We start from the raw sequence: 72,089 nt of genomic DNA, 5'->3' as shown, positions 1-72,089 counted from the left end.
AGAGGGACTTGAGTTTGTGTGTGTGGGGAGAGAATCTACTTGCAGAGTGTGACCTTCGACCTCTGATACTTACAGTAAGACAGGTGAGACATTCGCTGTTTGAGTATTATGAATCCCCCCCCCCCCCCTCCCTAAAAGTAAAACTTAAATCTATAAAAAATAAAATAAAAAGGAAAGAAATCATTAATCCCAACGTTGAACCCCTGTATTCAGGGCCGCTGGCCGCTGGCATAAACCCTCTATGTGGTTGTTTAGGGCCACAGCCGTTAGGTGGGGGGCCACATGATCAGAAAGGTACCGGGGTTCATCAAGTCATTTAAACATCCTGAGGTCTGCACGTGCAGCTATGAGCTTTATATGTAATGTGAAGTCAATATTCAGCTTCTTTTATCTCACATTTGAGACATTTGGTGAAAATAGAACGGCAGAATGACAACATTTGTGCTCAAAAAGTAATCTTGTTTTCTACACTTATCTATTATTACTGTATTCATATCCTATTTCAAGCACCAAAACAGTTCATTCTCATGACTGAAGGAGTGTTTTCACAAGGGATTTGAATTTTTTCAAAAAGCAGACCTCAAATTTCCAGCATTTGGCCTAAATTATTTCTTTCTACAGTGTTCTAGGACAAACTGGCCTCAGTGTGCTTACAGCGGAGGTTCTAATATTTAGACATAAAACACTTGAGTATTGTTACATCTGCAAGTATCTTAAAAAGATAAAAATTTAAGAAAATATGTAAAAGTCGAGAAAATGGCCTCAAACCTCAGAGGGGATAAACATCATGTCTGTATTCATTTTTAACCAGTGATTTGGTGTTTGCGCTTAGAGTGCAGGGCCACAAACAAAAATCTTGTTTAGGGGGCCACCAACATCCTAGGGCCGGCCCTGTCTGTATTGTACCCTCCTCCTCCTCCTGAGTCTCTGTTAACGAGCCGATGGAAGTGAAACACAAACTGTGAGACAGAGTCTGCACAGTCGACAGGATGCAGTGTCCCCGACTTACAGCAAAATCACACACACACATGGAGAGGTTCTGAAATAACTCCATATATCACAGGTCGTATTTGTAGCTGTGACTGCAGGAAGCTATTAGCTCTGTGAGGCCGGTGGCTGATACAGACCAGACCACCACCACCACCACCACCACCGCTCTGAGATTATGGAGCTGAAATGTCGTCGCTGCCTTGACCTGCAAAAAAAAAAAAAAAAAAAAATGGAGGGAGACAATTACATTTGTCCAACTGTTTCCATAGCAACGCCCCCCTCCTCTCTCTCTCTCTAGTAAGAAGAAGAAGAAGAAGCTGTAGTGTTGTGGTGGTAATAAAAGCCGGCACCTTCCTCCTCCTCCTCCTCCTCCTCCTACCCCCTGATCCACGGACCGAGACCCAGAGAGGCTGAAGAACTGTGTGTGTGAACTCTCTTTTCTCTATTCTTTTCTTTTTTTGCAGCAGCAGCATCCAGACCAGACCAGACAGGAGCAGCCTGACTTATTACAGGTGTGTGTCCTGTATCTGTGACATCACACACACACACACAGAGCTCCGACACTGTGTCTGTACATTAATTAGAAGCTAATAACATTATCGGCTCTCTATGTTCCTGTGTGACAGTGAGTCAGGTGATAATGAGCTAATGAAGTTACACAATATAGAGAAAAAAATGACATTTATACACAAAAAAACAACGAAATAATGTTAAAGAAGTCAAATAAACTATAACAATAATATTATAACTAGATAATATCTATCTATCTATCTATCTATCTATCTATCTATCTATCTATCTATCTATCTATCTATCTATCTATCTATCTATCTATCTATCTATCTATCTATCTATCGTTCTATCTATCGTTCTATCTATCGTTCTATCTATCTATCGTTCTATCTATCGTTCTATCTATCTATCGTTCTATCTATCGTTCTATCTATCTATCATTCTATCTATCGTTCTATCTATCGTTCTATCGTTCTATCTATCGTTCTATCTATCGTTCTATCTATCTATTGTTCTCTCTATCTATCATCTATCTATCTATCTATCTATCTATCTATCTATCTATCTATCTATCTATCTATCTATCTATCTATCATTCTATCGTTCTATCTATCTATCTATCGTTCTATCTATCTATCTATCTATCTATCTATCTATCTATCATTCTATCGTTCTATCTATCTATCTATCGTTCTATCTATCTATCTATCTATATATCTATCTATCTATCTATCTATCTATCTATCTATCTATCTATCTATCTATCTATCTATCTATCTATCTATCTATCTATCTATCTATCGTTCTATCGTTCTATCGTTCTATCTATCTATCGTTCTATCTATCTATCTATCTATCTATCTATCTATCTATCTATCTATCTATCTATCTATCTATCTATCTATCTATCTATCTATCTATCTATCTATCTATCTAAATATAATACATACATACAATGATTGAATGTAATAATATTCTACATGATGATATAATATAATTTAATAAAAACGAATGGGAAGGATGATAAAACACTGTACCAATATAATATAATATAATATAATATGTTATAATATAATATAATATAATATGTTATAATAAAGTGATAGTGTCTTAATTTTCCCGTCGTTCCAGCTCGGCTGTTAAACACTGATCAATTAATTGATGGTAAATGACCCTGATGACATCATCATGTAGCTGATTATTCACCTGTCACTCTCTCTCCTCCGGCTCCTGATGGATGAAAAACTACCTGAAGCTCCGGTCCCGATGATGTCGTCGCTCCCTGGTCCAGCAGGGGGCAGTGTTGCCATGGTGACACCGAGCAGCAGCAGCATCATCAGCATCAGCACCAGAGGAACAAATGTGAGCAGCCACTCCCTGAACATTAGAGCTGCTATTGTTCCTCTCAGGACGGCTGTGAGTCAGCAGCAGTGTGTGTGTGTGTGTGTGTGTATCTGTGTGTGTGTGTGTGTGTGTGTGTGTGTGTGTGTGTGAGAGAGAGTGTGTGTGTGTGTGTGTGTGTGTGTGTGTGTGGTTGTTGTATCTGAATGACTTTAATGGATCACAGAGCTGAACACACTGCTGCTGTCACCTCATTTAAATCTACACACACACACTGAAACTTCACCGTGTGTGTGTGTGTGTGTGTGTGTGTGTGTGTGTGTGTGTGTGTGTGTGTGTGTGTGTGTGTGGCCTGTTCATGCATACTGATGTGAACACAACACTCAGAAGCTGTGTGTGTCTCTCCTCCCTCCTTCACCTCCTTCTCTCTTCCTCTTATTTAAAGGGATAGATCGACATTTTGGCAAATTGGCCCATTGCCATAATCCCTATAGTCACAGCAGTAGGTTCGTTACCTTTAATTGTCGGTGCAAGCTGTTTTTAGAACGGCGGAGCAGAGCCGTGAGCTGCTCAGAGCTACGCTACGGAGGCTCATTATGGGATTTCTTGGTTTCCCTCATCAAACTCATCAAATACACAATCCAACAACTCCACAACGCTCTGGTGGACAAGTTGTGACCTGCACATTCACCACGCTATGAGATAATAACACAACGTTACCACACAGAGTTGTTTTAGAGGGAAATTCATGCAAAACCACTGATGCACGTTGCCTTCAGGGACAGTTTTTATCAAGCAGTCTCTGTATTCACCCCATGAGCCTCCATAGCGTAGCTCTGAGCAGCTCACGACTCTGCTCCACCGTTCTAAAAATAGCTTGCACCGACAATTAAGGGTAAGGAACCTACTGCTGTGACTATAGGGATTATGGCAATGGGCCAGTTTGACAAAATGTTGAACATCCCTTTAACCTCCTGTCTTCTCTTCTCTCCTCCTCTTTCACTTTTTGTTAGACATCACTCATCATTTCTTCTTTCCTCCTCCTCTCCTCTGATTTGTTCTCCCCCCTTCTATTCTCTTCTTCCATTATCTTCTTGTCTCCTTTCTCCTCTTTCATTTCTTCTCCTCCTCTACTTGTTACACATCCCATCCTTCCGTCTTCCTCCTTCACCTCCTTTCCTCTCATTTATTCTCCTCTTCCCTTCTTTCTCCTCTCGTTTCTTCTCCTCCTCCTCTTTCTGTCCTCACATCCTTTCCTATAATTATTCCTTCTCCCCTCTCCTCTTGTTTCCCCTCCCTTCTTCCTCCTTGTCTTTTCCCTCTCTTTCAAATGTCCTTCCCTTCTCCTCTTATCCCTCCATCTTCTCTTCTCCTACATCCTCACATCTGTTCCTCCCATTTTCTTGCTTTACCTCCTTGTGTTTCCTCTCCGTCTTCTTTATCCATCATTCTTTCTCTTCCTCCATCTCAAATTTGGTCAATGACATTTCTTTCTTTCTTTCTTTCTTTCTTTCTTTCTTTCTTTCTTTCTTTCTTTCTTCCTGTTTTTCCCTCCATCTCTCACTCGTTCTCCTCTTCACCTCACACAGGAAATGAGATTCTGGCTTATTGGCTTATTTTCCACCTGTCCCCACTTTGACCTTTTGCACTTGGCCACACACCCACACACACACACATGTTCTACACACTTCACTTCACAAACTCACACAGTCATGTTACACAAAAACTCACAAAGCGACACACACACACACACACACACACACACACACACACACACACACACACACACACACACACACACACACACACACACACACACACACACACACACACACACACACACACACCACTTCATCCCACTACATTGTTTCACCTCACAAATCACAGTGAAGCGGCCGCCGCCACGGCAACACGCCGCCTCTCTAAACTGTTTAATAACGTCGTTAATCATGTGGCTTTGACGCTCGTTGGCACCGACGGCTCCATAAGTGGCCTCAAAGTGGGTTAGCATTTAAATGGCCCCCAAAGCTACGACAACCCCCCCCTCTCTCCCAAAAGTGTAAAATAAAAAAAAAAAAAGCTGTGAATTAATTGGCCTTTCATCTTCTTCTACAGAATCTGAGAAGAAGGAGGAGGAGAATAGAAGAGAAGAGAAGAGAAGCCGTCGGTCCAGATGTTCCAGATTTTCCAATTTTCCCAACTTTAAAGGTTGTTCCGCGGGCGCGACGAGGACGTTTGAGTCGTCAGGAGAGCGAAACGAGATAAACAACAAGAGGAGGACGTTCAAGAAGAGGAAGATATCGACTGTTTGACGGACGGAGGGATGGAGGGACGGAGGGATGGAGGGAGGGACGGAGGGAAAAACGCAGCAGAAGAATTAGACGATGAAAAGTGGGTCACGTATCATCAGTCGCTGCTCTGATGCTAATTAAATGTACCCATTGAAAAAAAACCGTGTGTACGTCGCCTATAAGGAGTTTTATTATAATCACATAAACACATCATGTGGTTATATGAAGATACGTGAAGTTTAAATCATAAATAATGAATAAAATTAGTGTATGCAATAATTAAAAACATCTATATGATAAAACACGTCAGGACCGTATATGTTAATGATGTTTAATTTATTCATAATATGTATTTCTAACAACAAAAACAAAACACACATGTTTTTCTTATTATTTCCTATTAATTTCAACATATGTCTCTCTCAATATATATATATATATATATATATATATATATATATATCGTCTTAAAGTTGGTCTTTTTTTATAACCTAATTTGCATATATTTGCATATGCAAATGTATTGAGCTTATAATAGAAGAGATGTTGGACCACATCTAGTTTCTGTAAAAGTGCTTCTTCTTTTCCGTCATGTGATTAAAACACATCAGATCAAACATGGTTTTACTTCTTTTTCTGTCCTCATCTAAAAAAAAAAGATGTTCAATAACCACTGATAATATATTTTTAATTCAATAACAATGAAAAGCTCAACGATGTCTCTACACGTTGCAGCTTCAAGGTTGAGTTTAACAGACTTTTATAATTCACTTCTTTTCATTGAGTCCGTAAACGGGTCTGAAACAAAAACTTTTTTTTTAACATGAAATAATAGAAAACTCAGGCTGCTATAACAGCTTTTGGACGTCATTCTCAAAGCTCTGATTGGTCTCCTGACCAACTACTCTCCCCACAGAACGATCCATCAGCAGTTGACCAAAAAAACACCAAAAACAGAACAAAAGTTAAAACTCCTACCAAACTTTGCTGCTGCCAATATCTGCAGAAATAAACAAGAGATTGTTCTTCATCATCAAGTATGCATCAAGTTAAAGGGTAATTGCCGTTTTTTACAATCTGGACCTTATTTCTAGCAAAATATACGATCATTTCCTCCCCCAGATAACTTTGGTGTCCTTACAAGTGGTTGTGATGAAATGAGCTCCAGCCGAGAGCCGCGTATATCCGTATAATGGAGTCTACAGGGCAGCAGAATGCAGCCTCTAAATAACACATTATCTGCAGAGAAACTCCTTCATTTCACCAATATTTAGTTCTGATAGGCTAGTGCTATTCCCCTCTGAGTCCGGGGTTAGCTGTTATCAACATCCGGGGTCTGTAGGTTGACCTGCTGACCTCTGACCTGGATGATGTCATCTCTGAGCGCCGCCCGGCTCATTCTGATAATAATCATTCTGCTTCGGCATTCAGGTGCATTTTTATCTCAACTAGCCGGAGCTTTAGTGAGTCCAGGTTGAGGAGAGGAAGCCTGTGGAAGCTGAACTTCATCCAGCTGCTCATTTTGTTCTGACAAGTCGCAAACATGCAGAAACGAACCGTAGCATTAGCGGTAGCAAGTCAGTAGGTCAACCTACCGACCCCGGACGTTGATAACAGCTAACCCCGGACTCAGAGGGGAATAGCACTAGCCTATCAGAACTAAATATTGGTGAAATGAAGGAGTTTCTCTGCAGATAATGTGTTATTTAGAGGCTGCATTCTGCTGCCCTGTAGACTCCATTATACGGATATACGCGGCTCTCGGCTGGAGCTCATTTCATCACAACCACTTGTAATGACACCAAAGTTATCTGGGGGAGGAAATGATCGGATTTTATGCTAGAAATAAGGTCCATATTGTAAAAAAAAAAATGGCAATTACTCTTTAAAATCTACACTGAAACTCACATAATTTAAAAAGTGCAGCATCATTGACAATGAGATTGATTTGATGTCTTTAGATTAAAGGCTGTTTATCAGGTGATGATATAAATATATAATTTTCCGACAGGTTCAATGTGTAATTTATTTCACATAAGATTCAATATGCACCTTTACATTTGCATGTGGGTGATGATGAGCTCCATTATCAGTTGTAGTGTCGCTGTAGTTTTAATATTCCTCCGGTGCCTCGGTGTTTGAATGAAACTCCTTCTCACTCGACTTTAATCACCTCTGGAGCAGATACCAACACTTTGTGTAAAATACACCCAGAGAGTGTGAGTCAGAGTGAATCGGAGTGAAGTGCTCAGAACTAAATGGATGTTTGAACACGTAGCTACACTCACAGCGATAACCGAGAAAAACTCCTCATCTACTACTGCTGCTGCTGCTGAGGATCCTGAGCCGAGCCTGAAAGCCTCTGGAGGGAGAGCAGCTGCTGAACAGAACAGAACAGACCTCATGGAGAGAGATTACTTTGTCAGACGCTGAGAAGAATGAAACTCTGCAGCACCTGGACCTCTGTCAGGAGGAGGAGAGCAAGGTCTCAGACTGGGAGACCGGGGTGAACTCAGAGCAGAGCAGAAAAACACCAGAGAGGGAAACTCACAAAACACTGAGGTGCAGCTGCAAAAGCTGGTAAAAAAAGAAAAGAAGGAGAAGGAGAAGGAGGAGAAGAGGGACAGTAGTTCTTGTTCCTGCAGGTGAGCTGGAGAGTAAAGAACCAGCAGCAGGTGAGATAATGGAGATCGAACCGTGAGGCGCTGCAGGTTTACCTGAATCCGATGCTCCGCCCCTTTAAATGTGACTGTTTTTTGCCCCCAATATTGCATTAATTATTTGTCTTAAAGGAAGCTAGTGTTGTAGAAGTAGTGAAACTGAGATTATGGTTGATTTACAGCTTCATAGACATTTGTATTAAAGCTCCTTCAAACTAAAGGTAGATCAAAGTTCCATACAGTATAAAGGTAGATGTTTGTATTAAAGCTCCTTCAAAATAAAGGTAGATGTTTGTATTAAAGCTCCTTCAAAATAAAGGTAGATGTTTGTATTAACGGTCCTTCAAAATAAAGGTAGATGTTTGTGTTAAAGCTCCTTCAAAATAAAGGTAGATGTTTGTATTAAAGCTCCTTCAAAATAAAGGTAGATGTTTGTGTTAAAGCTCCTTCAAAATAAAGATAGATGTTTGTATTAAAGCTCCTTCAAAATAAAGGTAGATGTTTGTATTAAAGCTTCTTCAAAATAAAGGTAGATGTTTGTGTTAAAGCTCCATACAGTATAAAGGTAGATGTTTGTGTTAAAGCTCCATACAGTATAAAGGTAGATGTTTGTATTAAAGCTTCTTCAAAATAAAGGTAGATGTTTGTGTTAAAGCTCCATACAGTATAAAGGTAGATGTTTGTGTTAAAGCTCCATACAGTATAAAGGTAGATGTTTGTGTTAAAGCTCCATACAGTATAAAGGTAGATGTTTGTGTTAAAGCTCCATACAGTATAAAGGTAGATGTTTGTATTAAAGCTCCATACAGTATAAAGGTAGATGTCCATGTGTAGTGTGATTATAAAGCAGCTCTAGGTTCTATATTAATACTGTGAAAGTATCAAAGCCTCAGTCCACAGAGAAATGCACACAGCCTGTATTCAGAAACTGAGCCTTAAAACCAGCCGTCAGGACTTCCTGTCACTTTGTGATGTCACAACAAAGCCCCGCCCCCTCACCAACTAGACAACAACATCCAACAACTGACTCACTACAGTCAGCCAATCAGAAGAGAGGCTCAGAGCCTCCTTCTCTCTTCTGATTGGCTGTAGAGCTCTAGAGCTTTTGTACCTTTTAACTTTACACTAATTATTTAAATTCAACAATCAGCTTTACAATAAAACTCCTTAACTCATTGAGTGCCAACCACGTAATTTCTCGTTTTTCGTTCCCATGCGTTGAGTGCCGAAAACGTAATTTTACGTTTTTTGCTTTTTTTTTAAATTATGAAAATAGACACTTTAATACACATTATATGTAAATTTGGGGACTCTACGACGAGGAGAACTGAAATAGATGACGATCAAAGTCACATGACAGCTCATGATCTGGAAGTTTTTATCATAACTCGGCTTCTGCAAACGAGTTCTGCATGCAGATGCAGCAGCTGCTCTGCTCTCACCCGCGCTGCTGCTCCAGCTGCTCGAGCTGCTCGGAGCTGAACCAGGAAGCTCTCAGCCGACAGTCCGCCCGGTCTTCATCTGGAGCAACACCGTGTCCTCCCCAAAGTCCTCCCGCGGTAAAATCTGATGGTCTCTGGGCCAAAGCAGACCGGCATCACCGACCCGAACCACAGACGGACCGCGACCACCGGCGGGACCGGTGTTCCCGAGCCGCGGTGGCCGACAGACCCTCACGCTCCGCGGCGAGAAGCTGTGACACGGCACGGTGCGTCTGTGTTATTGTTGTTTAGTGGCGCCCCCCCCGCCCCCGATGGTGGTTTTGTGAATAGAACAACAACTGTTGTATATATTTATCTTATACGAGCCCTTTGATCCAGAAATGCGAGTGTCAGAAGAGCGACAGACACAAACAGCGCACCTTTCATAAAAGACGCTCTATCTCCTTTTCTAGAAAAAAAGGAGGGATTTTGGTGAAACCCAGCCATGTTTAGCTTGACTTTTCTCAGGAACGGAGGCACGTAGAAACAAACGGTTTGTGGCCACTTGAAGCATTAAGGTAAACCTTTCAATTGAGCCACAGTATGTGTTGGTGGCAATAATATAGAATACACTGTGGCTCTACATAAAAAGTCAAAAATGGTCTAAATTGCCGGTACACTTGACTAAAACTTTGGAAAGGAGCGCGGCACTCAATGAGTTAAGTATGAACATTATGACATTTAATCACAACTACGATCTCCCACTCTCCCTGTTACCTGTGAAAGCAGCACTTCCTGCTGTTGTAAAACTTTGCTGCTGAATATAAACGAGGCAGCAATTACGTTTCCATATGTTCCCGGTTTTGAAAAACTAAAAAAAATACTTTTTTAGTGTATGAATGTAATTTGTGAAAGTTAAACACTGTTGTAGATGCAACAGACTCTATTTGCTTTAGCTCCAGCTGCACGCACCAAAAAAAAAAGAAATAAGAAAGAAAGAAAATTAGAAAACTTCCGAGCTGTCTTCAAGCACAAAGTCATTAAGTTTTTACCACAAGATTTATAGTCTCGGCAGCTGTAATTTCACTTCTTCTAATGTGTGTCTGGTGGCAATTCAGAAAATGATTGTTCCATTAAGAAGATATTAAAGCTTAAACTGGTTTATGTTTAAGGGGCTGCGCCTTGACTGACGTCTCTGTGGATGGAGGGATGGATGGATGGATGGATGGATGGATGGATGGATGGATGGATGGATGGATGGATGGATGGATGGAGGGGTTGGGGGGTTTGGGGGGGGGGGGTTGATAAATCTCGTCCCACCTCAACTCAACATCCTGATCTTGAATTTGTAGGTTTTATTTTAAACGAGCAACTCGATGCAGCAGTGAGAACAGACCACGTGGCGTTCAAGGACCTCCAGAGACGGCAGCAGGTTTAGAGGAGGGGAGGTGGAGGTGGGGGTGTTGGGTGTGAGGGAGGGGGGAGGGTTGGGGGGGTTGGGGGTGTCTCTCTCTCTCTCATTGTGGTGGTGGGACGCCGGGGAAAACCCTCTGTTAGAGAAGGAAGTCATTAATTTCACATTACTGGAAGCACGAGCAGCCACACTTCAGTTCCCAGTCAACACGGAGCAGAGGAAGCCGAGAGTGTGTGTGTGTGTGTGTGTATGTGTAATTAAATGAGGATGATGATGATGAAGCCCGTGAAGCTTTTACAACCATGAGATCACGCATTGGTTGTAAAACACGCCATTGGACGACAGGAGAGGAATCGATTTGTCTTTATCTCATCTTATCTTACACCTGTTTATTTCCATATAAAACAGGAACGGGCGACACTATTGGTCCAAAACAGAAGAAGACGTTGGCGACTGTTTGTTCCTTTAAGCACAACAGCGATTATTTTCATTATCGATTAATCTGTTGATTATTTAAACGATTAATCGATTAGCTGTTTGGTCAATAAAATGTAAAAAGAAATGTTGAAAAATGACGATCAGTGTTTCTCAAACCACTGACGTCCTCAAATGTCTTGTTTTGTCCACAAACCAAAGAGAGACTCAGTTTATTGTCATAAAGGAACAAAGAAACCAGAAATATTCACATTGAAGAAGCTGAAATCAGAGAATTTGGACTTTTTATCTTTAAAAAACTACTCAAACTGATTATTAGATTATCAAAACAGTTGACGGTTACTTTAATAATCAATTATTGTGCGATTAATCGATTAACTGTTGCAGCTCTATTTGAGACAACGCTAACTGTCATAATTTCAGTCCAAGTAACATCCATGTAGCCTAATTTATGAGTGAACATTGTTTCTGTCATGTGCAAACTTCATTTTGACTCATTACTTTAGAAGAAGAACATCTCAGTCAAAGTCGTATCCATAAACCATAATACTGAGTAAACTAAACATTAACTAACTAACTAAACATTGTTGCTGTGCAAATTTACATTTTGGGAATTACTTTGTTTCATCTAATTTTGTTGACGGCCACTCATGAGATCATCTGTATGCATCTAAACATGTGGAGAAAAATTTATTTGCATGGTTTTATTTTTAATTTTAACTACTTCTTTGATCTTTTTTTTTTACAATTACAGCTAAAATGTGGTATTTCTAATAATTTTCAAATGTTTGACTTCTGGTAATTAGGGCTGTTAACGGTACACACAAGTCACAGTTCGGTACGTACCTCGGTTCAGTACAAAAGACACCGATTGAATGTAAAACTAAAAACCATCTTCTGTTATTAATGTAAAAAAGAAATGGAATAAAACATAAAACAGGTGCATTAGGAGCGTTATAATCCCATTCAGCCTCCCGACCCCCACTTTGGGAACCCCTGTTCTACAGTAGCTACATGACAGTAGCCATGTTTCCATCCAAAGTGATTCGAATTACTGGGAAATGTGCATTAAAAGAAATTCGAATCGTGCGTGGGTGTTTCCATCTACGGACTTTGGTTGGTTGGTTTACTTTATAAATAAATAAACGCTGGATGCGCTGGTTGATAAGTTTGGTTTTTACTGAGGAGGAACTATGAAGAAGTGCAGTGCATAACATCATTATGAAGGTGTGTGGGGGCTTTTATTTTGCTGTGGCGCTGCGCCACAATTAACCCTGATGTTGTCTTGTGAGTGAACTGCAAACACAGGAGCAGATGGGGTCAAAGTGCGCTACGTCACACTAAATTAGAATCATCAACCAAAACCCGGCCCAAGTGAGCGTATTTCAGTTTGTGAATCACGGCGTTTCCATCATCATTTTCCGATGCGATACATCTCGATGCATCTAAACAGCTGATGGAAACGCAACTAGTGTAGTCGTGGAAGTATTCAAATGAGATGCAGCAGCTCTGGTGTTTTGACCTTTGTTACTTCCCATCACTCCTCCTCCTCCTCCTCTGGTTTCCTCTCATCCTGCTGCTGCAAAGACAATGAAATGAAATAAGAAGTGAGATTATGTGGCGTTATGTGGCACCACTGAACCACAGTGAGCCGTGTCAATATGGATGAGACAGACAGACAGACAGACAGAGGGACATATCCAGACATTTGCATCAGCTGCGTGGCTCTAGTAGCAGGAAGTTCCTCCAGCTCCTCCAGCTCCTCCAGCTCCTGCAGCTCCAGATCCTCAGGAGAGTTCACGGCTCTGCTCAGCTCTTCTCTTCCCCAGAGTCTCTCTCCACAGGCGCCGATTTGGAAACTCTCTTCTTCCCTGAGAGGCGGAGACGTGGCTCTGCAGCAGAGGAGAGAGAGGAGAGGGGGTGTGGGGGGGGGGCATCAGCAAATTAGCAAGACAAAGAAACCCAAGGCTAAACATGTTAAAAAGAATTAATAATTGAAAGGGCAAAGCTTCCCTGGAATCCGCTCCCTTATCATCAATCTGTGATGTTGAGCAACAACATCCTCATCATCGGTGCTGAGCCGACGCCTCGGGAACGTCGGCGTCGGTGACCTCGTCAGCACAGCCCCCGCTTACACACACACACACACACACACACACACACACACACACACACACACACACACACACACACACACACACACACACACACACACACACACACACACACACCAACACTCAACTGTAGCATCTGCTCACATTATAGTTCATCTAGTCGCTAAGACACTAAACGACAAACTCTTCATTTATTTAATCAGTCACTGAACTGTAAACAGGTTTCACCTCGTTAGACACGAGCTGCACATCTCATCTCATCTCACCTCTTTGTGGAAAAACTGTGAAACACACGTTGAAACACACACTAATATAGGCCTACACACACAGTGTTTATGTCGGTTCTCACTTAGGCTACAGTAATAAAAAAGAGTGGGTTCAGAGTTCAGTCCAGAGAGATAAAAACTGAACTAATTCATTGTTCGTTTATTTAAATTGTGAGCTTCAACAGTTCAAAAATGAAAAACAACTTTGTTTTTCATTTGTTTTTTAAAGGTGTTAAGAAAAGAAACTTGATTTTGAGCCCAATCTTAACATTAGTGTAATCACTCATCTATCAGACGATGGAGTGCAACCTCTGTGCAAAATTAGATTTTTGAGTAAATGTGGGGTGAAAGTGTGGTAGTTTCTTTTTTGCATTAGATAATGCAGGCACCACAAATTATGCGTCATGTTGATGTTGCTCACGATTCATCAGCCACTGATATCAAGATCTGTCATCCGTCAATCAAATATCTGAGAAAAACGAGGAGACTCGTCCACCACCACCGACACAAACACAAACTCTCCTCCTGCGCTCCGTCACTTAGCCTCGCAAGCTAAGTTAGCATGCTATAACGTAGCAAGTCTAGTAGCTAACAGTTAGCTACGTTAGCTAAACACACGATGGCTATGGCTATTTCTGAACACCATTAAAAAAGTCTCTGGTTCTTCTTCAGTAGCTAGATCCTCCTCCTCCTCCTCCTCCTCCTCCTTCTACCTCCATCACCGGCTACAAATCACTGCCACTGACAAACTGAACGAACCACTGAAGACTCACAGACATTTAAAACAAAAAAAACAGAGTCTGAGAACATATTTCACTGCTTAAACACACAATGTGTCAGATTCTGCCTTAGTCAAGGTAAACTGTGAACATATGGAAATACCTGCAGCAGGATTTTCATAAAAACAAGATCATTCTCCATCTGTCTTCACTTGTTTGTTCATAAAACTGCTTCAACACCTCAAACAACAACACACCCTGTTGTGGGATGAATAAAGGATTACCTCATCTTATCTTACACCTGTTTATTTATAGCCTATATCAGGCAGGAGGAGAGAGGAGATCTGATCACTGTGATCGATCACTGAAGGTTGGTTGATTTAGATGTATTTTATGCACTTTTCAACTGTTAGCATTAGCAAGAATTTTTAGATATATTTTTAAATGTGCTTTTTTAAAATTATTTATTTATTCTGTCTATTTATTGTTGTGTTATTCGAATGAATGTATACATGGGCTGCTGGCAACAAGAATTTCCTTCGGGATTAATGAAGTTTATTCAGTTCAATTTAATTCAAGACAGATCGATAGTGTGAACAGAGCCAAACTAAGTTGTCTCTCTGAATAATGTCTAATAATACTTTTCTATTACTTTTATTTTGATCGTCAGAGAGATTGTCTGAGATGAGATGTTCCTTTATTTATTCGTCCCACTATGGGCAAATTTCCATTGTTGCAGCAGCAGACATCAATGAAAAGAATAACGAGCACTAAATGATGAATAAAAAGCAATAAAAAAAAATCTATATTTGTTAAAAGTTTGATTTTGAGAGCAGATAAAACAGTGTTTAAAATGTGTTTTAGCGACAGTGAACAACTGTAAAAGTAAAAGTGTTGATGACTCAGTGTGTCTCCTCCAGTGATGGACAGGAGGACGACGGGATGAGACGGAGATGGAGATGGAGAGAACGGAGGAGGTGAAGAAGCGTTAATGGAACAATCCCACTCCGTCAGTCACTCTCTCTCCGTCTCTCTCTGTGTTTCGGGCCTGTTAAGGTGAAGCCTGATAGCTGTGGGGACGCCCTCGGTCTCCGTGGCAATTATCTGTCCGTCTCCTATAGGATGAAGTGGACGGAGCTCAATCTAGTTTAAAGGGATAGTTCAACATTTTTGGCAAATTGGCCCATTGCCATAATCCCTATAGTCATAGCATTATAGGTCTGTTACCTTTAATTGTCGGTGCAAGCTATTTTTAGAACGGCGGAGCAGAGCCGTGAGCTGCTCAGAGCTACGCTACGGAGGCTCATTATGGGATTTCTTGGTTTCCCTCATCAAACTCATCAAATACACAATCCAACAACTCCACAACGCTCTGGTGGACAAGTTGTGACCTGCACATTCACCACGCTATGAGATAATAACACAACGTTACCAAACAGAGTTGTTTTAGAGGGAAATTCATGCAAAACCGCTGATGCGCGTTGCCTTCAGGGACAGTTTTTCATCAAGCAGTCTCTGTATTTCCCTCTAAAACAACTCTGTCTGGTAACGTTGTGTTATTATCTCATAGCGTGGTGAATGTGCAGGTCACAACTTGTCCACCAGAGCGTTGTGGAGTTGTTGGATTGTGTATTTGATGAGTTTGATAAGGGAAATCCCATTAGCCTCCGTAGCGTAGCTCTGAGCAGCTCACTGCTCTGCTCCACCGTTCTAAAAATAGCTTGCACCGACAATTAAAGGTAACGAACCTACTGCTATGACTATAGGGGTTATGGCAATGGGCCAATTTGCCCAAATATTGAACTATCCCTTTAAGTGGAACTAAAGTGGGATGACGTTACTCTGCATTACTCAAATTGCTTTTTTACTTTCTCTGTAATCATTCTTTTTCAAGTTTATTAATGATCTGCTCTGGTGTTGGAGTGAACCCAGCCTCCACCATCTCTTCCCCAAGTTCAAAGATAATTATTTACTTGACTTCAATGAGCCCCAAAGGGAAATTCATAACTTGTTCTTTCTTGTGCTGCTTTCTAGCTTTTCTTGAAATTCTGTATTTGCCCAAATCGCCACCAAACATTTTGTTTCTTCAGGAGACCACTGCAAAATTAAGAAAGTAAGTTAACTTTATTTTGAAATGTTGGTTCCTGTTGTTTGTTGGAAAATGTGTGTAGCCTACAATATATCTTTATAGTCTTACAGTCAAAACTTTCAGAATCATAATGAGAAATACTTTATTAATCCCCTGAGGGAAAATGTTTTGTTACAGAAAAAGGTTATAAAATATTGATTAAAAAAATAGAACCACCCACATCAAAATATGCAAATATCCTCTGTCCATAATAATAATAATAAAGTAAGATATACACACAGAGATTGACTAATCTATAGTTTTTTTCTAATTAGAAAACTGAGGCTGCAGGAAATACAATAAATGACATTCTTATTATTTTGGAAGAAGAAAGTGCATTTTCATTTTCACTGAATACATTTTCTTTAAATGATGACGATGTGACTTTTTGTTTGGTCACGAGTTGCCTCTGTTGCACATTATCACTCATTAAACCATGAGCCGTCATTATCTGGACATGTTTTTGTTTTTGTACAGATTAAATAAATAGAATGCATGAGTTAGGTTTCTGGACACTGAGCCAGAAGAAGAAGAGCGTGGATGTGAAAGCGCTGTAAACTGCTCCAGGTCTGTGGACATGGTGATGAGGAGTGAGCGGCGCCTCGGTGGACGTGTCTCCATCCTGTTTGCTAATTCAGCCGTGGTGGGTGAAGTCGGCTGAGTGGAGCTAAAGACGGAGAGGAGGCGCTGCAGCCTGAAGCTCAGCTCATGTCAACGGACTGTGGGCATTCATGTTGTTGTCTCAGCAAAGTTTTAAAAAAAAATGCTAAATACAATATGGTACGAAGGAGTATTAGGGCCAGCCAAAAAAAAAAAAAAAATACAGCCAAAAAAAAAAAAAAATCCTGTGCAAGGGAAAAAAGCAAGCAAAAAAAAAAATCTGGCACAAGAAAAAAAAAAAAAAAAAAAATCCGGCACAAGAAAAAAAAAAAAAGTCGGGCAAAATTTTTTTAAATCCGGCAAAAGAAAAAAAAAAAAAAGCCAGGCAAAAAAGATAAAAAAAATGCAGAGGCTTGACCACGTACCACAACAAAGTGACAAGCGACTGTCGGCTCAATGACAGCAGCAGAGTGACAGACAGGCTGCCAAACTCTGCAGCGCCATAAAAGTGAACAATAAAGCCGATTAACTTTGACTCAATGCCGGAGTATGACAATGAAAACACGAATCACTTCCGTGTCCAACCTGCTGCTAACGTAACTTACAGCAATCAGCAATGCATGTTCTTCATTGCTGTCCCCCATATCTACAGTATGGCTGCCCCCCCCCCCCCCCCCCCCCCCCCCCCCACCCAAAACAAACACACACAATCATTTATAAGTTACATAGAGACGTTATATGAGCTAATGTTTAGCGTGACTAAACGTGACTGGAGACACCTCCGTGACTAGACCACCGTGATCCAGGTCTCTGCCTCCTCCTGTAGTATTTACAAATACAAATACTATACAGGATAGGCCTATCTCCTCTCCTCCTCTCCTGTAGTACTTGTAGTATTTACAAATACTACTACAAGAGCCTGACTGTCACTCTGCTGCTGTCATGGAGCAGTCAGTCGCTTGTCGCTTTGTTGTGGTATGTGGTCAAGCCATAGGGTCAAGCCTACAGTTTTTTTTAATTTTTTGCCTGGCTTTTTTTTTTCTTGTGTCGGATTTTTATTTTTTTATTTTTGCCTGACTTTTTTTTTTTTTCTTGTGCCGGACTTTTTTTTTTCTTGTGCTGGATTTTTTTTGGGGGGGCTGTTTTTTTTTGGCTGGCCCTAATACTCCTTCGTAAAATATGAGACCTTTGAGGGATTTTTTTTTTGGAGGGGCTCATGTGTAATAAAGTCAAATTTGCATATTTTTCCATAATTAAATGTAAAAACAAATTAAAAATGTGCAATTTATCTGCAATTATTTTTTTTTAAATCAATTCACAACCTTCGTAATAATAATAATAATATGTAAATTATGAGTTTTACAGGTGCTGGTAGGGAAAAAGAAGCAGAAGAAGGTGGTATAAGGCCATTGAATGCAACAAGGGATGAGAAACTCCTTTTTAACTAGTTATTTATGGTTTTATTCAGACCTTAGAATATTTTTTAGAAACTTTTAGGATATTGTTTTACGTATTGTATCTTAGGTTTTTTCTTTTAGCCTCTCTATTCTTAATCTTTTTAATGTTGATTTTATCATGTTTTCTTTCAAGTCTAGCTCCAGTGTTTTCCTCACAGGGGGCCCTCCACGCTGGGAGTAGGCGGGGGAGGGTCTTTTACATTTTTATATGTATGAAAGGTGCTTTATAAATAAATAAAGTTTGAAGTTTGAGGAAGGGGAGTTGTTTAATTTTTGTTTAATTTATTCTATTTTTATTCTCTCATTTTTTATCAGTCCGTACCTGACTGTGCACCTTAAATTTCAATAAAGTATCTTGAATCTTTGCGTTGATCATGCTGGTGAGGACATGTCAAGTATTGATGAAAAACACAGCAATAGTACAGGCAGAATTGCATTAGAAAATTTTACTTGCAAATGAAGTTTACACACTAAAAATGTTGGGTTATCCCTGTAACCCAATTCTGAGTTATTGGTGTTGAATTACATTTTTGGGTTGTTTTTCCAGAGTGTAACCCATTTTCAGGGTTATAGGGCTATGAATTTAACCCAATTCCTGGGTTGTGCAAGTAAATGGGTTATTTTTCAGTGAGTAACCCATTTGTTGGGTTGGGTTGGGTAATTCTGTGACTTAACCGGCCGGTTCATTTGAAAAATGCTGTCCACGCTAACTGCAACATTGGGTTATTTTTAACCCAACTATTGGGTCAAGCAAGTGCTTTATACACGACCCAATAGTTGGGTTAAAAATAACCCAACGTTGTAGTTAGCATAACCCAACTCTTGGGTTGAATATTCAACCCAAAAGTTGGGTCCAAAAGATTAACCCAACCCGTTGGGTTAAAATAACCCAAAAAAGGGGTTTGTCCTTATTTGAACCAGCAGTTGGGTTAAAATTGGGTTATTTTTTAATGTGTATGTTTTGATTTTCTCAGTTTTGGCCTTCTCTATCAAACACCAAGTCAGTAGCATTTCAGCATCATCCAGGTTGCCAGTTTGGACACTGAGCTGCAGCTACAACAATCACTGTGGATTATTTCTGACATTACTAACATTAAAAGACCTCACCTCGCTATGACTCTCAGAAACATCTCGAGAGAAGCAGAAACAAAACCAGGATCTGCACAGGAGGAGGTGAGTTTGAAAGATGGAGAAGAATTTGAGGACAGATATCAGAGAGGCCCATTTTGCAGCTGCTGTAGTGTTGCTTTTTATTTTGGAATACATGCTCATACTGTGAGTCAGTGTTCAAATATGTAGGCTAACTCCACTGGTGAGAAGTAGGAGGGTCGAGGCTTTTTTTTCTTGTTGCTATGGTGAATCATGTTATCTGTGTTGCATTGATGAGGGATTTTTATCTCATCGTCCAATCTCAGAACCAATCTCTTTAACTGGAGTGATGAAGAGTTCTCCAGAAACTCTAAAATCTTGCTTTGTGACACAAGAAAGTGGCTTCATGACATGAATGTCCGTAATTCTAATTCTCATAAATGGTATGGCCTCCCTCATATCATAGATAAGAGGAAGTGTATGCTATAGGACATTCTAGGATATGTAATTTCTCTTACAATGGCTGATCAAACATACCATCGACCAAGAAACTTCTTTTTTTTTTTCAAAGCCATCTGTGTTGTTAGCTTCAGTTCTCTCTACTCTGTAATCCTAATGTCCTTCTGTTCATGTATTGAATATTGTCATTATTATAGCAACAAATTGTGTAATTTGCACATAACTCAGTACAATTCAAGATAATTAATCAATACTATCAACTAAAAGATGAGGGCTATTTAATAATGAAATTACTTTGGTTATGCACATATATTTTGCATATTAACAATTTCCCTTTGTAACTTCCATATTAACTCTCTGACAGAGCTTTTAGATCATTTCACAATATTCAAGAAATGAAAACACATCCAGCACTTCCTCCTCAAAAAGGAGCTTTATTGCACAGTACTGTATATATATACTGTATCAAAACCATTTTTTTTTTGCCTTTGAGTCACTGCAGATCACTTTTAAAAAGAGAAAATAATGAAAAACATAATGAATTACTTAATGTAATATGTAGTAAATAGAAGAGTAAACAAATGAATAAAAACCCAACAATTCCTTGCGTATGTGTTTCTATTATTATTATGAACACACACACACACACACACACACACACACACACACACGTTAAATGATTAATCTTTGAATATTAAAGAAAATATTGTTATTTAATATCATGACTTGAACAACGTAAAGTTCATGTAAGATCTAACCTAACCTAAGTCCACCTTGAAGTCTTATTATTATATAAATTTGAAGAATAAAACCATCACCACCCCTATACCAGTCAACCAGTAATGTCATAGAATAAAATCATGGACAGAAAAACATGAAAATGTGATATAAAAACTACTCAATCCTTTAAAAACACAAAGCCTTTAGGTTGCATGTAGACCACAGTGTTCCTCTACCTTTCAGCCACCTGTCTCTGAACTAAATGTTATAATCAGTTCATATCCTAAATGTTCTACAAAGAAATGTTCTGCATAAAATTCATTCACATCAAACAAAGTCAGACTCGTTAAAGGGACAATGAGGAGTTTTGGAAAAGCGAGGCGTTTTCACACTACATTTATGAGCCTCCGCACCGTGAAATTCTTTGACCGGCGCAAGACAGACTCATGTTTTCATTCATCAAGAATTAAAGTCAGAGGTTTGAAGACGATCACATACCGTCGTAGTTCCGACCATAAACGGCGATTCGGCGGCGTTATTCTCATGACTCGCCACGAAACCGAAAGTAAAGAAACGCTGGTCGGCTCGACCAGCATTTCCGCCACCACTAATAACAACAAAATAACGATAGAGACAAAACGATAGATTTATCGAAAATGGAGCCATTAACAAGTGTGGGTAGCGGAGATTCATCCACATTAATATGAGAGTATTTTTCGTTCTGCCGATGGAGAAACTCCTCGTTGTCCCTTTAAAGTTCATGTAAGATCTAACCTAAGTCCACCTTGAAGTCTTAATGTATAAATTTGAAGAATAAAACCATCACCACCCCTATACCAGTCAACCACTAATGTCATAAGATACAATCATGGACAGAAAAACATGAAAATGTGATATAAAAACTATTGAATCCTTTAAAAACACAAAACCTTTAGGTTATCGTAGTGGCCTAGTTGCTTGTAGACCACAGTGTTCCTCTACCTTACAGCCAACTGTCTCTGAACTACATTTTATAATCAGTTCATATCCGAAATGTTAAATGTTGATATCCATCTGCATAAAATTCATTCACATCAAACAAAGTAAAAATACACAACAAAGCAAGACTTGGAAAAAAAGAACAAGAATAAAAACTTGATTGTTGACATCATTGTTGAGAACGGATCCACAGGCCTGGTGTCTGCAGGGTCATTCAGTGTCATCGGGCCGCTGCTGTTTCTCTCTGCTCAGCAAACCTGAAATATCCACCAGCAGAAGAAACGTGGTGTGAGGACAGTCAGCTGCTCAGACTGAAACACTAAATCAAACTGTCTGGTTGAATCAGTTGTTATTAAAAGCACCATTCAGAACAGAAGGAGAACACTTTAAAACATTGCATCGAGACTGATGAAAGTACAGTATACATGGTAAAAGTTTTACCCAATAAGTGACATTATTCATCCATCTGCTGCTTCAGTTTACTGCGTTGACTCTTCACCTGCTCAAGCTCTTTGGAAACATCTTTAAAAAAGGAGATACATTAATAAAAATGATTCATTAGTGCCAGTGACAGTGATATTTACATAAGTAATTTTATTTTTTTGCAGTGTTTTCTACCTGGGAATGAGAATTCATCTGTCATCAGTAACTGCTTAATCGATTCCGTAAGGGTTTCCTTCAGTTCTCTCAGGACATCCACCTAATTCAGCAACAAAATCACTTGTCACTCAAATATTCTGTTCAAAATGTACAGAATCATGATCATCATATATGACTGATTCATTTGAAATACAGTATGTCTGTCTTAGAATAAGATCAGTAGCTGCAGTGTTTCAGTGGCAAAATAAGCGTTTAGAATGATGCATAGAAAACTCCTTAATTGTGAGTTAACACAGCAATAACCAGAACAACACTATGTCACCATTTTGTTTTATATTATAAAATATGATAAACCTTCAATTTTTCCAGCTGGGTCAACATGTCATCTTTTGCCCCCTGAAACATAGTTTCCTTTGATTTATGCACATGATGCTGAATGATGCTCTTCATGTTTTTCAGTGCGCCTTCTCCCCTGCATTCTGCTGCGTCTACAATTAAACAGAAAATTGTTGTCCAACTGAATGTTTCTGCACTGAAAATATATATGATGAACATGATCTTTTGTATTACCTTTATAACACTCTTGCATGTCAGCCTCAATTCTCTCCATCAGGCTGTTGTAGATTTTTTTCTTGCGCTCCCGGATCAGGCTGTTAATTTCGATCTTAACATTTTCCTCCTTAAAGAGGGAACATAAAGAATAGAATACATCACCATATTTACATCATGGTAAGTACATCAAGGCTCATGCATTGCACAGGCACAGTAGACACACCTGCCACCTTCCAAACACAGTACTCTTAATCCAGAAACAGAAGAGTTATTCACCATGTTTGGCAGGTTTACCTGCTTGGAAGACCCATTCTACCCAAAAACCTTTGCTACTTAAATGACTGGCTGATTGACATATATAGGTAGACAGGTATATGATAAATAACTATAACAGACAAATGGATAAGATAACATTATTCAAATTTATTCACATACCTCTGATTTGAGAAAAGCCAGATGCAGCTCAACCTCCTTGTACTTTTGGACCAGACTCTCTGTGTCCAGTGAAAAAGCATTGATGGCTCCACTGAATGGTCCAAGTTTTTGTTGAATTCTGAAAAATATTGAAAATTTCAAACATTTCATATATTTAGTTATGGGATTATATCATATTGTTTATTGTAATTTAGAATATAAAACAGAATTGGATGGATAAGAAGATAAGATACGACTTCAAGAACAAGTCCAGTAGCCTTTTATACTGACTGAAGCCCATGCTTTTGTCGAATTATGAAATTATGAAGGTCATGTGTTAACAACAACAATAATAAGAGATTAATTTAATATAGCTATTCAAGGATTCATTCCATATATTCAAAGATTAAATTCCTGAACGGCATGTCATAGCACTGTTACTGTCTTATTGTTGTTTGCTTGTCAGTTTTAACACAACATGGCAGTAACTTAGAGCAGTTACATTTCTCTTTATGTCTGTCCATATTAATTTTGGTATACTTTAGGTCTAAAGGTAAGTTCTCAACATGGATGCAGGGTTTTGTGTCCTCACTGAGTGATTTCTTACGGGAAGGTCTTCATAAACACGTCATCAATGCTCTCAGTCAGCCATGAACATAAGTCCTTGTTGATGTTGACTTGTTTCTTTTTCTTTTTGTAGGTGCCATTGTTCTGGACTGCACACATCAACATCCTCCAAAAACCACAACCTGATGCTCCCTGAGTCTAAAGTGGAAAAATAGCAAACACACATTAGGTGTAAAATCATGATCATCATTGTGACAGTATAATTAAAGCAGAAGTAAGCGATATATTTGTGTTAATATAAGTCTTAAATAGTTATATCTTCCGACAGCAATCACTTCTATAGAGTGTTTGGACCGAAACACGGGTCTGTCAGTCACTCTGCTCTGCTCTGAGCCGAGGAGAAAACTTTTCTCGTATCCTACAAGTTTTATCCAATGAGGAGAGAGAACGGCATGAAGGGCTGTGTGTGCAGCCAAGGGACGCGCGTGAATGTGGTGACGTAGGGACGAGGACTGTTATGGTGTGTTCAAGGCAGCCCGTAACTCGTGTTTTTCCGACCTGTGAAGTGGTACCAGTTCGATCTGGTACGAGTTCACGGGTCAGAAGTTACGAGTGGCCGTTATAGTGACTTTCACAGGTAAAACAGGTCGGAAAAACACGAGTGGGTTGCCTGGAACGCTACAAAGTCGTAAGTTGTGACTTGAAGCTGTAATTTACGGTTTCAAAAGCCGTCCTGGAACGCAGCATTAGCCAAAACGACCGGATCGCTTACTTCTGCTTTAAATACAAACAGGATTTAAAGGTTGGGTCTGTAGGATTTTCCTAAAAACCTGCAATGAACAAACCTACTGACTCTACCTTTAAGATGGATGCCAATTTTGCTTCACATGAACTTTTTGATTCTTTAACCCCGTTAGTGAGGCATTCACCAAAAGCCTTATAAGCGCCTTCCATGGGTTCTGTGGCTTTTTCAAGTTCCCGCTTCATGTTTCCTTCAAGCTCTCTGCACACCACCATTTTTTTCTCAGTCTGAAATCAAACACACATTCTTAAGTATGAACAGTATTTAATTACTGTGAATTCTGGAAAACAATAACTAAATTTGTGTATGGGGTGACATCATGTAGTCATTATGCTACTCTACGAATTGAAAAGAAGTCAGTCATCTGATTTTTTGTGACTTTTCTGTGAGTTGATTACCTATGAATATTAGTATATTCTGGGAATATCAATAATAATAATAATAATAATAATAATAATAATATGTGCCACACAGTAGTGCAGTAGTTCACAACAAAAAGGCTCTGGGTTGGAACCCAGGGTCTGGGCTTTTCTATGTGGAGATATATTATATGTGAATGCAAGCATGTAAGGTTTTTGTATATGCCCCTGAAAGCCTGCATTGATTGATTGATTTGATTTATTTTCACACACGCACACATCATCATCTTACAAACATTACAACAGTGACTGGGTGTGTACATCGACAAGTATGATACGATATAGTGATAGATGGGTGGATGGATTCATGACAATACAAATCATTAAACACAATTAAGGTTACATTTTTTAATCTTACCACTACCGTGCGTCTCGCCCCTTGAATCAGAGAGAGAATCCCGTACGCTCCAGACACATAGTTCAAGGCCACTGCGCGAGGGTTATTGAGAGCCTGGAGAACTTCCTTAAGTTTGGGAATTTCTGTAATATTATATTATATTTCTGTGATACTCTTCAGATTATTGGTTGTTCTTTGACATAAAAATGGTTGAAATAAACTACAACAAAATAAGAAATTGGAGCTATATATTTTCTATCGTGGAGACTTCACCTACCAGTTTGATCTGGTGTTAGCCAGTTTCCGTTTAGAAACTCAAGAGAGCTCACTGTGAACACTTCAAAATCTACACCGGGGTGTTTCTGAATAAAGAAAAAGTTTATATCTCAATATTGTCATGCATCTGTAGACAAAACTCATGTTTAACATTTGTCAACATAACTCACCTTTCTCCAAACTTTTTCAAATTTTTTTTCCACTGCTTTCCTGGCAGAATCATTTCTGTCCTCTATCTTTTTCCAATCAGGAGGCGCTGAACTATAAGAAAACATCAGATCAACTGGCAACTCATATTCAAACTCAAACTTTGTTTATAGAGCACTTTAAAAACAACCGACGTTGACCAAACTGCTGTACAGATAAATAAAAACATACCATTAATAAAATACCATAAAATACATAAGTAAAGGACAATATATTGTTGGGAAAGAAAATGTGCTCCCAACTACTATTGCAACAGAGGCTCTTGTTGCAGCTACTTCATATCTCGTTGGACCTTTCAGCAACCAGCAACCTGTACTCTCTGACACAGGCATCACATGTAAAACACTTACCCCAGCTTTCATAACATGGAGCCCAGGTGAATTGAATCAGACGACGACCCTCAATTGGCTGCCAAGTCAGCCTCCAGGCCCACGAGAGGGTCGTCACATTAGACTTTTTATTTTATTTATATTTTTGTCAAGACTGAATCACACACAAAAATATTGTTAAGTGGTCCAACTTCCAAAGCAGCTTGAGCACATCAGTGTCTAACCTGGATACTTTTTAAACTTTTGATTGATGATTGGTTGATGAGAACTTGTGAAGTTACTTACCTGTTTTTAGGATCTACATCCTCTTCAGACTTGGTGCAGATAAAGTCAATGCGCTGACACTCGCCACCATTTCCAATGAGGCTACTGACATGTTGCAGGATGTCCCAGGCTGCTTCATCTGATGCTGCTCGTTTGATTTCAGTGACAATCCACACAGTAGAACAGCTTTGTACAATCTGAAGTGGCAAAACAAAAAGATTATTATGAGTGATTTATTTAATTATCAGTCTTTGTAATAACATGATGTCACAGTATAATCAGCAATCTATGGGGAAAAATGACCTGTTTCCACATTTTATTTCGGTTCTTGTCACAGTCCCCATTTCCAGGAAGATCCACAAGTGTGACATGTTGGAGAAGATCATTATCTGGCACCTTGACAGTCACACACTTCACCAGCGGCCAGTACCACTTCTTTATGTCTTTGCCGTCTTCCATGTCTGAGGCAGTTCTTGTGTATTTGATTAATTGGTCAGATAGCTTTTTAGCCTGTGATAAAATTATTAAAAAAAGCAAAACAATCCAAGGTGATTTTATTTTGATGCACATTCAAAATGTTTCAAATTATACAGATAACAGATAATAAACCCTAAGTGGAGACAGAAGTTAAAATTTGAATGAGGGGTAACACTTTATAATAAGTAGCTAAACACTATTAAGCATTAGTTAAGCATTAAATACTGAATTCATCATTTATAACACATGAATACTCAGTGCTTATCAATCAATCAATCAATCAATTTGTTTATTTCGGGCATGTCAATTTAAATCATCATCATCACACTTCATCTTAGTTCGAGTAATACAATACACATGGCCGAAAGGGAAAGCGGGAGAAGCAAAAGCTTATCTAGTCCCGCCCCCATTACCCACAGAATATCTGATGAGTAAAACATTTGAATCAACATTTAAATCTCTAAAAACCTGTGGATAAAGTTACTAGGATGTAGCCTACTAGCCCCCGTAGCTGCTCCCTCTGCATTTCTCCCAAAACAAACGTCGGAGCAAACGGTGACTTTCTCGCATTAAAATTATTAAAACTTTTAGCAGCTTTACTGATATCACGGTTCCTGCTGAACGGCGATAGCGATGCTAATTTGTTAGCCTGTCTATGAGGTTTTACGTTAGCATGAAGCTAGCGGGCTTTATGCTCTGTTATACTGGCTGTGTGTGTTTTGAAAGTTGTTTCATACAAACACAGACACAGCCACTCCCCCCTAGCAGCTTGGCGGTGTATTGCAGAGCAACGCGTTCCCTCGACGCAGAACTTCAAATGCACAACGGCGTAGGGTCTACGCCGTACGTACGCCGTCAACGCGACGCGGAACCATAAACAAGGCTTAAGCCACACACCAGGTGTAAGTTAGGAGCTGGTTCTTGGTGTCAAAGGATGTGGGTTCAAGCCCCAGCAAAGGGTGATGATGATGACATATAAAAATGTCCGATGTCCTCAAATAATAACATAAGACAATAGTCCTGATGGTGACATTACAACATCTAGCTAAATTTCAAAACTTTGAAAATAAATTCATAACAGATCAACCATAAGTGCTACAGCTTTGCAACTTTCACTTCAAAATTCACTGATTTTGTCTATAAAAAAATTGCCCGGCCCGACCATTGCTGCGCAGCAGCTATAATCATTTTCTGTTTTTCGTGGTAATTATTTTTATCCTATTTTTCGTGGTAATTTTTTTCTGACTTAGCTATTGAGATTTTAAAATCTCGTCAGAATCTCCCACCTACGGAAGCCGAGAACGGCCACGTCCATAATATTTTTTTTATTATCGTTTTCTCGTGATAACGACTTATTATTTCGTTATCTCGAGATAACAAAGTCCGTTTTCTCGTGATAACGAATTAATTTATTTCGTTATCTCGAGATAACAAAGACCGTTTTCTCGTGATAACGACATAATCATAGAATGTGTCTTTGACATGGTTGCCTAGCAACATGTTTCCCCGGTGCAATCGCTTCTGTTTACGGGGTTAATATAATCAAAGACGGTTTATATAATACATCCATGGTAGCAGCTGGTTAGCCGCTGTATGTTCGTAGCAGGTGGCTACTAAAGCGAGTCTGTTGGAAACACTACACATCTACAGATCTAACGTAACAGAAGAGATGTTTTTCGTGGGATAATTGCCCAGAAGTGAACCATGTGTAGAACTCAAATCAGTGAGCTGATTAATGTGATCACATCATCCTGATTTCAGCCTTCAAGAGCTGCCACTAGCGTTAGTCTGCTCTGAGGAGCTGTCAACAATGAAGTACCGGTAAGTTACACTTAACGTTAGTTTGTTTACTGAGCTGGGTTTATTTAAGGAGCTACAGGTTAACTTAGCATAAACACATGAGAGTTGACTACGTTATGGCAGCTTCAGCTAAGGTAATGTTAGCTAGTTGCTGCTCAGATAAAGCTCATGAACACTATGAACACTGCTGTCTTGCCAAATTAACATTAGCCTACATGTCAGTGGTCGCAGGCAACAGGTGTCTGATGGTTCGAGATAAGGTTGTGATTTCTGACAGCAGCAGCCAGTAGCTAACGTTAGCTTAGCTGAAACAGGATAGATGGGACAGGTAGCCCCTTAAATAAACCCAGCACAGTGACGTTATACAAACTAACGTTAAGTGTAACTTACTGGTAAGTTATTGTTGACAGCTGGTGTGGACAATAATCACACCAGTGAGTAGGCTAGAGTAGAAAAGTTAACTGCCCCATGCTCGAGCTGAACAGTAGCCTCCTGTTGCTGGAAACCATGGCAACCATGTCAACGACACATTCTATGATTATTTCGTTATCACGAGAAAACGGACTTTGTTATCTCGAGATAACGAAATAATAAGTCGTTATCACGAGAAAACGGTAATAAAAAAAATTTATACGGACCTGGCCCTTCTCGGCTTCCGTACCCACCTACAAGTAACGTAAGGACTGATTTCATATTAAAGCAGAAGTAAGCGATCCGGTGGTTTTGGCTAACTTCCTGTCAGCAGATGGAGTTAGCAGTCCCCGCCCTCGTCCCTATGTCACCACATTCACGCGCATCCCTTGGCTGCACACACAGAGAGGACCGCCCCTTTATGCCGTTCTCTCTCCTTATTGGATAAAGGTTGTAGGATACAAGGAAAGTTTTCTCCTCGGCTCAGAGCAGAGCAGAGTGACTGACAGACAATTGTGACATGTTTGGTCAGAAGACTGTAAATATGCTTTGTTTGAATCTTACCGAGACATTACACAAAACCAGCTTCTCGCCCTGGAGAAATTTTGGGATCTCTTTGAAATGTTTGTCATCCATGTGGTTTGAAATGTTTCTCCATTCTTCTCCATACAATGCTGTCATCTTTTCATCAGTGTCCCCATCGTCATCATCATCATCATCATCATTCTCATTTTTTTCTTCTTCTGAATTATTCTTCTGAATATAGGACCAGACCTCATCTTCCCAGTCCTAAAACCAGTAAAATAATGATGTTTAAGTTCATTTATACTACATATCATTTCACTATCAACAAGTCAAGTAATTTTTCAAGCTAAATTTACCTTTTTTGTAATGAACTCAATTTCTGCCTCATACTTTGAGTTGCTTGTGTTGGCCTCCACTTTAATCATGACTGAGGTACATGCCATGATGGTTCCAGTGGGCAGAAGATTCTTCTTACCAATGACAGCATTTATCAGAGAGCTCTTTCCAGCTCCAGTTTTACCAAACACACCGACCTGCTCCCTCTTGTCCGTCTTTAACTTGCAGATTTTAGTCCTGTTGTACAAGAGAATATAAATGTGTGGAGTTGTATATTTATTAGGAAAATATACAAACATTGAATAAAGTGTATCAAAATCAGGAAGACATTTGTTTTATAAATAACACGTCAAGCAGACTTATTGACAAGATCAGCTCACAATCAGTAATGCTGCAGATGTCAGCATTTTGCAAACAGAATAATACTGACTTGTTGGTTAAACTCGCGCTAATTTTGGAAGAAAAAATGATCATATCAATTTATTTCCAAATGCATTATAAACTAAAAATTGGAAACTCCATACTTACTTTAGGAATTTACTGAATGTTGTGCTTGAAAGTTTATCCTCGACATTGTCCATTATGTTTTTCACCTCAGACAGTATTTTTGCTTGCAAAGTAAAAGTTAAGAGTTATTCACCAGGAACCATGAATAGTGTGTCAAGTTTATTCACAATGAAGCCGCTGGAAAATTAAATCAAGGGAAGGAGAATGCGCAATACATGCCTATGGCTTTATACAGATTAGTAACAACAATGCTGTTGACAACTTGACATGTTCACAGAACTGAATCGGTGAAAAAGCACTATTTACTTTAGCCAAGGAAAATAATTTTATATTTAATATACAAATACATGAATAAACCCATAGATGGCTGTAGGTTGCCACTGTTTAGAAAATAATTTAAAAAAATACCAGAGTATGAAAAATCCACCAAACGCCCACTGCTGTATCGTCGTTTCCTGGCTGGTGACTGGAATTTGCTTGACTTGCCCAGATGATCCAGTGTTCTCTTTCCTTATTGATTTTTTTTATTAAAAAAAAAGGAGGAAAGAATTAAAACAAAGACAAAGGTTTGCTGCATGTGCCTCTCGCAGGGTTAAAACTTGGCTTTAACGGAGACATATTCCTTCCTTCCTTTTTCACGAATTAAATAGTTCCCAGGTGTCTTAAAGACATGCCTGTGACACGCTTTGGTCAAAATACCCCAAGGATCAAACATCACAGCTCTTTTCATCCATTTAAAACAGCCCTGTTCAGAACGGCTGCTTTCAGTGCCTGTCCATTTAAATGCAAATGAACCACTGCTTGCCCCGCCCCCTCTACCGGTACCAGGTAGGGGCATGGCATGGCGCGGCACAGCCCGCTTTTTTTGCTTTTCCACTAGCCCTAGTATCTCGTACCAGGTACTGTTTTAGTACCTCCTCGGCCCTGGTTCCAAGCGAGCTGAAGCGATACTATAACGTAACGTCAGCCGACTGCCTTCCACTGATTGGGCAGACCGTCGGCGCGAGCGCAACGTCCGACATGAGAATCAAACCCAGAAATTTCAAAAACAGAGCAGCAACAGCGCCAGCTGATCTGTATCGAGACTGTTGTTATTCCTTCACCTGAGTCAAATGTTGCTGTGTGTAAAACCACACTGTGGTCTGTTAACGAGGTGCAGATGAGTGGTTTGGAGCTGACGAGCAGATCGAAAAAAGAGAGACAGACAATGCGGCCCCACGATCGCCTCCGTGCCGACCCTGCCCCCGCTGAGGAGGTACTAGTAAGAACTAAGCTGTAGTGGAAAAGCACCTTTAATGAGCTGAGCCGTGCCGTTCCGTGCTGTGAAAGTGTAGTGGAAAAGCGCCATTAGAAAACTAATGACATCATTGGATGTCAACTGAGGGAATAACTTGTAAAACCACATGGATTTCAACATCAGGAGCCTGAAAATTACTGATTTATTTGTCAATTCTCACATTTTGTGGGCCAGAAGGCGGCCACCCAAATATACTATGTTAAAGAGCCTTCAAAAAGTGGCACTTCCATAATAAGTCAATATTTAGTTACAGATATAAGATACATCATATCTTACCTTTACCTTTGTTACTGATGGACGGCCCAACCTGAGGATGAACATAAACAGGCTATTAAAACAGTGTTTGATTAATCACACAAGCATTTTCAAACAAAGCTCTGAATACATATTACAGTTCGAACAGTAATATTTTTATCTGATCCAAGTCTGGCAAACCAATGGCATGCAGAGTTCAGAAAAGGCCTCACAAGTGATTATACCGTAAAACACCAAATAAAGGCCAGGGCATTTATTTGCTTAAATCACTCAAATCAACAGGCGTTTATTTGGGACCTGCCTTTATTAATAGTATGTCTCCATTCAACCTAAACCTCATCAAATATAACAACTGGACCTCCTTCTGGGGAAAGAGAGGCTTCACTCCGTGGCGACAGGTGGCGGTGGAACGATACGGTGTTTCTCGAGACATGAATGACTTCCTGATTGGCCCCAAGTTGTAAAAACCCCCTGGACGCCCAGTCTCTCCACTCCTCCCCCACAATTCAGCACCTGTCCTGGGCTACACAGTGTTAGCTCGCTCCACCATCCTTTTTTTGTTGTTGAGGGAATTAAGTAACTATAATAATGCAACGTAATAGCTTAAAGCAGAAGTAAGCGGAATATTGGTGTTAATATAAGTCTTAAATAGTTATATCTTCTGACAGCAATCACTTACATAGAGTGTTTGGTCCGAAACACGGGTCTGTCAGTCACTCTGCTCTGCTGTAAGCCGAGGAGAAAACGTCTTGTATACTTCCTTGTATCCTACAAGCTTTATCCAATGAGGAGAGAGAACGGCATGAAGGGCTGTGTGTGCAGCCAAGGGATGCGCGTGAATGTGGTGACGTAGGGACGAGGACCAATAGATTCTAACGAAGTTAGCCAAAACTAGTCAAAACGACCGGATCGCTTACTTCTGCTTGAACTAAATACGCGTATGAGAAATCAGAACAGTAAATTGTTTATGCTACTTTTAAAAGGAGTAATAAGTAATTTCAAATGAGAAGCTAGCCGAGCCGAGCTGACACTGTGCAGCCCAGGAAAAGTGTTGAAGTGCGGATGAGAAGTGGAGAAGTGAACAGACCGGGCAGGAGCAACCAGCCAAGAGGCGTCTCGTCGGTCCTTGGCCGGCTTTAATGTCTGGAGACCCTTTTCAATTTGTTTAAGGTTATTTGTTTGTGTTTAGGTAGGCTATATTTGCATAGAATACCTTTTGGCAACCAGAAAAACAATGTTTGACCCGGAGTTTATTTGGGATGGGCGTTTAATACAAAAAATATTTTGCTATACCCGGCGGTTAATTGGGATCGGCGGTAAATTGGGAATCGGCCATTATTTGAAGTTTTACGGTATGCATTGTCAGCAATTTCCCCAATCAACAACACTTCGATGCAGTGAAACTACTGATCAGTCAAACTTTGTTACAGACATTGTTTCTCATTGTCGTCTCATATACATAAATAATAGAGGTACTTATGGAATGTGGTTTGGTTAAAATGGTTTGCTGTTCACATTGATATGTCAAATTTTCAGAAAATACTGTCTGAAAGCATCAATTCCATTTTAAAATGACAAAATGCTGTGCTAACATGCCAACTTTGAAAGGTGACAGATAACACACCTGAAGGCTGATGTTGTTCTTACCTGAGCAGCGTCAGCACCTTCCTCATGCTGTTGACACAGCAGGTAAAGTTTAACATGTAAATATAGGGATGCCATGAGGGTAAAACCTGTTTACCCACAATTAATGTTTTAGATAACATCAAACTGTGAGAAACTACATTCAACTTACCTGAGGAGAAGAAACAACTGTTTGCAGACATGTTGCCTGTTGCTCTGCCTGGTGATAGTTTGTAATAATTCTCAATCAATGACAGTAAATGTTTTTTTTTAGTCTAGTAAATCCCTTGTGTTTATCTGTGGGTATCATCAGGACTGTAACAGCATGAATCCCCATAAGATAATTTTTAAGACACTTTAGGGAAGTATTTTTACAATGCAGATTGCAGAACATTACCTTTAGTTTCTCCTTGAATTTTCCTCTTGGTTCCATTTTTGGGATCAATTTTGGAATTTCCTGATCACCAAGACTATAAAAATCGTCCTTGTCAACTTCTTCATCTGTAATTTAAAAAATATTCAGTTTAATCTCAGTCATGAAAAATTAAAATCCCAAAATACTTATTTATTTTTTATTAAGGATGGAAATGTGGCACTAATGTTTGTTGTATCAGTGAGAACATGAAGCTGAAGACACACAAACTCCATGCAGAAATCAGATTATTTTCTTGTGTTTTTCTCTGCTTCTTTTCTTTTCTTCTAAATCGCAGTACTTCTTACACTAAGATTTAGACTTCAATAACTCACAAAACACTACACAACAGTCACCGTGGGAGGGGGTGGGCGCATTGGCCTAGACCCCATTCACCTCATAATAGGTCACTCTACCATCACAGTGTCTCTGATCCACAATAATTACAGCCCAAATCCTGCATAGTTCTGCTTTAAGAGTAAAAAAGCTAAATATTCATCAAGATCCATTGATGGAGATCCTATTTTATCATGATGACAGATTAACTGCAGCTTCTGCAGGTTAACTGTTGACTTGCTCAAAGGAGGTGTTCTTCTCTGCTGTCAATTTTTTTTAGTATGTTGCTGGTGTTACCCCCCTAATTAAAAATACAAACAAAAAAAGAAAACGGTTGAATCTTTTAACATAATATTTTTTACACTAAACTACATGTTGTAGTATCGATAAGAGTATTGATAAGTATCAGTACCGATAAGGAGTATCGGTATGGGTATGGGTATCGATAAAATCCTAACGATATCCATCCCTACTCCCCTGGCTGTGCCGAAGTAACTTAAACCAGGTAAGTATGCATCTAGCTTTGCAGCTTCCTGTTCACAGAGCAGGTCGGAGAGCTCACGAAGCTTATGAGGTTCTTTGCTGGAGAGCTTTGGAAAATTTGGGCTCTTTCTATTGCTTCTGATGAGCCATAGCATTCTTCAAGTCTTGTCCAGATCATATTTAGACCAGCAGATGGGTGACGAGGACTCAGGGCCCAGCCACTTGATGAGCAGATTTATTTCTTCAGTGGATAGTTAGTCCAAGATCTGCAATGGTACTCTGAAACGGTCTTCCAGCTCAGATACATTTCTGGTTGGTCATCAAACTTATGCTACGTTCACATGGAGTCCGGCAAACGGCAGACGGTAAACGGAAAATGCCGCTTTACGGAAAAACAAACAAACTGTAGGACGGCACGGCACAACGGCAAGATGTGTTACCATGTTGCTATGGCAACGTCAACATACTCACACGTCACGTTCGGTTGAGTTTACCATCGCGGTAGACTGCAAAAGTTAAAATATTTGAACTCGGGACGGCATTGCCGTTTGCCGTTGCCGTGCATGGTATTTTTTGCCGGCCTCCCCCAAGTTTTACCGTCATTCTCTCGTCCACTAACATTTATCGGACTCCATGTGAACGCAGCATAAGTCAGTCCTCCAGTCACAAGCTGACTCTTTGCTACACTGAAAAAAGTGAAACTAGTGTGTCATTCCTTTAAAGTGTATTTTTAAATTGGTCTAATGAAAAATGATGGTTTCCTCTTTAAACCTGATTTTTTCAGTTTGCTTCAAAGCAAATGTCACTCCCTGTGAACTAAATTAAAAGAAACGCTTCAACTTAAATGGTATTTTCACTTTAAACCAGAGATTTTCCTGTCACGTGACCACGTGACGTCACCTCAGAGCGCTCGTTTCCAAAATTGAAATCCGCCATCTTGTTTCCTCGCATCAAGTGCCGACCTCGGGTGTGGACCGTCTGTCCTGTCTGGAAACTCTTTTAAACAAGGTAAGAATTCAAAATTGTACCGTTTTAATGCAACATGGGCTTTCCGTGCACATTAATGCTAGTGGCAGAATGGACAACTGACATTATCGTCACGGCCGGCTTGGTATTCTGTGTGCTAATGCTAGCGCTAGCTAAACCGTTCCTTAACAACAACGTGTCCGTTGCCTCTGTTTATTGTGCAAAGTTAATGTTGCTGTACAGTGGCATTATGAAACAATGTGCGTAAGTTATTGTGATAAGGCTTGAATACAGTAAAGTAGAAACGGGAAACGGGTCTGCCTGGCCACCGTTTTTTTTTTTTTTTTTTTCCCCTCCAGATGGGCTGCAGGCAGGTCCCCGTCACAGACACACGCACGGACACACACACACACACACACACAGCTGTCTCTGCAGCAGAGTGAGGGGAAGACGGTGAAACTACGCGGTGGGTTAGGGGGATGTTGAGTTACTGTGGAGGTGTGTGAAGGCAGGTAGTTGCAGGACGCAGTGTTTGGCACTTATTAATTATTGCAGTCCTGGGGGAGACTCTACCCCTTAATACCACATGTCGTTTTTGTTTACACTCCGTCAGCTATCACTATGCACTTTTCTGTTGTAAACAAACTCACATGGCTTGGTGCTACAACCGAATTTCACAGCTGTTAGATGATTGGTCTAATAAATTGAAGTCTGCAGTGACAATCATGGATAATGCTATTTGTCCCAACAAAAAATAAATGTGAAATCTTTAAATTCTGTTTACAGGTTTGCTCCTGAAAAGGTCACAGTTGGTAAGTCCCTAAATGAACAACTGTGGAAGTTATCTACATGTTCGTTTTAAGTGACATTAGTGTCATTTTGTTATATTTCATTAATTGCAACCAGATATAATCTAAAATTTATCAGACAATAACAATAAGATTCATGATTCATTCAAATAATTTCATGCAGTTTTAAATAATGTTAAAAGTAGCCAAATATTAAAGAAGAAATAATCATAGGTTTTTTTGTATCTCATACACTACACTTACTCCAGCTTTTGAATTATTGCAGTGTCTGTAGATTTGTTGGGGTGCAAGAACTGACCGATCCCTACCCTCTGGCTTACTACATCGTTGGGTGCTGCCACATCATCTCTCTGAAGAGATGCATAAGGTAAGATTGTATATTAATGTGTGTACTCTAGGAAATTGAAAACTTTTTCAAAAGTAGCTTTTGTTTTATCACGCTATTTAATTGTGAGAAGAAAAAAACAACACACAGTTTGCCAAGAATGTCCTGTTATTTTCACCAGAAATGTGAATATGAGTGAATCTATGCTATGGCCAATTATGTACTACAACTAACACTATTGTATTCATGTTTTTACTACCGTAGATACTTTTTGATGGACTGACATGGCGGAGAGAAGACCAGCTGAGCTGAGGGTTATCCTGTGTCCCGATGACACCAGGAAGCTAATTCTGCCTGGTGGAATTCCAGAGACAGTGTGTGTTAAATGGCAGTACAGAGACAGAGACTTGGAGAGGCACTAGTGAACTTGACATCTACTGCTGAACTTGAAGATTTGGCAACAATCAAGATGATCTCACTAAGTGATGATAGCCAAAGCATTCCAAGAGTTCAGCATGTCTGATGCCCTTCAGCTGAGTTTGGCAGTAGTAGGATCTTCTACGGTCACCAGGAGTGGAAGAGGTGAAAGAGTGATGGCCTGCATTGTTCACAGTGGATAAAGTAAGTAATTTCAGGTCACAAAAATCTCATGAAACAGATCTTTTACACCACAGAGTTTTAATGCGATATGTAATGTAATAACATTTGATTGTGATATTTTGTTTCATAAAGATCAGTGCTGAGTTGATGAGAATGACTACTGTTCCACTTCAACCACGATTCCTGGCTTCCTTGGACAAGCACCACAGCAAGCTGATCAGAGATCATCAGGAACAAGGGAGGAGCTGTCAGAGAGAAGACCGGTTAGGTGCTGAAAAGTTCTTGGTCAGGTATGTACTTGCTCAATACTGCAAAACTCACCGACATCACAAACAGTAACATTTTCATCCTACCAAACACACAAGCCACTCATCATAATCTCATAAGACTATGGAATGATAACTAATATCTTTTATCAATCAGTGAAGAAATACAAGTAATATAAGTACAATACAACAGAAATGACACTTACTTTTCTTCTCTTGACACTCGGAGTATCACAAGAGCACCCTTCCAAAGGAAAATAACTAAAATCACAGGTAGAAACTGATTAACTGTCTGCTACAAGTTTACTACAGCTGAGAGGGTAGTCTTCTAGTCTTCTGCTGTATGATTACGTCACTTCCTGCTACACAAAGTAGAGAGGGACTTATGTGCTTTTACAGAGTAACAGCCATCTAAACAATAAATGTCTTGTCTTTTGTCAGGTTGGTGAGAAGGATGGCGCCGAAAGAGAGCTTCAGCAGTGGACAATGGCAGTGTTTGTCATCAGAAGGAGGATAAAGCCACCATATGGCATGAGCACCTCCACACCTTCAAAAATGAACTGTCATCAATTGCACATGGATGTACCCTCTTATTTGGCCTCATCTATGCTCTAAACCTGAGCTGTCCAGGTGAGCTCAAACACACTTTTGATGAACTGCAGGAATATTCATGGAGATGGACTGCACACTCTGAGTGTCATTTTCTTTGGCTCTGACTGTCAAGCTCTACATATGTGGTTGCCCAAAGAAAGACATTTGGATACAGCATGTTGATCTGTTTTAATTGCTTGTGTTCAAATACATTCCAGGATAATGTTAAGGGTCATTGTAAATAAGATAAAAAAACAGCTTTGATTCAAAACAGGCTTTAATTTCTGATATTCTCTGTTAACAGAATTCTTTCAGTAGCGCTGATATTAACGAAATGTGAACAATGCTAAAATTCTGAATGATCACTGAGAGCACGAATAGTTCCTTTTTTTTCTTGAACTGCCCTTGTTCATCATTGACTCCATAGCAACTGTGTTCATCATTGTTTTTTTGGGTGGTCCCTTGCTTTTCTAATGGATCAAAAATAATGATATTCATACATTCTGATAATTTTGTCAAAGGATAGCAAAGACACTGTTAGATGCTCTATTTTTATACTTTATGCTGTTACCTTGAATCTCTCAATTGATGCGTTTACAGTTCCATAAGGTTTAAAGAAAAACACAATGAAAAGACCACAGTGTATTTTGTTTTACATGCAACTTTGTTTGTTTGTTTTTCTCAAGTGTTAATACATGCCTATTTGAGAGTAATCAAAAATAAATGGTCTTTTGAAGAGAATTTTCCTGTTTTTAGTTTTATCTTAAGTGAATCAGTTCAGTTAATCCTAGTCTTATATTATAGGGAAATATATTTTGTTTATGGTAAAATTTCAGTTGTACAAAGTGAAAAATGTCATTATATTGACCAAAATAATATTTTGGCTTGTTGATTTAAGAGAATATATTGATTAAGGTATAAGTAAAAAATTAACTTTGTGCTGAATCAGAAATTTAAGTTGAGAAAACTTAATAAAATTGCATGTAACAGGATTACAGCAATTTAATTAGTTTTTTCCAAAGTAAAATCTTTAATTAGATATAGTGATAAATATTAGTTTTTCTCAAATTAAAAAAATAAGTTGTAATAAAGAATAAAAATAGTTTATGGTCTTTGTAATGAATAATGTTTTTACTTTGTATGAAAGCAAATTTTTGGCTTTTTCTCAAAGTAGAAAATGTATTTATATTAAATCAAAATTTATGTTTTCAACCAAATCAAAGATTTAATTTGTGAAGAACTAATAAATTTAGGTGTAACAAATTACAGCAATTTTTTTTAAGTTGATCCAAAGTATCACTTTTTTCAGTGTAAGAACCTTGCGTGGTCACTTGCAGCGTTGTCAGAAGCTGTGTGGTTCGCGGTAAACCTATAGGCCTACTGTGGCTGTAACACATTGTGGGGAAGACTTTGTTGAACTACATCTCTTTGTAGTGTTGGTTTGCTGCCATCTAGTGGTGAGAATTGGTTCTTGTTGAAAAGGTGTGAATTTTGGCGAAGGTTTCGATTGTTTCTGCTGACAGGTGGTGTCACCATACTACATAAAAGTGTCTTTCTGACTTTGTGTGATTGTGTTTATTTATGTAATCAGTCACTTTCTGCTCTGGGGTTTCTTGGGTAGGCAAGAAGTCAAACTCACCACTTTGCTCTGCAGCGTCGAGCTGAGCAGCAGCAAACTCCATCACCTCTGCTTTGGCCATGGCAGCATCAGCCTCTTTCTGTAGCTGAAGTACATCAAGAGTTGCTTCTAAGCGAGCTTTTTCCACCTTTATGTTCATTTCTTTCTCAGCGTAGGCTAGCCTGGCTTTAGCAGCCTGTGCTTCTGCTTGAGCCTTTGCTGCTTCCATACTTGCTTTGCTTGATGTAGCTGACCTGCTTGAAGCTCTTGCTGATGATCTAACTGTCAGCCTTCCTGATTTTGAGGACTTTAAGTAGTGAGCGGAGAGTGATCTGGTCTCCTCACAATCTTGACCTTGAGCCTCTGGTGTCTCCATTATGCTTGGCTGAGAAGGGCTGGTGAAGGTGAGTATGTGTCTGTCACTGGCTCTCTAGTCAGTGTCCAACAGTTTGTCGACGTCTCTCGCCGAGTGCTATGATTTCACTGTACTGTTTCACCCAGTGTGACTATAGTGTCCAGACTGGAATTCACAGCCAGCTAAACTCTCTCTGACATTTTCATCCAAGGAACAGGCAAAGTTGTGGCTGGATCGAATTTAATGCCAGAAATTGTGAAACTGAAAGGAATACAGAAAGGCTCAATTACCACAAGATAAATAATACAAGTTTATATGTAGCCTACTAACCGAAGTAGCGGATCCAACAGTCACAGATCTACGGGAAGAGACCACGATATCACCTCACTCGTTTCATTAACAAATTACACACGGATAGACTACGGAAGAGTTTGCAATCTAATAATGGTAATTAATGATTTACTTACTCATATTGCCACTACAAAGGGCTACAAACAAACGTGAGGAGGAAGAACATCTCTTGCTATGGAGCAGGTAAAAAAAACTACATCCGGGTAACCTATCACTTCCTGTGACTATTAGCTGACACAATAAACCATAGATGCAAAAAACACATAAATGAACGTACCGCGCCCTCTACAGGCCCAAAAATACAACTACAAATATAAATGTACACAGTTGCAACACACACTGATATACAGTACATGGGTTCTCTCTAATAGTGTGTTTTTACACACTATTGACACACAAAAAAAATTGAATTTGGCAAAGGTCTTTTCCAAAAGTCCATGGTATGTAAACTTTTAAGCTGTAAACTTTAAGGTTACACTGAGAATGTCTTTGCTACTAGATATTGATATGTCTCAGTATTAGTAGTACACATCAGTGACAGAAACACAGCTATAGCCAACTTTACCTTTAAATCTTTGTATCCATTTGCTGAGACCCCACTCAGTTAATTTGTTACAAACAAATTCATCCATGCCCAAGAACATTAACTGAAAGAAAAACAAATAAGAACAATATTAAAGGTAGAGTCTGGAGTTTTGTTCGTTGCAGTTTGTAAACAAAACATTGAAACTCGGCCCCTCCACTCTGGCTCAACTATGTAGCCTCCTGCCACAGACAGCAGCAGTTGTCAGGACCGCAGAGAAAAGGAAATACAGTCAGAAAGAAGCGCTGGAGCTGTGGGCCGATAGCCAACCGTCACCAACACCGGGAGCCTCCGTGTTATTATGCCATTGTGGTGAGCTGGGAAGACAGTGTTAGCAGCGGATGCTAACCGCTACCGCTAGCTGAAGTTAACATTGAGCTAGCTCACTACAACGGTCCTAATATTTGTTACCAGTGTCGGTGACGGTGGGGAATCGGTCCGCGGCTCCAGGGCAGACTGTATTTCTTTTTCTTTGCGGTCCTGACTGCTGCTGCTGAGAGAGAGACGTGCTAGCACTCGTTAGCATCAGAGACAGCTAGTGCGGCTAGCAGCCCTGAGCCTACTCTGCTGCACGTAGCTTCACCTGAGCTCCGTCATTGGCTGGAGAGAAAACACAGACTCTCTTGCTCTCCATCCTGAAACGTCCACGTGCACAACAAAACAGAGCAAAAGACCAAAACACAGGCAGGGGGAGGGGGTGCTGCAGACACAGCCCCCACCACACAGGACTAGAGGCCAATAGGTGTGATGATTAAGACGGATTTCATTTGTATAAGTCTAATGTTTATGTAATATTTTTGGGCACAAAACTCCAGACCCAACCTTTAAGTGGTCAGTGCTGTATTAAAACAATATACACTTGAATTCATACTAACATTAAAAACCAAATATTTGTATATCATCCAAGCACTTGCAGTGGGTAATATGAAAGGATGTAAATAAATAACTCAAACAGGTTTCAATACAGTCTATCTTTAAATTATAGTCATTAATTCTCCACACCTCAAAATGTTGGGTGTGAGCAGATTGGACTCTGGTTTTATTGGTGCCTTGAGATTTTGAGAGGCGCTTCCTGACTTGTGCATCTGATAACTTCCTCCTTTACTGACCCATTTTGCAGCTGCAACTCAAAGGTCGATTTGACAGTCAGCCATGTGTCTAATCAAAATTTGAATGTCTTCAGAAACTGATTTTATGGTACAGAATACATTTTGTCATCTTAGGGCGAAATCCTCCTCTCTGTGCTTGTATAACTGTAATTTGTGAAGTCAATATTGCTGAATACAATATTATACAAAGCAGCAACAGATAAACAGACTGTGCTCTATGGAGGTATACACAGATTGTACAGATGTTACTGGTTCAAAATTGCGGACTTCACGCGTGGTCCACGCGAGACGGCACAAGACTCAGGAATTTTTTTTCTTTGGCGAGACAAGAGGTTTTAATGAAAAGCCTCAATGTGCCAAAACAACCACCAGGTGGCATCTGTGAGAACGGAGGACGACAGGCGGATGACTCAGTGATCTGTGCAGTAATCCACAGCTTAAACTCTAGGCTATTAAACTAGAACTAACTACTGTATACCCTGCCTAAATCACAGAAACTATTGTAATATGATAAAGCCTGTCTTGCTTTATGACTTGATGATTATGTATCACAAATTATGAAGGATCATCTGCGCAAGGCAAAGATGATAGCATCAACAAAACACGTCGTAACACACGCGGCTGTATGGGACAGGCTTTTATTTAATTCAGCACTCACTTTAAGTTAAACACTTTTTAATTCATAAAAACTGCTCGGCAGCGAGAAACGGACGCGTTTCGGCAATCAGCCGTCCTCAGCGTTTTTTGACTTTGAATTTTTTTGGACTGGCACCCGATTCACCCGTTCATACCTTGAGTTGAGCACGCCAGGTTTGCTGATTTTATTTAATTCAGAACAAACCACTTAGCAAAAATGGAAAATATAGTCTATAATAATTAATTGATCTGTTGTTTGGCCACTGTTTGAAAATAACCCGAATTATGAGCAAATAATCTGATCCAGAGCAGCAGTCATAATCAGACTTCTTCTAAATAAACCTAAACATTCATTCTTTTTTCTCTTCTTCTTCACAGGAGAAAATGAGGTGCGCTGCGCTCACGGACGCGTTGATGTTTTGTGATTTATCTGCTGCCTTGACTCTGCCCTTTATAGCCTACATGTGCGTTCAGATTAACAATAAGACAAGCCATGGTTGAGTTTATTGAGTTAATAATCAGCATCTTAGTACCTCTGATCCGGAGCGATAGTGTTATGAAAATCGCTACAGTTGAACTGGTCTGGTTTTTAGCTGCTCAATCTCATTGTTTCAAAGAAAAGGGATTGATTTTTATAACGAAATGAAACGAAAACAATATTATATTGATACATTGTTGTAAAAAAAAAAATCCAAAAGAAACGAAAATGAACTAAAGAAAATAACTTTCACACACACATTAAAACAGTGCGATTGGTTGAAAGCTGATAATTAGCCATGTGCTTATAAGCTGATTGGCCGAAATCAAGAACAAAGCCGCGTGAATGGCCAATCGCCATGTGTTAACGGCCGACATGTAAATCAGCTGTTTCGATGGGCGTTATATGAATAGAGATGTTAATGTGGTACTTTGCACATAGGCTACTTTCTGTAACTGGAAGAAAAACAGCCAGCTGGAAGAATGTGTTGCCTAAATCTTTTACTGTGTGGGAGATCTCCACCAACGTAGCCGGGGAGAAAGCAAGTGGGACCGTTCTGCCCAGTCTCTGAGCAGCGCACGTTTCACAGATAAGCTTCATAACGGGAGTAGCCTAATGTCAGTAGTTTCTGTTTAAAACATGCTGTTTCAACCGCCCCTCCTCTGTGTCTCAAACGACCCGCATAGGTGGGACGTTTGAGACAAATAACAACATACGTTTCAAGTTATAAAACAGCGCGATCATCCAACATATGTGTTAAATTATAGCCTATGTAACTAAGAGAATAGACATGTGAGTTGTTGATCACATGATAAAAATGTTTGTTTACATAACGTCACCTGCCCTAATGTGCGTGTCCCTTCTTTTGTCTCTAGTAGCCTATATTTCCCACAACTTTAGAACAAAGAACTGACTCATGCCAGATTTTTTTTCTCTAGCTTTATTTAAAATATACAGCAGCTTTATATTAGGCTACAGTCAGCAGCAGGCACACAAACAGCATCCCCAGGACAGGATATCGATTACGGTCACATGCCAGTCGCTCCTCCCTTCAGTTCTATAACTTTCTCAATGACACTGTCCAGATGATCGATGTACTTATTACAGACGCTGATGGTCAGCTTCTCCATCCAAAATGTCTGGATCGCTGCTTCCAACTCCTCCCTGTTAGTTGGTTTCGCCTCAGAGCAGTTTAGAGTAAGTTATTTAGAGCGGTTTATTTAGAAGAAGTCTGATTATGACTGCTGCTCTGGATCAGATTATTTGCTCATAATTCGGGTTATTTTCAAACAGTGGCCAAACAACAGATCAATTAATTATTATAGCCTAGACTATATTTTCCATTTTTGCTAAGCGGTTTGTTCTGAATTAAATAAAAGCCTGTCCCATACAGCCGCGTGTGTTACGCCGTGTTTTGTTGATGCTATCATCTTTGCCTTGCGCAGATGATCCTTCATAATTAAAAATAAAAAGTCCAGGCCGGCTGCATGGCTGACGGTGTCACCACTCTCATTATCACTGGCTGTTTGTGTTGTCTGTCAAAAAATGGATGAATTAAACCTATAGACTTTGTATCGGCCGCGTCTTCTATCGAGGGAAAGTTATTTATCCTATGTTTTATCGCCCAGCCCCAAAGTGACACAGACCCGTTCATTCACAAGAAATCATCCAGCTGCACTCTCAAACAAGGTGCGGAGTGAGAAATCTGCGGCACTACTGCACAGTACTGTAGTTGGCTCATTTTAAAAACACATTTTGGAGATGACGAGACAGATGACCGAAAAAAGAGAGTGAGACGTGGGCTATAGTCTACTGTAGCTGCCGTCGTTACATTTTGTCATTGAAAAACGAGGCTACTATATTATTTACTGTCTGCAGCTAGTTCTCCTTTCATCCTCTTGTATTCTGTATCATGAACAGCGCCACTCCTAATTGCGGCTATCAGGCTGTCAGCATTGTCCCCAAAACGTCTGAGCAGTATTTAGTACGGTGCTGCCACCTAGAGGAAAACAGTTGTGGTGAAAAGACACGCGTTCACGCGATCCTGCAGTGCAGGAAAAACCCCGCAATTTTGAAACAGTAACATCTGTAAATCTGTAAATAGGAATACTATTTTAAAAACCATTGAGATTTTCTTTACAACAATGTTTCACTTACTGAATCTGTTGCATATAATGTAAATTTAGGTTGGTGTACTCACATTTTGTCTGTTCCTCTTCAACACACAAACATGTCTCCACTTCCTGGTGCTTGATCTACAACTAACCCTATATCATTCAGTCTCCACCTCTCACCTGCCTTCACTCCTCCCCCACAGAGCGGTGCAGCAATGACTAAATACATTATAGAAATTTATAAATACATTTAGAAAGAGATATTACCTGAGTCTGATCCAGGCTTTTTTTCCACAGTCTTTTTTTTTATCTTGAAAAGAGAAAAAATGCTACATTTGCCTCTCATAATATCTAAGTTAGGTCTCAGTATGTTAAAAATAAGAAATAAAAGCAAAAATATCACACTCAACAAATAAACATTAAGTGTAATTAATAATAAGGGTCCATGCCTATGTTCCCACAGCCTTATGTTCCCACAGTTCTAAGATTTTTCTCAAAATTAGGCCCTATGTTCACACTGGACTCTCTCTACCTATCTGGACTCTATCTATCTGGCCTGTCTAGCCTCTACCTGGTCTTTTTACTAAACTTAACCAACTCTTTTCTTCATTGCCTAAACCCAACCAATGATGGGACCAAAGGGCTGTGGGAACATAGGGCCTAATTTTCAGTGACAACAAAAGTTAGAAATGTGGGAACATAGGAATTACCCCAATAAGATAACCAATATCTTACCTAATCTCTTGTGCCACAGATGGACAGCCAGACTTAAGCACAAAAGATATTTGACTTTTTTAAAACAGTATTTGATTAAGAAATCGTATCTGCATAGGTTAAACATATTTGCATTTCAAACACCAAAATTTGCATTAAAGCAGAAGTAAGCGATCCGGTCGTTTTGTTAGCAGTCCCCGCCCTCGTCCCTACGTCACCACATTCACGCCCATCCCTTGGCTGCACACACAGAGAGGACCGCCCCGTTATGCCGTTCTCTCAACCTTGGATAAAGGTTGTAGGATACAAGGAAATTTTTCTCCTCGGCTTACAGCAGAGCAGAGTGACTGACAGACCCGTGTTTCAGACCAAACACTCTATATAAGTGATTGCTGTCGGAAGATACAACTATTTAAGACTTTTATTAACACAAACATTCCGCTTACTTCTGCTTTAATGTTCTCATCTAATCTGGGATGAGTTTGGCAAAACTCTTAGATCCATTGAGACAATTCTTAAAATATAACAATTTTGTCAAGACACTTCAGTGTCTCAAACACATATCCATGAAGTAAAGAGGAATGTTGTGTAACATGCTTTTAGTGGTTGTTGGGACTAGAGTCCATTTATGGCTGGCTGTCCATTCATGAGATGATTAACCAAGGAAAAGAGAAGTAGGCCTAACTCTTTGTTTTAACTTTATAAGGTGTTTAGAGTCAAGTTAAGTACAATAACGTTAGTCTCGCCTGAGTAAAGCATCATCCCTGCCAGTGCCTCACATTTGGTTTCTTGTCTTTTGGTTCTGCAACATGACACACAACACCATAGCCACTCAACCACATTTACACAGCTGATAACTCAGACAAACCCATCCCATCCATTTGGTCTCTGTTAAAATGGTCTCTTTATTCGTTCCTTTTGCCACGACTTATGAGCCAAGTTGTGACATTGGTGAATGCATCCGTGTTCTCGCATTATTTGCACAAATGCAAAAATTAAGGGTGTGTCTTGTTTATCCAGGGGAGGAACTGCCTGAAGGCACATGAGATACATTATGTTTAATACCAACAGTATTGGGTGTGGTGGGTTTATATCCTGGCACTGTTAATAATAACTGTGGATCACATAGCAGGATCCAAATTTTACAGAAAACGATATTTGGTGTACAAGAAGACTTTGATTAGAGGTTTTGAGCCTATAGTATTCAGTAGGTTTCCTTTTTTTTTATAATAGGTATATAATTACTTGTGTTTTCTCCCAGTCTTTGGTCACAGTGTCGTTTACTGGCTGGTGACTGACAATTGTTCGACTCGCCCCAGAAAATCCAGCGTTCTCTTTCCTTATTGACAATTTTTTATTAAAAAGAAACCACAGAGAAAATTTGCTGCATATTCCTCTTAACAATATCAAAACTTAATAATCTATTTAATTATTTGATCATTTAGACAGTGTTTGGTCACGCAATTAAGGCTTTGTCCTTTGTGTCCTCATCTGACCTGGGATAAGTCTGTCTGACCAGGAACGATTCTAGGATCAGAGCTTTAGGGGTACTGAGCACCCAATGTGTCATGTCACAAAAATGTGAACAATTTAGATTAAAAAAAAAAGACACTAACTCTGATAATCTGTTCTTAATGTTATGGAGACCATATACAGATCCTATGGATATGATAGGAAGGCACACACTATCATTTTAAAGATCTTTTTCGAGCAGATGATGAGACCCAACAACACATAACAATCTATTTAAAATATTTTAAGGTTTCCAGGTGTGACTGGATGCATAAATACACACACATCCCCATCACAATATAATGGAGAAAATTTGGATCATATTCAAACACAAATTTGGAGACTGTGAAGACATTTAGGTGTTGCTTTTAAATAGAAAATATTAAATACCGGAAGGGTTGGGACAGCTGAGAAGATTTACTTTATTTTGTTTTTAGAAGACTAACTAAATTGATATTTTTTTTATTTTTTTCTGTTTGTGAGCTTGTGACAAAAGAATTTCCCTCTGGGAATCAATAAAGTTATTATGATTCTGATATCACATGCCGAATGTTATACTGATGCTGTTAAATTAGGTGGGGCAGGTTAAACAACATTGTGAGTACTTGAAATTATACCACACCCGTTTGAACTACATTTGTATATCTAATCTCCAGTTGCTGCCAAGTTCCTGTTTTTGCCTATTGAGTTCCCTTTGCACAAACACACACACAGAATAAATGTTAAAGCTACAACTTGGTAAGTTGACAAAAGTGAAAGTAAAGTCCGCGATTTTGTCAGAAATTTCAAGACGATGCACCTTTTTGCTTGTTGCCATGGTCATGGGCGTCGCACCCGTGGGGGATGGGGGTGTTTCGACACCCCCACTTTTATAGCAAAATAATTTCATCCCCCCCACATTTTCCAATGGTAAACCCGTGTGCCCACCCCTCGCTGTGCACCAGCATACAAAAATGGAGCGCACCTCAGCCTCAGCCTTCTTACGCTGCATGAAAAGTCAGTGGTCGAATTGAACGGGCATTCACCCAATCACAGACCGTTGTCCGCAGTGATCAGCTCCGGTGACCGCGGCGCTGACTGTTTATCCCCGTATTAATTAAACCCAGACGCGGCCCGACACACGGGTGCTGAAGCACGGACCAGCGCGGTCCAACTTTTAATTCTCGGTCCAGACTCCGAACCCGCGCGTCTGATTGGACACATGTCAATCGCTCTGGTCGGACCTCACCGCTGAGAACATGTGTGTGCGTGCGCGCCTGTTTTTTTTTGGTGCTCTCTGTGAGAGAGAGAGAGAATCAACATTACCCCCCCCCACACACACACACTCTGAGAGCAGACAGGAAAGACAGTAGAGCAGTGTTTTTCAACCTTGGGATCAGGACCCCATGTGGGGTCGCCTGGAATTCAGATGGCGTCGCCCTAAATGTCTAGTAGACCTAATTGAAAAAAAGAAATTACTGATAAAAATATTTTTTAAACTAATTATCATATATATATAAAAAATATGATTAAAAAATATGATTTAAAAACACCACACACAATCCTAAACAACTGTAAGAGAGAGAGAGATTTTTTGAAGTAATGATAGTTCATTTGTTTATATTCTGTCTGTTCAGCAGGTGGTGGTGGGATTCATAATGGATTAGAATTAGAAGTGTATCTCAAAAAACTGGATTTTTACACCTATTTTGAATTTTACTCGAACACAAATACAAATAGAAATACTTCCCCCCCCTCAACAAATACAAATTCCGGATGCTTTGCCCACCCCTAATTGCTAGTATTAGTGCATAGGCTACTACTAAAATATTGATTGTGAATCGCAAATGACACGTTAAATAATACTGATAGCAATATACAGCACTTAAATGCAATTTTTACTTGGCTGGCTGGTAAAATATCTGCCTGGCTGGTAAAAAAATTAACTTACCAGCCTGAAAAAGTTAGTTTTGGACCCTGATTGGAAGCTTACTCTTTTGGTGATCTAAGGTGGGCTCAGGGCAATATCTTTTTGAGAGAGTTTTCAATCCAGCCATGAAGTGCAGAGTTTTTTTCAGGAACGTCGTAGCATAGGTAAATCCACCATGATAACTCCGTGATAGTGATTAAAAATTGTATTTTGTGATTAAAATTGAAATTCAATTTCCGTTCTTTGGAACACCCCCACATTTAAAACCACTGCTCCACCCCTGGCCATGGTGGATCATGTTATCTGTGTTCAATTGATGAGGGCTTTTTATCTCATTGGCTCTCATTTATTAAATGTGCGTGTATACACGCCAAATAATAATAACATAACCACAGGGCACTGTTCTCCACCATTAGCAAACTGCTCTCCCCCCTGTCCCCCCCTCTACCTTTGGCTGACACTGACCTTTGCTCCAAGTTTCACAGCTTTTTTCAGGCCAAGGTCAATTCTATTCACCAGCGGTTCCTGGCACCTCCATCCTCCCCTCATGATGTCTCCATCACAGGATGATGCTGCCCCGGTCACATGTGCCTCCTTCTCCTCCTTCACCCCAGTAAATGCTACTCAAGTAATGCTACCCCTCCTCTTCACCATCTACATGCTCCCACTCGGTCAGATCATCCGTCGTCATGGCTGAAATTTCCACTGCTATGCTGATGATTCCCAACTGTATCTCAGCACATCACCATCCACCCAGCTCCCCCCACAATCTCTTATCAACTGCCTGCATGAAATAAAATCCTGGATGACCACCAACCTGCTCCAACTCAACAGCAAGAAAACGGAAGTCATTGCCATCGCTCCTAACTCTCTGCTTCACAAGGTTGCGGATCTCGTTCTCTCAGTGGATGGCATCTCCACCTCGTCATCCACGGAGGTCCGCAACTTTGGTGTCATCCTGGACTCAACCCTTTCATTTGATTCACACATTAAATCTGTCACCAAATCTGGCTTTTTCCACCTCAGAAACATCTCCAGACTCCGGCCATCACTCTGTGATTCTTCTGCTGAAACCCTCATACACGCCTTCATCACCTCACGTCTGGACTACTGTAATGCCATCCTCCATGGGGTCACCAATAAAACTCTGGACAGGCTTCAACATGTGCAAAACTCGGCTGCTAGGGTTCTCACCCGCACCAAACCCTGGCAGCACATCACCCCCACCCTTAAACAGCTGCACTGACTCCCCATCAAACATCGAATAACCTTCAAACGGGGACAGCTCTCCATTCCGACACACCTCCACTTCGACACCCCGCTGTTCCGAAATACCCCCACTTCGAAACACCGCTACTCCGACACCCCCTCCTCCCCCCCACAGCTGTCCAAGGTGCTGAACCGCGTGACGTTGTTTACATTCTGCTTTGTGGCTTGTCTGTGAAACGTGCGCTGCTCAGGGACTGGGCAGATCTGTCCCACTTGCTTTCTCCCCGACTCCGTTGTTGGAGATCTCCACACAGTAATAGAAATACACTTTTTTTCTTTTTCTCCCCCCCTACTCCGCTCGAGCGCGGCTGAAGCCGGCTTGAGCTCACACGGGCGCGAGGCTGCTGCAGCCGCCGCTCGCACTGACAGCTGACTGAGGGAGATGCTTTGGTTGGGTTTAGGCAATGAAGAAAGGAGTTGGTTAAGTTTAGTAAAAAGACCAGGTAGAGGCTAGACAGGCTAGAAGCATAATGAACATTATACGTATGTCATTAATATGAAGTATTTGCTTGTTTTGCAGTTAATTATGCACATGATCCGTTTGACCCCAAAAAGGAAAAAAGGATCAATGCGCACTGCGCACTGGGGGTTTCCCCCAATAGCCTTTTCGGAGTAGCGGGGTCTTTAGAAAAAATAGAAAACCCCGCTATTACGATGAATGGAAGTCTATTGTCGGAAAGGCGGGGCTTCGGAAAGGCGGGGTGTAACCCCTTCAAACTCCTCATCCTCACCTACAAATCCCTGCATGCACAGGCCCCTCGGTATTTAACCGACCTCCTTCATGTTCACCATCCCTCACGGAACCTGCGGTCTGCCAACCTGGGTCTCCTCACCATTCCCCGCACAAGCAGACGCACCTTTGGGAGCAGGGCCTTCAGTGTGGCAGCTCCCACTCTGTGGAACTCGCTCCCACTACATCTCCGCCAAGCCCAAACCCTGGATTCCTTTAAATCCCTGTTGAAGAGGCACCTGTAGAGTTCTCAACGGGCCGGGCCAGCCCGACAGACCCGACTGGACCCACGGGTTCGGGCCGGGTTCGGGTCGAAAAAATATGAAAGTGACTCGGGTCGGGTCGGACCTCGGGCTTCCTTTTTTCCTCTCTCATAAAACACATTTATGGTGTAAATTGTTGTTTGTTCACGTGTGAGTCTCAGACAAACATCCCACTCTGCATCTTGTGCTGCTGTGGGCAGAACCACTGAAACATTACTGCCGGTAAATGCCGACGATCCACAGCTGCAGCTGTGCGTCAACAGCACGCGCACTGGTTGGTGGATAAATCTCCACAAAGGCGCACCGTTCCCGCGGCGCAAATTTAATCAGTTGCGCCCGCTGCCCGCGGATCAAACGGCAACTGTAGCCTACAGCAGTACGTTAAGTCCCGCCCGTTAGCAGCCCGGTACCGGAGGGGCCAGATGACGTGAGGTGAGGCAGAAGACGAGTGCTGCGTCACCGGCAGCGGCACCTCCCGCTGCAAAGAAACCACGCCGCTTTTTTTTTTTTTTTTTTTTCGGGCCAGGCCGGGTTCGGGTAGATGATTAATGCTGGTCTGTGGGGCTCCGTCGGGTCCGGGCTTAATTACCCGCGGGTCGGGTCGGTTCGGGTTGTAATTTTCAGGCCCGTTGAGAACTCTAGGCACCTGTTCTCTCAGGCCTTCGCTTGCTAATTTGTTGTCTTGTCTTGTGATATTGTTAAGCGTCCTTCTTGTGTCTTGTGTTATTGTTAAGCGTCCTTGGGTGTCTTGAAAGGCGCTATATAAATCGTAGTACCTACTAGATCTATCTACTAGAAGCTTTGACTGGTACTGGTCCTGGTGCTGGTCCTGATACTGGTAACCCTCTGACTAGTACCTATACTATGCCAAAAAACGGGCGCACGCCAAATCTCCCGTAAGGATCGGCATTTATCAATCTGAACGTGAGTGAAGCGTAAGCAAAGATTTCACGCCAGATCTGACCAGGTGTATGCACATTTGAACCAGCGTAGAACATACAGGACAGAGGATCATAATTAATAGATCATACTGATGCAGCGATCCTGACTTCATGTTGTTGCTGTTCTTGTAAATGGGTATACAGCCACATGTTCCTCAAGTCTGTGTTGAAACTTAACTCCACTTTCATTTCCAGCAACTGAGGTGAATTAAAAGCCATGTGTAAACAGACAGGTGTAGCTTACAGTGTGATAGGACAGATGCTTAGTAATCAGCTGTGTAAACAGAAACAGTCATGACCGACCTAATATTGTTATATTGTACTAATATAGTACACATCACAGACAGAAACCTCCTCCAGGTAGAAGATCTCCTGCAGCAGAGTGATGAACGGCTGCACAGCCTCTTTCTCTAACAGACATCGGAGCTCGCTCCGCGTTGTGATCTACCTGTTCAGGTGCAGGTGCACTATAGAGTTTTTGCCCCCCTGTCAGCGGGAGATCGGGGATCAGGCTGATGTTTCACAACCCTCCATGTCATCAGTGCTGATGGTTATAAAGTCAGTAATGGATCTGTGGGACTATCAGCTCACGAGTCCCACATATCCATTACCTAATTTCCCAAATAGCCTACTGATGCTCAGCAAATTGTGATTAAAATGGCATTTTATGAGATTGCTTAGTTTCCTAGTGTGATTAATGCAACTGATACACATACTGTACATGCATCTGAAGCCTACATCCACAAATGATTACGCTTTCATCAATCACAATAACTATGACTCTATTAATGTCCAGATAATTTATGGTGCTACCCTCTCCCTGCTGAATGTGGTAATGTCAGTGCTGCTCAGCCACACCCCTCATCAGCTTAACTGTTTCCACCTGCTGCTCTTGTCTTCCCTCCAATACCTGACTCTCCAGCACCCATTCCCAAAATGCTTACCTGGTAGTCTGGGGCCGTTGACCCGCTGTTTTGGGAAGGAAACGGATCCAGGGCGAGAGAGACAGACCTTTCCTTCAAAATAAAAGCACCAAGCTAATAAAATGCGGTAAAACTCTTTAATTTAAGGAATATAATTTACAAGAAAGTCCCCGAGCCATTAAGTTAACATTTCGCTTTTATTGTATTGCAAGTTAATGTTTATTTTATAAGTTTTATGTTGGTGAACACTTTTATTTTGGTGAATCTGGTGATTTCGGTATCCGCTACAGACAGGAACCAGAATGCAGACTAATTCAGAGGTAACGGACACCAGGCTCTTCGCTTGTCTGAAGAGCCTGGTGATGCGAGGCTACTTACCTGGTATCAACCCGACTTGCCTCCAACCTTCACTTCTCCTCTCTGCTTTGGTAAATCCACAAGTCTTCCGTCCCTAACTCCTAGAATTGTCTGCTCGTCTCCTGATTCTCGACTGCCTGTGGCTGAGTGGCATTTTGCCTGTTCCTGCTCAGACAAAGGACACACCTGGCTAGATTCCCTTGCCAGTATTGTGTCCCTTGTTATACTTAGCCTGCTGCCTGTTCCACTATTGCAGACTCCATCCCAAGGTCTGGATTTTAATGGCAATATCAATCTTATTGTGTTTCAACCACTTGAGTTGTCCCCACACCCTTCTGTCCCACCAAGACTTCAGGTCTCCTTGTGTTTTACCCATTTGTGAATTGTGATATAAGTTTTACCCTCCTTATGTTTGAGTTACCCTATCTTGCATGCAATATCCCCACTGTTGCTTTCCCATGGGAACCCCTGGGGGGACAACTCCTGCAGGACACAACAACTGGGAAAACAATAGAACTAGGGGGATTTTGGTTCCTGTAAGGTGTGAAAGCCAGGGCCCCCACTAGAACAAATGGCCCTTTGAGGACCCTTGAGAGGTGGTACCAAGTACAAATGTACAGTACATGTTACTTGATGCTCAGGATCTCTCTTTTACCTTCACCTCTCAGGTGAGGACTGACCTTTCCTTGCAAGGAAATAAAAACCTGTCGGTCGACAAACGCCTCCATTTAATTATTCACCAACAACAAGCAATAGAGAATTTCCACAACAGGATCCACACCAAGCCTTCATCTGAACCATTGTCCAACCAGAGTCCCATCAGCAGTGAGTTTGCCCTCATTTCCCCTCCACCACACGTATCCATTACCTGTCATTACTCACCTGAATCCAGTTCTCTGCTGCCATCTTCTGGTTCCTGTGCACCTGTTGAAAGACTGCAGTTCACTCCATACCTGTTACAGAACTGTTATCACCTGTTATGAAACCAAAATTCTGAGTCTGACAGTTCAAGGTTAGTCAACCCAACCCAAGTTCAGTTTTTACGGCGGTTTGTTCAGAAAGGAGGTTGCACAAACCAAGTCTCTCCATGAACTCTGAGTTGACTCACGCTGAGTTTTCAGTTTAAATGTCCCACATCCTTGAGTTTTTACAGATGCATCTCAATAAACTACAATATCATATCGCAGGACATGTTTGCTCCAAGTACCACCACAACCACCACCTCATTTTCATCCAGGAAAAACCCTGAATGCTCCAGGGTTTAGGCTGCTTTTATGTGGAATAGTAAGTGGCTCCAAACAGTTTAAAGTTCAACCCTAAGCCTCCGAGCAAAGTGTTGCAGCTGAATACTGAATTCAGCTGCAACATACTGAATATCATCTAGACGTTATTCATAGTTAGTTAGTCATAAACTGCACCAGCCAACAACCAACAACAATTTGAAGTGCAACAATAATAATTAAGGGTTTTTGTAATTACGCAGAATTTCTCGTGGGATGGACAGAAGTTACGCACTATATTTAAAATTCAAAACAGCTAATTGCTCTTTGGGGCCCCAGTGGTCACGGGGCCTTAAGCAGGTGCTTAGTTCGCTTATGCCTTGGGCCGGCTCTGCTGACCGGGCACATGGATGTTTGTGTGGCACTGATGTGCATACGTGAAGGCTTTGAGTCTGTGTGGACCTCTGCGGAGTCCTTTTCCCCCTGACTCTGTGGGGGGCTTTACTGTAGAGACATAAAAGTGGTGTCTAACTTCACCTCTAACTCGTATTTACTTTGGGAAATAAACCCTATTTTCCCTCGAGCTCCAGCTCCAGCTCCTCGCACCTGCACACTTCTGTTTTCTAAAAGCTCTGGTGGATCTGGTCATTACAGCTGCATAATGTTTTGTTGATGTCTTGGTGCTGAAAACCTGAAAATCAGCTCCACTGGGTCTCAACCACCTGAGCTCTGCTGCCAACTTTAAATGCCACTGTAAAGAAACATTATTCTGCCCCCGCCCCATTAATACCTGTCTGTCTGTGACAGTCTGAGCGTTGACTGAATGGGCTTAATAATATTTTCTTTTTCCTTCCTCAGGTAAAAAACCGATCCGTATCAGTCGTATCCTTTTTTTTATAACAACAACGAGGCAGGACTGGGTGTTTGTGCTGGACAGGAGATGATCAGTTTAGATAAGCGGGATGTTTTCTATTGGACGGGAGGATCCTTATATTTCAAAGACGAGTGTGAGGAATGCAGGAGTGAAGCAACGGCGAGCGAGCGGTGACAGCATGAGTCATTCACTCAGCTGCCGGCGCCGTATGATAAAGAGACACCGGCTCAGCAGATAGCACCTCCGATGGAGACTGTGTCTTATTTCTGGCTGACATGTTGGAGGAAAAAATTGGTCCTGGAGATAAATGACAATAAATGTCACTCGAATCGTCCCTTACTTTGTGTGTATATGTGTGTTTTTTTGTGTGTGTGTGTGTGTGTTGCACCTGAAACACTGTGAAAGCCTCCGGGGATCAGGTGTGCCAGATAAAAGCTGAGTAAACAGGAAGTAAGACTCAGGAAGGAAGAGCAACTTAAAGGCACTTTTTTTTAAGTTAAATAAACAACCCAGACAGACAGAAGAGAGATTGGAGAGTCTTTTTCCAGATTAGTGGACACTCAGTCCAACCGGCGTCCTATTAAAAACCAGGAGAGAGACGGCGGCGCTGCGTGACGCCAGCGAACAAACAGAGCGAGATGGCAGCGAGCGACCACTCAGGCAGGCAGCAGAAGGAGGAGGAGGAGGAGGAGGAGGGAGAATAGGGAGCTCTCAACGATGCTGGGTTGTTTTTCCACAGATTTAGTCACTTTTTTCAACAATTCATGAGGGAAGTTAAAGCACAGAAGAGGTTTCTCCCTAATGGTCCAATCGCATCTGGCAAACAAAAGGCAGCGCTGTTCCCCCCGAGCGCCGAGTGTGTGTGTGCGTGTGGCTGCAGCCGCGTAAGGCATCAATTACTGTCAAAACCATTTGAATGGTAGGTGAGCGGCAGCGTCTGATGGATACAACTATTATGATAATATTGTACAGTCGGTTTACCTTTTATGTGGTGATTGCTGAAGGATATTCAGAGGTAGACGAAGTCAAGCATAAGAGAAGAAAAGAAAAGAGGAGGAGAGAGAGCGAAGGAGCAGGCGAAGGAAGTGGGATGATGGGTTAATTACATAGATTTTAAATTCATATTTCCAGCAGACAAAGTTGCAGAGGACAGATCTCCATAGGAACAACATAGAGAGAGAAAGAGAGAGGGTGAAACTGAGAAAATGAGACACATGAAAACAGGAGAAAGAAAGAGAGTAAGTAGAAGATAAATGTGCAGAGGCAATAAAGACGATTAGGAGAGCGTGAGACTGTGAAGCTCCTTTCAAACATGCATTGACTCTGTGAAAGTGGTGGCAATGAAAAACTTACGACGAATAATTTTGAATCCGTGTTGAATCAGCCGCTACAGAGTGAGCAGGTGTTCTGTTCTTTTTTTCCAGGTAGCTGCTTTTTTTATTTCTTCTTTTTAATAAAAACCACCTTTGTTTCCATCTTTTGTGAATCTATATTAATAGAATCAAACTGAAAATGTTCATCCAGATTCAGATTTTCGACTACCATCTGTCTATCTGAATGTTTTTCTTTCAAAACAAAAGCCTGTTGCATTTTAAATGAAGCTTTGTTGTTTGAATTAATCCTTCTTTTGATGTACGGTGGCCCTGAAGGCTCAACTTCAGATGAAGAAAAACACACAAAAACAAAGACACAAACGTGCAACACATTCAGAAAACGGTGTCAATAGTTTGATAAAAACTCACAACAGAACAACAGGAAGTGTTTCTGTGAGGACACAATAAAGTGAGGGACCAGGCTAAAGGCTAATGCTAAGCTAACAGTCCATTTGATCAATACCATGTGGATCATGTGATACTGACATTCTCATAAACCAAACAAACTTATTGTCAAACCCACTAACAGGAAGCTGTCTGCACAACTTCTAAAGTCAAGAAGAGCTAAAAAAGGCCCCAGACCGGTCCCTCACTTTATCGTGTCCCCAGAAAACACTTCCTGTCGTGTAGGAAAGTTTTTGCAGCTCAGGGGTCTCATTTATAAAACTGTGCGTGGGATCGTTACTAAAAGGGTACGTACGCCCAAAAGCCAAGTTTTGCGTGCGCCAGTAAATATTCAGACTTATAAAACCCTGCGTACGCACACTTGCAAGCAAACTTCCCTTTATAAATCACAGAGTTCCTACAAGTGTGCGCAGCTGAATCCGCTTCACGTTCCGCCCTGTACACGCCCTGTTTTAACCGTAGATGGTCAATGCAAACCACCACATGAATGCGATCTGCATGTCAATGAGCCTGACGTGCTCTTGTTCTGTCGGTGTTGTGAATTAGCTGCAGGTGTGAAAGTGGCGACGTGACGTGTTGCTGCAGCTGTTAACGGGTCAGCGGCTCAGAGCGCACGCGGTGTTGTTTTGTTGCGCTGCCCTCTCTAATGCTGGACCCGGTTCGGCACATAGTTACAACAATGACAACAGTTCTAATCTGAAACGAGTTATTAACCATTCATCATGGTCTCCCTCTCCCTCCTTTCTCCTCCAGCGGTGCCGTGGTGCAGAATTACGCACGGGGCTCACTGTATTATTTACAGTAATTAGACTGAACTTTGAATAATTAGCAGAATCAGTTACATTCTGAGGAATGATCAAACATGACACTTCTCTAGATAACAAGAAAACAGAATGTAACAATTGTGCGAACGATTAGGCTACTGGATCCCCCCCCCCCCCCCCCCAGGGTTTGAGATTTAATTGACTCTCGATCATATGTTCACACAGTATCATAGGAACATATAGTTATTTACACCATGTATGTATCCCATGCAGCCGCGGCGTCCTCTCCTCCTCCTGCGCTCTGGGAGTGGACAATATGACAGAGAGATGGCGGTGATTAAATATAGAGAAGGAATTTTGATTTTGAATTTTAAGTTAGATTCTAAGAAGATGTTTCTGAAACACCAGTCCGATGCAACATAACGCTGTTGAATTAAATCACCGCGTGGCAACATGGATCTAACGCATACGGGTTGAAATTAAATGTGTGACGGCCGATAATAAAAACATAATCGTTCTTCTCAATCATCATTTCCTGAGTCTGACTTCAGTTCACCACCACACCGTCTGTGTCGCCAATTCCCCTTTTCCTCCAAACCATGCGTACGCCTGGGTCAGAGTTTGCTTAGAGCTGCGCACATTCTCCCGTCAAGTTTGTTTTTTATAGATCACAACCTTGGCGTGAAAAGTCACGTACGCCACTTTCAGCCCCGTTTTGTGCGTACGCAACGGTTATAAATGAGACCCCAGGTGTTTTCTGAATTTGCAGCTCATCCTTGTCCTTGCATGTGTTTTTGTAAGCTGCCCCGTGCTGAGCCCTGAGCCCTCAGGGCCACCGTATCGATGACATCAAGGTGCTTTGGTTTTGCTTGTTGTTGGCGCATGAATTAAATTCACCAAACTCCACTCCAAATACCGTGTTTTTACGCCTCCGTCTACTGACCTGACACCAGCTCCACACAAAATATTCACAGCTATTCACAAATACGCAAAAGAAAATACCACACAAAACCTCCATCCATCCATCCATCCATCCATCCATCCATCCATCCATCCATCCATCCATCCATCCATCCATCCATCCATCCATCCATCCGACTATAAATGTCAGCACTGTGATGCTACAAAGACGCCACAGGAAACAAATCAAAGCCTTGTTTGGTTCAATAACCAGCAAAAACCACATCATCGCCATTTTTATATTCTTTTTCTCAGTGAAAAATAAAGACGGGAATTTTATTTTTAAAAATACCAATAAATTCAAAATACAAGAACTGAAATCATGACTCACGATCACAATGTCTGCCAAAAAAAAAAAAAAAAAAAAAAATGCTTTTTTTTTTCACATTTCATCCAACACACATTTTTGGAGTCCAGTCTCAATAAATTCTCATAACTCATAAATTGATTTTATTTTTCATCCCTCCATAAAACTGAAAGTTCTGGGGGTGGGAAAATAAAAATATAAATCAATATTTTGGGGTGAAATCATGAATTGATTCAGAATCTGTAGAGATAGCAGAATCACAAATCTAATGTGAGTCCATTTTTATTTTATTCTATTTCATTTTTTATTTTGCACATGAACACCTCTAAAATATTCTATTCTCATACATGTTTTATAACGTGTGGTCTGTGTAGTTTAAGTTTTATGTAGCTCTGAACTGGAACTGACCTGAATTGAAGTGCGACTGTGACAGAAAGTGAGACAAATAAGGACGAGAAGAAGGAAATGTGAGAGAGAGCAGAAGAAAAAGATGAAGAAGAACCCCCTCCCACACAGACACACACTCTCCTACTGTGCGGTGCTAATTTTGATGCCCCAGGTCATTCCTGCTTTATCTCCTCCACTTTGCATGGTGGTTAAACCGTGGTGATGGTGGTGGCGGTAGGAGGGGGTGAAAGGAAGGAAGGAAGGAAGGACGGAAGGAAGGAAGGATAAAAGGAAAGAAGGAAGGAAGGAAGGATAAAGGGATAGAAGGAAGGAAGGACAAAGGGAAAGAAGGAAGGAAGGAAGGATAAAGGGATAGAAGGAAGGAAGGACAAAGGGAAAGAAGGAAGGAAGGAAGGATAAAGGGATAGAAGGAAGGAAGAAAGGACAAAGGGAAAGAAAGAATGAAGGAAGGATAAAGGGAGAGAAGGAAGGAAGGAAGGATAAAGGGAAAGAAGGAAGGAAGGACAAAGGGAAAGAAGGAAGGAAGGAAGGATAAAGGGAAAGAAGGAAGGAAGAAAGGACAAAGGGAAAGAAAGAAGGAAGGAAGGGTAAAGGGAGAGAAGGAAGAAAGGAAGGATAAAGGGATAGAAGGAAGGAAGGAAGAAGGGAAAGAAGGAAGGATAAAGGGATAGAAGGAAGGAAGGAAGGACGAAGGGAAAGAAGGAAGGAAGGAAGGACGAAGGTAAAGAAGGAAGGAGGGATAAAGGGAATAAAGGAAGGAAGGATAAAGGGATAGAAGGAAGGAAGGAAGGAAGGAAGGAAGGAAGGATAAAGTGATAGAAGGAAGGAAGGAAGGAAGGAAGGAAGGAAGGAAGGAAGGAAGGACGAAGGGCAGGAAGGACAAAGGGAACGATGGGAGGAAAGAAGGAACGGAAAAAGGAAGGAAAGATAGATGGATGGAGGGAACAGATTGGGTCAAAAAAAGAAGGAAGAAGTATGGACGAAGGGAAGGGAAGGAAGGAAGGAAGGAAGGGAAAGGGGATTGAGGAAAGAAGGAGGGATGGAGGAAGTGAACAGATTAAAAAAATAGATTAAAAGGTCAATTTGACCCAGAAGGACGAGAGGAGGGTTAAAGCTTCATGATGGCTGCCTGCCTGGTGATGGAGGGTTGCAGCGGCGGCGGCGGTGTAGGACACAGCAGCAGCTATAGCGACCGACCTGGCGTGTTTCAGATAAAGTGGCTCTGTAATTGGACGAGGCGCTTTAAAGGGATGCGGCAACATTTTTTTTACGTGTCTTACCTCACTCCCGAGGTTTTCTGTATGTAAAGGGCAACGGGTGTTTTATTTTGTGAAAGTAACCGGAAGTGCGTTGGTCACAACGGCTAGCTTGAGTAGCGCCAAATTCGTCTGAACAAAATTGTAAACAGCTGGTATTTAGACAAATTAACGACACACTGTTGATCTAAAGGGCTACTTTCTCGCCTAAACATGTTTGAAATGTCGATAAAGTGATATATTTACAGAGTTTAGAGCTAAAATGAAATCAGCTTCTGACTGCTGATTTCAGCTCGGGTAGGAGGCAGGCTAACACTACCCATACACTTCCAGTGTTTGAGCTAAGCTAATTACGGGCGATACGGCTCTATCTCCCTTGTTACTGCACGCACAGTCGAAAGGATGGTGTCTATCTGCTGGTCATGGACTCGGGAGTGAGGCAAGACACACAAAAAAAATGTTGGTGTATCCCTTTAAAGCTTTATGATGGCTGCAGCTATAGGGACCGACCTGGCGTGTGTCAGATAAAGTGGCTCTGTAATTGGATGAGACGCTTTAATGGCGCCATGGCAGCCATTCTGTGGTCAGCAGCAGGAGAGGACGTGGGTCAAGTCGAGTTCGCCACCCGGGTCTGCAGATTAAAACGCCTGCGAGCTGAAGATGGCGTCGCCCACTGTGACACGGCAGGTGAACCGACTCCATGCACAAATTCAATTTCAGACCCATAAACTATAAAGACTGTGCTGTTATTGTTTTTGTCTCCTATTCAAAGTCTCTTCTCTCCTTCTCCTCCTGCTCGCCCACCTCGCTGCCATGAAAGATTTATGGCCCTCACACACCTACACACACACACACACCTGCAATGTTCACACAGTTTATCTGCCAAGCTTTCAAAGCAAAACACACACTTTTAAAAGTTAAAGGGATAGTTCAACATTTTGGCAAACTGGCCCAATGCCATAATCCCTATAGTTTTATTACCTTTAATTGTCGGTGCAAGCTATTTTTAGAACGGCGGAGCAGAGCCGCGGGCTGCTCAGAGCTACGCTACGGAGGCTCATGGGATTTCTTGGTTTCCCTCATCAAACTCATCAAATACACAATCCAACAACTCCACAACGCTCTGGTGGACAAGTTGTGACCTGCACATTCACCACGCTATGAGATAATAACACAACGTTACCACACAGAGTTGTTTTAGAGGGAAATACAGAGACTGCTTGCTGAAAAACTGCCCCCGACGTGAACGTGCGTCAGCGGTTTTGCATGAATTTCCACAACTCTGTCTGGTAACGTTGTGTTATTATCTCATAGCGTGGTGAATGTGCAGGTCACAACTTGTCCACCAGAGCGTTGTGGAGTTGTTGGATTGTGTATTTGATGAGTTTGATGAGGGAAACCAAAAGAAATCCCATGAGCCTCCGTAGTGTAGCTCTGAGCAGCTCACTGCTCTGCTCCGCCGTTCTTAAAACTGCTTGCACCGACAATTAAAGGTAACGAACCTACTGCTATGACTATAGGGATTATGGCAATGGGCCAATTTGACAAAAATGTTGAACTATCCCTTTAATCTGGAACAAACACACTCACTGTACTTTAATACATACAACTCATCCTTGCTTCCTTCCTTCCTTCTTTCCACGCTCATTGGCATACAATCTCTTCCACGTACACACACACACACACACACACATACACGTTGGTATATTTTCTGACACACACACACAGCCATCACTCACTCAGCGGTGCTTCACAGCAGGCGGCTGCCCTGGCAATCTTCTCCAGGCTTCAGACCACAGGTGGTAAACCAAACAATCAGCAGTTCCCACCGCGATATCAGAGCAAACTGTCCTCACGCAGCTCATTTGACTTCCTCGTGACAGTGGAAGGAGGAGGTTTTCTTACTTTTTCTTACTTTTTTCCACTTTAAAACTCAACAATAACGATGATGATGATGGCAACAACACCTCAACACTCACAATACCAACTGTCAATCGGACAATGCAATAACAATAACAACTGAGAAATGACAACTCGCTGCTATCACTCACTCACACTTTGTATTTTCAATTACTCACCACGTGTTGAGTTTGTCATGGTCCATACGTGATTTCAAACTGGTCACATGATGCGTCATGAATCTGAAACAACCTGTTTAAGTGGCCTTTTAATGAAAACAAGACTCTACTGCAAGTAAATCTGCAGAATATTTAACAGGGATTTCAACAAATTACTCGCGGTGTAGTTTAATTTAAACCGAACACGGTGAGAAAAGGTGCAGAACTCCATGTTAGACTTTCTTAAACGAAGTCGTTCTGCTTTATAGAGAACAAATATTACACCAGCGTTTTGAATAAACATATTACACACACACTTCATCCAGAAACTAAATAGTAATATCACCAACTCTAAAGGAATAAAATATGAATTTTCAAGCTTTTTGAATTTATGTAATGAAGTTTTTCCTTTTTATCTGTGAATCAAATGCTCTTTGTTCTACCAATATAAACCAGACACAGCCCCCCCCCCCTAAAGCACAGTCTGTAAAGTTGGATAATTATGATTCGTTTTTCCTATCTTGTTATATCTTAGTGAGATACAGCGTTTTGTACAAATAAGATCAAATGTGTGCATTTTAATTGGTGCAACTTTTAATGAGTGAACAATCCAACATCAGAAAATTTGAATTATTATATAATAATGACCACTTATACATCTCAACCTAATTAGATCTTAAAATCTGTCATTAATGAGGCAGAAAATCTGACTATTATTATTGTACAATTTATAAATAAAGTTTATAACTTTCTTTGAACACATTCCTGTTCAGGTTGTGCACTTGTCCACTCACTGACACAGTGTTCTTTTTCCTTTTTACACAGAGGACTCAGTAGGAGATTAGTATAAACAACACCTAGCTATATCATAATCATTAATATTTACCGTATTGCTTCCTTCAGATTCAGATTCTTTCCTATTTGTCATTTAACATGTTAAAAACAAAGAGAACGAAAAGTGTTTTACAGGACCAGCAAGATAAAATAAAAAGACAATAAATAACCAAAGAACCTATAAGAACCAATATCAGAACCTATCTGCCACATAAATAAAACACATTCAATAAAATGTGTTTTATTTAAATAAAACACATTTAAATCACACATTCAATAAAACACGTTCAACTGTCATGGCGCCAGTGCGAGACGGCTGCCGGTCCGCTGCTCTGTGTGTGAATGAGAATGCATGTTGTGGTTGTTGTGCTGGTAGATCTGACTACCAGAAGAAAACAGTCTACTCTAGAGGGAGTCTTCTGGCTCTGAGGAGGACTAAATCAGACTTTCGCCACGTTATACCCCGAGAGTTAAGGAGGAGATACCGGGGTAGCCGTGCCGGGGTGAAGCGTAGGGCTAAAGCAACAGCAAGAAAACAACAACAGCAACGATACAAGCCACCGATCCCCTCGGTGCTGATGGGGAACGTAAACGCTTTGCCTAACAAGATGGACGAGTTAACGGCACTGATCAAGAACCAACAGACTTACCGGGAGAGCTGCTTAATAATTCTAACAGAGACTTGGCTAACTGCCCACACACCTGATGCTAACGTGGAGCTACCCGGCTTCACTACGGTGAGGGCGGACCGAGACACCGTCGCCTGCGGGAAGAGTAAAGGAGGGGGCTTGGTGTTGTACGTAAACAACAGATGGAGTAACCCTGGTCATTGCACTGTTAAATCTGTCATATGCTGTCGTGACTGTGAGCTGCTAGCTGTTAGCCTAAGACCATACTACATACCGAGGGAGTTCACGCAGGTCATTGTGGTCTGTGTTTACATTCCTCCGAGGGCTAACGTGGAGGCGGCGCTTGAAGCAGTACACTCCACCACCGCAGGGTTACAGACGCAACACCCAGAGGCTCTGATCATCATCTCAGGGGACTTCAACCACGTCACCCTGGACTCCACTCTGCCGGCCATGCATCAATACGTGGACTGTCCCACCCGGAAGAACAGGACCATCGACCTGCTCTACGCCAACGTGAGGGACGCCTACTCGGCCACGCCCCTCCCTCCCCTCGGGAAGTCCGACCACAACCTCGTCCATCTGCAGCCCAGGTACACACCACTGGTGAGGAGGCAGCCAATCACCACGCGCACCGTCAGGAGGTGGACACCGGAGGCTGAGGAGGCTCTCAGAGACTGCTTCAGCTGTACTGACTGGAATGTGCTGCTTGACCCCCACGGAGATGACATCGAGGAGGCTACACAGTGCTTGACCGACTACATCAACTTTTGCACTGATGTTGCTGTGCCTGCCAGGGAAGTGCGCTGCTTCGCCAACAACAAGCCGTGGATCACTGGTGAGGTGAAGGTTGTCCTTAATAGGAAAAAGAGGGCGTTCAGGGATGGAGACCCAGAGGAGGTAAGGAGAGTGCAGAAAGAACTGAAAACCTGCTTAAGGGAGGCTAAGGAGGCCTATAAAAATAAACTGGAGGGGAAGCTGAGGCAGAATAACATCAGGGAGGTGTGGGATGGTATGAAGACCATCACTGGGTGCAAAAAAACTGCTGCAGGAACAGCTGAGGGAAGTGTGGAGAGAGCAAATGAGCTGAACACGTTTTTTAATCGGTTCAGCTCCGGCACCCCCACCTTCCCTGCCACCCCCACCCCCACACCAACCACAACTGCATCGATCCATCAACAGCTGGCAGCCCCCTACCCCCCTGCCCCTCCCTCCCTACCTGATCACTCCCCCCCTCCTCCAGCAGGTCCCCCCCCTCCCTTCATCAGCCCACGTCCCCAGCCCCCCCAACCACCATCTCTCACCGGACTGTCCCGTCCATCCCTAGGGTCCACTCTCACCGCACCAGCCCCTCACCCCACCCCACCTGACCACCCCCTCATCACTGCTCATCAGGTGAGAGGGGTGTTGAAGAGACTCAACCCCAGGAAAGCAGCTGGCCCCGACCTGGTGAGCCCGAGGCTTCTGAGAGCCTGTGCTGAGGAGCTCGGAGACCCTCTCCAGCACGTATTCAACCTGAGCCTGCACCTGGGGAAAGTCCCCTCAGTGTGGAAAACATCCTGCATCGTCCCCGTCCCCAAGACAAGACACCCCAAGGACCCCAACGACTTCCGTCCCATCGCCCTCACCTCACAGGTCATGAAGTCGTTGGAGAAACTGGTACTACATCGTCTGAGGTCACAGGTGCAGCAGACCCAGGACCCACTCCAGTTTGCCTACAGGGAGAGGATAGGAGTGGAGGATGCTGTCCTGTACCTTCTCCATCGGACCCACTCCTATCTTGAGGAGGGAGGCTGCGCTGTGAGGATTCTTTTTTTCGATTTCTCAAGCGCATTTAATACCATTCAGCCCCCACGACTGCAGGAAAAACTATCCACCATGCAGGTGGACCCCCTCCTCGTCTCCTGGATAACTGACTACCTGACCAACAGACCACAATTTGTTAGGATCGGCAGCAGTATTTCCAGCACCATCACCAGCAGCACTGGAGCTCCGCAGGGGACCGTGCTGTCCCCCATCCTCTTCACCCTGTACACTGCTGATTTCCAACACAACTCTGAGCTCTGTCACATGCAGAAGTTCTCGGACGATACAGCAATTGTAGCTTGCATCAGGGAGAATGAGGAGGGGGAATACAGGGAACTGGTGAGCGAATTTGTGGGGTGGTGCCAGAAGAACCAGCTGCTCCTGAACACCTCCAAAACAAAGGAGATTGTGCTGGACTTCAGGCGCCAGCCCCCCGCCCCGCTCCCTGTCTGCATCGAGGGTGAGGAGGTTGAGATAGTGCCCTGCTACAAATACCTTGGACTCATACTGGACAATAAACTGGACTGGACTCAGAACATTGATCACCTCTACAAGAAGGGCCAGAGCAGGCTCTACTTCTTGCGGAGGCTGGCATCTTTTAACATCTGCACTAAGCTCCTACAGATGTTTTATAACTCTGTAGTGGCTAGTGTGTTGCTCTATGTCGTGTCCTGCTGGGGTGGCAGTGGCAGCAAGAGGAACATCCAGAGGCTGAACAAGCTCATCAAGAAGGCAGGCTCAGTGGTGGGCCTGAAGCTGGACTCTGTCGAGGAGGTGACGGAGCAGAGGACACTGACCAGACTCAGGGCAATTATGATCAATGCCGACCATCCACTGAGCTCTGCCTTCAACCAGCAGAGGAGCACCATCAGCAACAGACTGCGGTCACTGAACTGTTCAACCACAAGACACGCAAAGTCATTTGTCCCCCGAGCCATCAGGCTGCACAACTCCTTGAGTGGGAGGAAGAGGCGGGAGGGGGAGTAGTAGAAGTAGCAGAAGAAGCGGTGTGGGGGGAAATCCAAGGCAGATGTGCTGGAACACTTCTGTCCTTCTTGTTTCTGTTTCTGTTTCTGCTGTTGTGTGTGGTTTTGTCTTTGTCCTCAAGCCAGTCTAACCTCCAGTTTTTAGTTATTGTTATTGTTATTATTATTGTTATTATTATTTATTTTTTTAGATATTTATAACCTGTTTTTATCGTGTGTGTGTGACTGATTCTTTGTGAGCTGTTGACCACACCTGAATTTCCTTCGGGATCAATAAAGTAAATCAATCAATCAATCAATCACATGTGATCCTTCCTCATCATAATTCAAGGCTGTAGCACCTGTATCAGTTGTGAGGCTAAAATACATTGAAATTCGTGCTAGCTTATAAAAACCTGCAGCTTTTACTCACCCTTTAATGTTTTGTGTTTGTTTTCCGTCAGGCGTCGTAATAATAAGTTGAAATCCTTGATGTTCATCGGAGTCGAAACACATTCGCCGCAGAGTAACTAATCACAGGCCATCAACACAGCAGGTAAGGAAAGGAAATCCTGTCAGCTACATGTAGTAGCAGCAGCAGCTAATGTTAGCTTCTCGTGTTGCGTTCATGACAACTCGGAACTCGGAGCCTCCCAGTTGAAAACTCCGATTTCCGACATCAAAACGTGGTTCGAGATGCAGATGCACACAACCAAAAACATGGCGGACCGGGACAAACTTTGCATCGAAAGTGCTTCATCACGCAGCTAAGGCATTAAAGAGATATTCCGGCGTAAATTTAACCCATGAAGTCTGCTAACCGCTAGCTTCCCTCCAAGTTAGCAACTTTAGCAAAGGCCGCACCATAACAAACAGCGCAGAAGTCTATTTTCTCTACGCTCCACTAATCCATGCGCAGTCAAAGTTCATATGTATCTTTCCCATCAGTTTATAAAAGTTATTATCGAGTGTTCACATGGAAATTAACAGAATTGGGCATTTCTAATTTTAGATATTTGCGGGAGAGAATCACGTAAACAAGCGCGAGATTAGACGTGACGTCACACGCGACGTTCGTTAACTTCGTTGCCGGGGAGACTGTCTAGTCTACTTGCCAGCCCATAGGGCCCCATTGTGAACCCGGAAATGTTGAGTACCCCAAAGTTTTAGGTTTTATGTTAGAAATATATAGTATGGGTCCCCAGTATTCAGAAACTGCCGGATGCTAATTTATATATATTGGGCAATTAGCACAATTGACATAATTAGCATAATTTCCTATATGGGCAATATTTCAACAAAATTGACTTGGCTGATCTGGGCAATATTGGAGTGGTTTTAGGGGTTATTGATGATGCTGAATCCATTTCTGACATTTTCAAAATTCAAAATGGCTGTCTAAACCGGTAGTGACCAGATTTAAACCGCCAGTGGGCCGATTTTGATGGATTCAATCTGGTCCCTTATGGGTTTAGACAGCCATTTTGAATTTTGAAAATGTCAGAAATGGATTCAGCATCATCAATAACCCCTAAAACCACTCCAATATTGCCCAGATCAGCCAAGTCAATTTTGCTGAAATATTGCCCATATAGGCAACTATGCTAATTTATGCTAATTGTGTCAATTGTGTTAATTGCCCAATATATATAAGTTAGCATCCGGCAGTTTCTGAATACTGGGGACCCATACTATATATTTCTAACATAAAACTTTGGGGTACTCAACATTTCCGGGTACTCATTTTTGGCAAGTAGACTAGTCTGTAACAGTGAAGCAGACATCACAGAAGGAACAACACCGCTGAGTTTATGGAGTTTGAGAACAACAACGACGACTGGTTTCATTTCGATGGGCGCCACTTTCAGTTTGAGACCGAGTTTACTGAAGACGAGCTGAAGGAAATGGAGGAGGAAAGTGAAAAAGGGAGCGCTGCGGTGGAGTCTAAATACTGGACCTGGGGGAATCAAGTGGTCAGTCTGGTGGTCACTGCCTGGCTTCCAGTGGCCGCTGAAACCAGATGTTTGTGCTACCAGTCGGATTCGGACGTGTGTTGTCAGTGCCTGGGCGCTACCTGGACACGGAAAGTTGCTGCATAGCGTATAACTGGAGGAGAGTGGGTGAGTTGTTTTCGTCTCTTTTCAATAGAAACCAGGCTAAGCTAACATGTTTGATGCCTCGTATTATGTGCTGGGACCCTGTTTGTAGCTACTGTTGATGAAGTTTGGTGCTGTTCTGAGCATTAGGCTATTTGTGGCTATGAGCGGCTTTTTGATTGCGGTTTGCACGTGGAGAAATAGACTGCGCTGTTTGCTAAAGTTGCTACAACTAGAGAAGCTAGCGTTTTAATGAATTTTAGCATTAAAATGCATTTTAATCTATGTATTACCATTGACGTTGTGGTTCTGCATGGGTGCAGAATGCAGATTGTTGTGTTACGTCCCACAATTGATTCTCGGAGAAGTCGCGGTGGTTTTTTTTTTTTTTCTCAGACTTTCCCGATTGGGAGCTAGGAGTTAGGAAAACCAGAGTTGTATCGACTATTATACTCTTTTATATATAGTGTACGGTCGTTACCTATGAGCTGGGGTTGTACTGAATTGGTTGTTAACTTTCTTTATTTATAAATTGGTAAAACAACTAGCTATTAATTTACCAACTATAGGGTTTCACTGTGGCTGTCAGGTTGTTTTTTTAACCACCTTTATTTAAAACTTACACAACTGAAAGGCAGGGCATTAATATGTCTAATAACGGTGGCTGCTTTCCATTTAGATGTTATTGTGGCATGTTTATGGGGGGGAATGAGAACATATCATGTTTCCTTTTTAGACTTGTGCTTTTCTTCTTGCTTGACAAGTTAGGATATTTGGCTGTGAGTAAAAGAGGCCATTGTTCTTGTGGACATTTGCAGTGTTCGGCAAATCATGTGGGAGTTGCAATAATTACTAATTTCTGTCTAGTAAATACCATTAATGTCAACATGTCAAAGCTGTGACAGCTGAAACTGCATTTTTCTGAAAGCTCTCAGCCTCTGTGTGTGTGTGTGTGTGTGTGTGTGTGTGTGTGTGTGTGTGTGTGTGTGTGTGTGTGTGTGTGTGTGTGTGTGTGTGTGTGTGTGTGTGTGTGTGTGTGAGAGAGAGAGAGAGAGAGTGAGCCCCTTTGTTTATGGTGTTTAAATGCTAATTCAGTGGATATGATAGTTTTTTAAAACCCCTTACACGACCAACTCACTAATCATATTCAGCCTTTTAGTGTTCAGTTTTGACTTAAACATGATGTGAAGGGTTGTTATTCAAGGACATGACAATCTTTTCCATCTTTCATTACATCAAGCATGTCTTATTTCTGGCAGTAAAATCAACAGCAATGACATTTGATATTTCAAGTCTTTTTTTTCCTGCCATAGTCTCTCCTCGTTTCTTTTTGCCAGATTGAAGGAGATGTCTTCGTTTATGTAAGTTTTTCTTTTAATTTAGTTTTGGGTCTGTTTCAGTTGGTTTAGAAGACGAGCACACAGTGAATACTGCTTTATGTGTGAAAGTAGGGACTGTCCTGTACAAATATACAAGTATTTATGTATGCAGGTCTGTGATGAAGCCTCAGAGAAACACAAACCAACACCTGAGGAGGAGGATGAATGCATTGATTCCTCTTTCTCTCGCATAGCCTATCTCTTGTAAAAAAAAAAGTAGGTTTTGAGGAAAAATAGTCCTGCTGCTGGCACGTGTGTGATGAATTGTGAGAAAGAAGTCAAACCTGTGTTCAGATCCCACACATTTGTTTCACTGAGACTAACTGTGTTGGCTCAGAGGAGATGCCAAAAAAAGAAAAAAAAAATCCTGGCACTAAATGTGGAAGTAGCTGGATTTATGCTGCAGCGCGAAGCATCTGTTAGCAGGATGCACTGGCTGATCAAATATCTGCAAGGGGTTACATTACTGAGACTGGTAATTCTTCTGTTTGCATTGATCGAGGGCGAGATGCC

The 72,089-nt window shown here is 41.4% G+C and overlaps 1 protein-coding gene across 1 annotated transcript; it reads right to left on the bottom strand.

Moving 5' to 3' along the window:
- Positions 1-22,049: 22,049 nt before the first annotated feature.
- LOC310993831 (nuclear GTPase SLIP-GC-like) lies at positions 22,050-41,337 on the bottom strand (the record flags this gene model as incomplete). The annotated part of the gene is made up of 9 exons (XM_083982311.1): positions 22,050-22,117; positions 22,766-22,874; positions 23,183-23,300; positions 26,384-26,559; positions 26,666-26,872; positions 29,932-30,148; positions 33,618-33,644; positions 40,709-40,712; positions 41,271-41,337. The coding sequence occupies 9 exons, from the start codon at positions 41,335-41,337 to the stop codon at positions 22,050-22,052; spliced, it is 993 nt and encodes a 330-aa protein (XP_083838437.1).
- Positions 41,338-72,089: the final 30,752 nt, after the last annotated feature.

Source organism: Trachurus trachurus (assembly GCF_905171665.1).
Source record: "Trachurus trachurus genome assembly, chromosome: 11".
Classification (NCBI taxonomy): Eukaryota; Metazoa; Chordata; class Actinopteri; order Carangiformes; family Carangidae; genus Trachurus; species Trachurus trachurus.
Note: the sequence above shows the minus strand (reverse complement) of the source record. Positions and strands in the feature narration are given on the sequence as shown.